Source organism: Sminthopsis crassicaudata, chromosome 1, assembly GCF_048593235.1.
Source record: "Sminthopsis crassicaudata isolate SCR6 chromosome 1, ASM4859323v1, whole genome shotgun sequence".
NCBI lineage: Eukaryota > Metazoa > Chordata > Mammalia > Dasyuromorphia > Dasyuridae > Sminthopsis > Sminthopsis crassicaudata.
The window spans coordinates 382,490,122-382,548,082 of record NC_133617.1 but is presented as its reverse complement, the minus strand read 5'-3'; the positions used below and the strand labels follow the sequence as shown (position 1 = coordinate 382,548,082).

The following is a 57,961-nucleotide window of genomic DNA, read 5'->3' as shown; positions in this document are numbered from 1 at the left end:
AAGAATATTTAGAAGAATAGCACATGTTTATTAGCTTACTTGCTGTTTAGGGGAAAGAGTATGTGGGGAGGGAGGAAGAAAAAACACAAGGTAGGGGTGAATGTTGGAAACTATCTTTGCACCTATTTTGAAAAATAAAAAGGAATTGTCTTGGATCATCTGAAAACATTTTAATTTACAGTGTTAAAATGACAATATTAGTATGATTAGAATGGTAATACTTAAATTGTGCTTAATTGCTTCATTTATGAATTGATTTAGATTTTATTTGTTGGTGTGTTTTAAACACGTTAAATTTTATTCATTTTGTCATTCAAAATAAAATTACTAATAAAATGTTTTATAGTTCAAGAACTCAGATAAAAGTACTTTTAAGTTTATAAACTTGTAATGAGTATTAGACAATTTGTTTAACAATGTTCAGTCTGGAAAAAATAGACTTAAATAGGGTAAGTATATTTTATGAATGTTTTGGGTTCTATGAATCTAGCACAGTATAACTTCATGATTATTCTTAATTGAATTTGTTGAAGGAAACTAAAACAGTACCAGAAGAGCTTAGCTTGGCTAAGCCAAGGTAAGTGCCACCAGGTCAGTGGCAGTGATATCTTAGCATAGTTGTAAAGGGGTTTTGGTTGCTCTTTCAAGAAGTAAAAGCTATGGGACTAGGCAGAGCAAAGAAGAGAACTGTATGTACCTGGCAGTCAACCCAAAGAATTAGCTATAAAGGTCACTGCTCAAGACTTTAATCCTTTTAATAGGGTACTTACTGAGTTATCAAATTGCTCTCTTCCCTTTCTTCATTGTCTTACCTTTTCTTGTTCTCAATTCCCTCCCCACCCCAGTTCATTTTTCCATCCTATTTTCCCTTCTTCTCTGCTTTCTCTTCTTCCCTATCTACTTCAAAGTCCCCTGCATAGTTGCATGGTCAATTCAAATTAGGAGTCTTTTTTTGGTGATGATGACATCATTTCATGGGTCTTTGCAGTGAATGTAGTCCTTGGAACAAAATCAGTGAGGACATTGCTGATTTGATTGTGTGACTCTGGTTTTCTTTTCTAAAATAAAAAAGGAAACTGAATATTTGATGGCAATACTGGGTAATTCTATAATTCCACTTAGTAATTCCACTTTGATGGATATGGGACCAGACATAAATAGTTCAGAGAAATTCTGTTGAACTAGATTTTTTAACCAGCTAGGTGCCAGAGAGGAGGAACATTCATCCTAAAGTCAGGAATACCTGAGTTAAAATCCTGCCTCCTATTTCTTAGCTGGGCAAATCACACAACCTCTTTGCCTCAATTTCCTCATCTATATATGAGATATTAGTACCTTCCTCCCTGTGTTGTGAGGAAAAATGAAATATTTGAAACTTTAACACACTCTGTAAATGCCAGCTATTATTACTAATCCCCCCTGAACATTTCAGGAGAAAAAGGTAGAATGAAATTAAGCAGTGATGAAACAGTGTAGCTGCACAAACATTAAAAATGAGGATGGATGAAATGGTATTGTATTATCCTCATATTGGGCCAAGTTCTCCTTATTTTTGTTGTTCAGTAGTTTCAGTCATGTCCTACTCTCTTCGACCCCATTTGGATTTTCTTGGCAAAAATACTGGAGTGTTTAAAAAATATATATATATAGGCTACTTTGTGTGTCACAACCAAGTATTAAGTAGCTACAATCAAAATTATCTAGTTGTTACTAGACTTAAATGACCAGCTCAGTAATTTTTGGAACTTCAGCCCTATATTAAAAGTTTAAATTTTTATCAAGACATAGAAACATGAGCTACAGTGACTAAGTTTTTTTTTGCTGTTAGCACTATTGAGCTTCTTTGGACCTGTGGTAAAAAGCTTTATTAGTACTCTTCAAGATTTTGTCATAAAATTTTTTCAAGTTTAAAATGCTAGTTTTCTGTTGCCATGACTTGTTATATCTCATCCACACCTCTATTATCATTTTAAAGCATTGGTTAGATGGTCCTTCCTGAAGACTAGATACTGATGGTTTAATGCTGCCTGCTGCTGGGGAGATAGAGGAATAAGGGGTGGACCCCTAGACTTGAGATATGAAGAGTTGTTGAATAGGGTCCACAGAGCTTCAGGAAAGGAGTAAAAGAACAGAAAAAGTGACCCTGATCTTCTGAAGATCTGGTGATTAAAAGGACTAAGTTATTTAATGTGGAGAGGATTTGCATTTGTAAGGGTCACCTGTAATTTGCACACTGCAAAAGAACCTGTACAAAATGATACTATGGCAGTATGGAGTCCTTGAAAAGGATCATTTAATCTTCTATCCCTTACTAGCCATATGATCCAGGCGAAATCACTGAATAGGCTTGACTATTGTTTTTTCATTTGTGGAATGGGGATAATAATACTTTACTGGGCATAGTTAATAAGTAACATTGAATAGCTATCTTCCAAATCTGTGGACAAGTCAAAATGACTGAAGTGCACTGGGAAATACTTCTATTATAATTTACAAACATATGTACACAAGAATGTTGTAGATAATCTTAAAATTGGGTAGGGAAAGGATGGATACCCCAGTGAAATGACTGAATATGAAGTTTAGGCAAATACCTATAGACTGCACCTTTGATTCTGACTAGCTGCCATATAAACTTGGTAATTGGGATAATTCAGTAAGAGGATGGATTTATGCAATCTAAGCTCACTATTGGAAATAAAAGCACATATTCTTTTGATATGGATTGTGTAGATCATCATAGTAAAAAAAAATAGTTAGCATGTTAGGAGCTATGGATTAGATGATATTATGGCATGCAAATTGCTTCTGCTTTACTCAGCTACTGAATTTCTTTTGTACTGAATTTGCTCTCTTTTTCTGATTAAGGAGATACAGCCAAGTAATCTAAATTTAGTTTATGCAGCTCAGAGGTGCCAATCATGACAAATAATGATTTAGGTTCCCCCCCTCTCCCAAAGCACTGAGCTGAAACCAACAGATTCATTTTATTTAAGTCTGCTAGCTAAACTCACACATTGGGTCCTATCTGTGACAGGAGAGTGCTTTATCCACTAATTAAGTCACCCAGCTTCAGATAAATCCTCAGCTCTGCAGGGCTGCTTATCTGGGGCCGCCCAGAGGCTCCTTTCATTCATATACATTTGGTTGTAGAGAATGAATTTTCTGCATAAGTATATAAGTAAATGTGGACAAATAGAAATAAAACAATTATCTTTTCTAAGCAAATAAAATACAATGTTTCCCGAGTCTTAGAAGGCTGGGTCTTATTGAGGGTTTTTTGTTTTGTTTTTTGGTTTGTTTTTTAATACACTCTCTAACTCAATGTGCGTTCCAGTTTATTTCTCCTGGAATTATCTCATTGGGAGATATGCTACAATGTGGTGTCATGGTGTAAGCAGAGGTCCTGGGTTCATATTCTGCCTGCTTATGGACTATTTGATATTGGCCAAATCACTTAAATTCTATGATCTTTGAATTGCTATTATTATTCAGACCTGTCTGCCCCATTTCAGATTTCCTTGGTAGTCTTATCAGAGTGATTTAGCATTTCTTTCTCTAGCTCATTTTACAGATAAGGAAACTGAGGCAAACAGGTTAAATGACACACAGTTATAAAGTATTTGAAGCCAGATTTGAAGTAAAGAAGAGTGTTGCTGACTCCAGACCCCAGATTCTATTCATTGTACCACCCTGCTACCTAAATTTCACTTTACTTATCTGTAAAATGAAAGTGATCACCCTCATCAACAAAGTCCATTCTAGGTCTAAAAAAAAGTTTTTTAGTTTTTCATCATTCTGCCAATCTTAATATCATCATTATCCAATATTTATAGAGTATGAAACTTAGTTTTCTAAAGACACCAATTTTAATCTTAGGGATGGCAAGTTTTATATAACAAAGCTGATCTAACACTTAGAACAGTGTCTGGTACAGTAAGCACTTGATAATTATGTTTATCTTATTAAATAACTAGCTCTTTATGGGGGTATGATCTTTCTGTATTTGTCTATGCCTCTAAGATGAAACATTTGCCAGGAAAAACATGCATGTAGGTATACTTTGAAAAATTACAATGTTAATAGCTTGCATTCAGTTTTTGAACATCAAGTGTAAAGGAGCCCAGAGTTAGAAAGACCTTAGTTCAAAAGTGATCTCAGACACTTTTTAGCTGTGTGACTCTGGACACAGTCACTTAACCCTGTTTGCCTCAGTTTCTCCATCTGTCAAATAAGCTGGAGGAAGAAATGGTAAACCACTGCAGTATCTTTGCCAAGAAAATCCTAAATGAATTTGCAAAGATTTGGATACAATTGAACAACTTAGCCTGATGAGCTAATTAAAACTAGGAGTTGGGAAGCATCCATAAGGTCATGTGACCTTTACACCAATGCTGTGGGGTTAAGTACTGAAGGTATTATTATTACATACCTCTTCCCCTTTTACAGATAGGGAACCAGACTTGCCTTACATAACTTGTTTATGGTTGGAATTGACCTTCAAGGAGGTGTCCAAATCAATGTTCTTTCCATTGCACTATTTACTCCCTTCTAGTAACATCAAACAAGTTTCTTTTTTCTTTTCTTTCTTTCTTTCTTTTTTTTTTTGCTGAGGCAATTGGGGTTAAGTGACTTGCCCAGGGTCATACAACAAGCTTCTATTTTAATAGATTAGAATGCAGAGTAATAAATTCATTTTCACATGTTACATATCACAACTAGTATATCATTTTCTGCATTTTGATTACTGGAAACATTGAGTCATCTTCTGCAAAGCTGTCAAGTTGATATTCCTAGGGCCCAGATCAAACAATGTCACTCCCCTACCTGTAAAAAGCTACAGTGTCCATGCCTCCTGCTATAAAAACAAGATCCTCTGGAATCATAATCTGGTTCTAACACATCTGTTCTGACATTCCAGCCGGACCAGGCTATTTGCTGTCCCACTTTATCTCCAGATGCCTGGGGGACATGGAGATAGGGAGGCATAGAATATTCTAACTCTTTCCCTCCATCATTTAGAGGAGCTTTTCTGAGCTACTTGTTTGTAGTTTCCCTTCCCACTGCATTTTCCTTGTATAAAATTTGTATTTGTTTATTTCTGTATCTCTTATCCTCCAGTAGAATGACTTCAAGGCCAGGAAGTGTGTGTGTGTGTGTGTGTGTGTGTGTGTGTGTGTGTGTGTGTGCCCTTCCGTGCTTGTATCTCCAGTACTTAGTAGGCACTAAATACTTATGTATAATATTCTTTTCTATAATATGTTGTTCACTGGGAGCAGGTTTCTTGGGGGGCTTCCGGAGGCAGCCTTAGTTTCAGTTCAGAGTCATCACCCTGAATGCAGCCAGGAGTTAAAGTTCAGATCCTTTACCGTCTCCTTCAAAGTCTTGTCTCCTTCACTCGAGGCTCAGCTAGTTTTCTGGAGGCCTTCCAGAGCTTGGTTTCAGTGTTCTCCACAGGACAGCCTGTCACCACTTCTCTGTCTTCCTTAGTTCTGCCCAACTGCCTTCTCTGGCTTCTGAATCTCCTCAACTTCCAAAGGTGTGTGCTTGAGCCTCCAGCCACAACAAAGGTGGACGATGGAATGAATCCTTCGTATATGCTCCACGCTGAGTATATACCAATCATTATATCACAAGGAAACCATTATTTGTTGTAGGATTAAATCAATGCTAAACTCGATTTAACCATTGTCTCCTCAGTTCCACTTAGCTCCTTGTTTCAAGTTCTGGCCCATAACACTTATGGAATAAATGCTATATAACTGGATTTTAACTGAATAAAAATAAGCATATCAACAAAAATCTACAAAAAGAGTAGTATAATTTATAAATATAGGTGCTAAATTAATATGGTTAACAATGAAATATTTTTTATATTTAATGAAATAATTTGAAAGTAATTTATTTTAAAAGAAAATCAATGCAAGTAATTTTTGTTTCCTCTAAGAAAAGTTTACTGGATTTCTTTTCCCCAAAAATATATAATATTTACAACCTTTGTCCCATCATGAGCCTGATTAAAAAAAGAGCCATCCCTAAAATGCAAGTAAACCATGGGTTACTCATTGAGTTCCTATGAATTTTTACTCAGTTTTTGCCTACTCACCAATCATTAGGGGGTCCCTATGGTAGATAAAGAATAGATAAACATTATCTTTACTTGGCAGAAAGTGGAATGTGGCTAGAGATAGAATACTTGACTTATCCAGGGTCTTCCAGATATGGCTAAGTAAAGGGAGAATTCAAACTCCTAATATCCTTTGCTTTCTAATTCTCCGACCTTAGACATACTGCTTCTTCTAGTGCTGAATTTAAAAACAGGTAAAATATTCAGAATTTTTGTGGCAGGAAAGCATGTCCCTCACATGAGAAAAACTCTTTGAAAAGACAATAAAAAATGAATAAAATCTTAACAAATGTATACTTGGAAATGAAGAGAAGAAAAATTGTGTGGTTTTTTTTTTTTTGAAAAATAATTATCATTGTCCAATTCTCAGAGCAATAATTCTACAGATTCCCATTTGATTTTACACTTAGATAATAATGAAGACTAGCCCTTTAATTGCAACAGAAATAATTATTTTTTTGGGAAACTGAATAATTTGATCCACACCTCAATTATCCAGGTATAGAACCAAATTTTTTTTTTTTTTTTTTTACTTCATGGGATGTTGTGGCCATTTGATGATAAGCCCTTGTCCTCTGAACTCGATAATTCAATTTGCCAAGCATTCATTAAGTAATTACTATACACAAGGCACTATTGCTTAGTATTTACTGGGTATACAAAGACAGTGATAAAAACTGTTCCTGTCCTCAAGAAGTTTACATATAACCTGAAAGGAAAAAATATAACATACAGTGGTATAACATGTAATAATATACATATAATATTATAGAATATAAAATATATATTTATAAAATACTATAAAAACACACCAGGCAACCAACAAGCTTTTACTAAGAACCTACAACATGCCAGGAACTAAGGATACAAAGTCCCTTGTCCTTAAGGAGCTTACATTCTAAGTAGCCTGTTTCTGAGACTCTACCATTCAAATAAGTCATTGCCTAGGCATTACTTGAGATCATGTCCATGTACTCTCCTCTTCTCTGTACACTTTCTGCTCTGAGATCTGTGATCAAAGCCATAATTATTGCCTCTGGAAAGAATATGTCAATTGGCTGCCCCAAAGTTCCTCTCACCATCTTTGTTACTTTCTCCAGAGGAAAAAGTGAGGTTGGTGCTTACAGAGCACCTTCACTCAAATCCAGTTCACTAGCATTCCATGGCATCATTTCCTTGATGTTGTGGTTATCTTTGATAATAAAGGACTAGCAACTTCTATGAGTAGAAGCTGCTTCACTGAGACTGAGGCAACATGGCTAACTTTTTATTTCCTTCCTTTCTCCTTCCCTCCATCCCTCCCTTTTTTTCCTCCCTCCTTCCTTCCTTTTTTCTCCTTCCTTCATGTCTTGGGGTTCACAAGCTAGATTTTTTTTTTTAAAGCACCAGTGCTTAAACCCAAATCATTCTGGCTCTTATTGACTGGTGAACAAAAGGTTGGCCCAGGTCAAATCCCACTTGTTTTAGCTGATTACTTTAGAATAAAGAATAATTATTTCTGTTTTGGTCAGAAATGTTGAAAGTTTTCCCTTCCGGATATTATTATTATATATTATATATAATATACATTATATATTAATACTATTATTATTTGACTAGTTAAAAAAGGTAAATTTAATTTACCTTAAATTCTTACCTAGCCTTAATCACTGAGATCTGTTAAAGACCTTAGCTTAAAAGGGTCAATTACTTCCACTGCATCCAGGCCCATCTCCAGTCACCCTGACCTATATTTGGCCATTGGACTCAGAAGATTCTGGAGGAGAAAGTGAGGCTGGTGACTTTGCACAGCCCTTCCTGACTTAAATCCAATTCATTTGCATGTCGTGGGATCATCTCCTGAATGTCATGGTCTTCTTGAGAACAAAGAACAACCTACAATTACAACTTTCCAGACCAAAATCCCTTCCCTAGCCACTGCTCCCCTAAAGACATTGTTTCCTCCATTAAATGGAATTATCTGAGAGTAGGGATTAACTTTTTTTTTTTTTAATCTTGAGTTTTTAGCACAATTTTTTTGGATACATCTTAAACTTTTGATAATGTTTTAAATAATTAAATAATTCAAAACATACATTTATAAGTATGTTCAAAATTTGCGCAAAATGGATACAAGGTAATTTTGGAGAAAAGGACTGTTACATCAAAGTCTTTACAAGTAGTGATCATAAGAGGTGGTGGTAAAGAGAGAATACCTTTCTGGTTTGGGAAAGGAAAAGCCTTGAGCAGGGAAATGGAATGCCATGCTTTGAATGAGTATAACAACCATAATCGTTTATTAAGTACTGTGCCAGCTACTAAAGATAAAAAGAAAAGCAAAACAGTCTCTGCTCTCTAGGATTTTACATTCTAAGGAGGGGAGACAATCAAACAACCATATAAGTTACATCCACAACACACGTGTGCATACATACACATACATGCATGTGGACGCACATATCTGGAGCAGGTAGATGACAAGAGTGGTCAGGCTGACATTCTGGAGAGCAATTTGGAGCTATGCCCCAAAAGTTATCAAACTGTGCATACCCTTTGATCCAGCAGCGCTACTACTGGGCTTATATCCCAAAGAAATACTAAAGAGGGAAAGGGTCCTGTATGTTCCAAAATGTTTGTGGCAGCCCTTTTCATAGTGGCTAGAAGCTGGAAGTTGAATGGATGTCCATCAGTTGGAGAATGGTTGGGTAAACTATGGTATATGAATGTTATGGAATATTATTGCTCTGTAAGAAATGAGCAGCAGGAGGAATACAGAGAGGCTCGGAGAGACTTACATCAACTGATGCTGAGTGAAATGAATAGAACTAGAAGATCACTGCACACTTCAATGTTGTATGAAGATGTATTCTGTTGGAAGTGGATATCTTCAACATAAAGAAGATCCAGCTCACTTCCAGTGATCAATGATGGACAGAAATAACTACACCCAGAGAAGGAACACTGGGAAGTGAATGTAAATTGTTAGCACTACTGTCTATCTACCCAGGTTGCTTACACCTTCGGAAGCTAATAATTAATGTGCAACAAGAAAATGGTATTTACACACATATATTGTATCTGGGTTATACTGTAACACATGTAAAATGTATGGGATTACCTGTCATCTAGGGGAGGGAGTAGAGGGAGGGGGGGATAATTTGGAAAAATGAATACAAGGGATAATGTTATTAAAAAATTACTCATGCATATATACTGTGGAAAAAAATTCTAAATTAAAAAAAAAAAAAAAGAGTGGTCAGACTGAGTCAGGAGTACCTGAGTTCTAAGGATGGACTTAGTCACTTATTATCTGGGGAAGTCACTTAATCGCTATTTGCCTCAATTTCCTCATCTGTAAAACGGAAATAATGGCATCCACCTCCTAGGGTGAGACTTACTGTTTGTTTTAATTTTTCATTGTAAAATGGTGATAATGACACCTGCCTTCCAGGGATGTAGGGAGGATCAGATAAGATAATGATGGTTAAAGCGGCACGAAGTAAGAGGTATGTAAACATTATCATTATTATAGCCTCGGAGATGCTTCCCAGCTCACCCTATAACTGAAGATTTTATGGAATAGTTAAATATCTTTATGGGAGTCAAACACTTGACATATTCGAAATAAAACTAACGAACAGACTGTTTTTGGAATCGGAAGGCCTAGGTTCAAGTCACACATCCTCCAGGGGTTCCCAAACTATGCGCCCCTCTGGGTTATGGCAAGTGGGCTGAGGGGCGAGACAGAGTGGAGGTTTTGTTTTTACTGCAGTCCGGCCTTCCCACAGTCTGAGGGACATTGGCCCCTATTCTAAAAGTTGGAGGACCACAATCGCTTAGCCTCAGTTTCTTTATCTGCGAAATGAGGGGGCTGCACGGGATACCCCTTCGGGTCCTTCCCAACTGCTAGAAGCATGACTCCCTGGCGGACGAATAAGGGATGGGCGGGATCACCCAGTTCCTCCAACTAGACTTAGGCCTGCGAGATACCAGTGCTCAGGGCTGGGGAGGGAGGGGGTGGATCTTGCGGCCAGCTGCCCGCAGCTCCTCGGAGGACTTCCCCGCCTCCGCATTATGAGCAGATTAGGCGCTTATCGAGCGCCAGTGTAGTAGCAGAGCTGAGCGCTAGGCGTTGTCTCAGCGGGGGAGTCGAGCGAGGGGCCCAGCGCGCCGCCTAACCAAGAGAGCCTGAGCTGGGGCTGGGACGGCTTTGCGTGGTTCGAAGGACCGAGCGCGCGTGCGCAAGAGCCGCCGGGGGAACGCGGAGCCGCAGTCTCTGCGGAGCGTCGGAAAGCTTTTACTTAACGCCAACATGGCCGCTGCCGCCCGCTTTCTCAGTCCCTGTAAGTGAGCCTCCGGTCTCATCTCCTTAGGAGTGGCTATCGTTGCGGGCTTCGAGGACCGCGATAACGGGAAGGGGGCCGCAGGCCGCTCTTGGAGCTTTCGGGTCCTGCCTGTGGGCGGAGAGTTCCGGGACTGGGGGGGTGGTTCAGACTCAGGGGCTCCGGGCCCTAATGCAGACCCCTGGCAATGGGCGCAGTCCGTAGAACCCCGGGTCCTGGTTCGAATTCTGCCCCATCACTTAACCCCTGGGAGATCCCGGCCAAGGCAGCCCCTTTCAGGTCTTGGTGTCCTTCCCTGTAAAATGAAGGGAGCCCTGCAGTCCTGCCAGACAGGGGCTGTCATCGTGTGGCAAACTTGGAGGTCTCCAGAGTGTTTAGTCAGTTCTTCCCCCGACCGATAGCCATTGATAAGCGTCACTGCTGGGTTAGCGCTGCGGAGACAAAGAAGGGCACTAGCTGGGCACCTGCCCCCTGGAGATGATAGCTTAAGGAGGAAGTGACTCGTATGGAAGGAGACAGGCGAAACCCGCAGAGTGGGGGAAGAGTAACAGAGGGAGGAGGGGGCGGAAGATGCGAGGGGGGTGATGGAGATTCCAGACCGGACCGAGCTTGTGCGAACTGCTCGCTTTACTTTCCCGGATATTTTCCTCATCTGTACAACGAGGTAGTTAGACTAGAGTTAGACCAGAGGTGTTTTGATCCTACTAATGGAGGACTTGTCACTTTAGGCTGCCGTTGGAGGTTGAGCAGGAAGACAGAGGTCCTCGTCTGGGTGCATGGAAGCACATACTCACAGTGCTTGGGAGCCCTGGTTGGGAGTAAGGTTTTTTGGTAGCGAGCCAGCCTCAGTGAGTGCAAAATAGTGGCAGACGTTTCTCCTGGCAGCTTTGTGCGCCGGACGTGGAGGCTTCCACATTGTATGTGTGGTGGGGTTACTGTTGGTTACAGGAGTTAGGAAGATTCCTGCGGGCACCTGTGTGAAATACACTAATCCTCTTTGTGGTTTTCCCAGCCTTCACACATTGTGCCTCAACTAAGAGGCGGCTTGGTGCGATCGGTAACGATTTTGTTTGGGGGATGTCAAGAAGTGAGCTTGAACTCTGTGAACCTTAACTTCCTCATCTGTATTCCGAAATTAATCATAGCGCCTGTCTTACATGCTTGTTACGGGGATCAAATGAAATAATGTGTGAAGAAGTGCTTTGCAAAGTACAGTATAAATGTGAGTTATTGTTATTAGCTTGGGCCCATTACTAAGATTATAAATGACAAATTTCATATTTGGATTTTCAAAAATGGAAGAATCATGATGCATCTTCCCCTTCCACTCCTCACTTCTCTTCACTGTGAAAGGCACTAGTCCACTCCAGGAGCTGGATATTCAGAGGGAGACAGGTTCTTGCCTTTGTGCTTTTTATCCTGATCATGTAGCATAAGAAGTGATTAGTGTGTGTTGTATCTAATTGAATTACCAGTAATCCCTAAATTGCTAAATTGAATGGATGGTCTTTTCTCAGTTCTCTGCAGTTTCACGTGCTGTTGACTGTGTTCTCCCCCTGGAAACTACTTTCCTGGTTTTGGTGACACTAACCTCTAACCTCTCTGATTGCCCCTTGTTGATATTCTCAGTGTTGTCCCCCAGCTGCCCCTTTAGTGTGGGTGACCTCCCACTGTTCTGTCCTGAGCCCTTTTCTCTTCCTTACTATCGTTTTCCCCTTGGAGATCACTGGTCTCATCTGTTCCCATAGATTAAAGTATCTTTTCCATGTAGATAACTCCCAGATCAATATGTCCAACCCTTGAAAATAATCAAATTTCTTCTAGACTTCTTCCCCTGAATTTTCCATTGAGATCTCAAATATAATATATCCCGAAACAGTTCATTCCCTACCTAAACCTGGTCTTCCCATTTTAAAAATTTCTTTTGAGAACACTATTGCCTTCTACATAGGAAAGACCAAAGATACAGAAAATGTCTGTTGCTCAGGTTTCCAAGTACATTTGTTGGACATCTTAGAGATCTTGGCCATGAGCATGTTTATCACAGACAGACTGGACAGATGTGTTCTTGGTTGGATCTGGAGTAGAACAGAAGGGGGAAAACCCCTTGGATTGCATTTAAGAAATTGCAAAAGTTTTTTCCTGCTTCCCTTACAGGGAAAGGCCCATCTTTTTAATATAGTCTTTTTCCTGGTGTTGCAATATGGTGATGAGACTGGAATGCATCTGACTTGGAAGAATAAAAAAATATAATCTAGAATGAGACTTCTTAAGTGTTTTCCACTTCCGACCCCCTTTCACCCAAGAAATTTGGATCCTGGATATATAAGTATACAAAATAGGTATTCAACTCAAACATTTTTCTTATAACCATAAGTTCATAACCCCCATATTCAGTTATGAGACCCTATATGGGATCATGACTCAGTTTAAGAAGCTGAGATCTAGAAAATAGTAGGCACATAGAGAAATATTTGTGCAGACTGAATATATAATCAAGAAGTAGAGCAGGAGTAAAGATGTTAGTAAGCACTTGTCTGATTGGAGTAGAATATGAACTGGTCACATACCTAGTGATACATGAAGAGGGTGAACTCTGATAGGAGGACAGTAGAAGGCCCCATGGGTGTCCCCATATTTGAAGAAAGTGAGGAACATCTTCAACAAGTTGGATGGACCAGTTAATGCAGAATGAAAGGGAGCACATGGATTAGAGTTACAGAGAATGGACAGGTATGGATGCCATGGAAGCTATGTCATTGGACACAGCATTGGGAAGGCGCTTCCAAATAGATAACATTATAGATTGAATATTTTATACTTATTTGTGTGCCTGTTTTGTCCCCAGCAATGACATACTTTTTTAGATCATGAATTCCTTTTTTTTTTTTTTTTTTTTTTTTTTTTTTCATCCCCAAGACCAATCACAGTGCCTAGCCCCAGTAGGTACTTGTTGCTTGGCCTTTCTTGAAGATGATTATGACTTCAGAGATGATGCCTTGACATGTAATTCAGAGATGAAGGCTCTGCAAGGTGACCTGTCTCACTTTCCCCTCCAGAGCCATCTAGATCCAGTGGCAAAATATAAATCAAAACTACTGGAGATGGCCCTGGATGCAATGGGAGACCTTGGCCTTTTTAAGCTAAGGTTTTTAGCAGGTCTCAGTTTGACTGAGACAATCTCCTAGTCAGTGATTAAGGCTAGGTAAGCATTGAAGTAAAGAATGGTCTCTCTTACCTAGGCAAAAGGAAAATAATCTGGAAGGGGAAGTCAGAGTTTTTGGTCAAAACAGAAACATTTGTATTTAGATTCACTCTGTGACGTCTTGGCCCCAACAGCCCAAGTGGGGATCTATCTGGAACCTTTTGTTGGCCAGTTAATGAAAGCTAGAGTGATTTGGGTTTAAGGCCTGGTCTTTAAGAAAGAAATCTAGCCTATGAACTCCTTGATATGGAGGAAAGAAGGGAGGGAAGGAGGAAGGGAGAAGAAAGGAAGTTAGCCTTTTGCCAGCGCTTCATTGGGGTATTTCCTACACACAGAGGTTGGTCTTGTCAAGTGAGGAAGGACTGTGCAAAGTCACCAGCTTCACTTTTCCATCCAGGGAAAGTAGCAAAGATGGTGAAGTGAGTATTGGGGCAGCTGACATATCCTTTCCAGAGTGATTTTGATTACAGATCTCAACAGATGGTAGAGAGTGAGGAGGAAAGTACATGGGCATGGTCTCAAGTAATGCCTAGGCAAGTGGTTTCTGAAGGACTTGTTTGGAGGGTGGAGTCTCAGAAATAGGCATTAAAGCAGAAAAGGTCCTTTAAAAATAGAGGAAGGGATTTCTGTCTGTTCTCTCTCTCTCTCTCTCTCTCTCTCTCTCTCTCTCTCTCTCTCTCTCTCTCTCTCTCTCTATTTCTCTCTCTCTCTCTCTATTTCTCTCTCTCTCTCTCTCTCTCTCTCTCTCTCTCTCTCTCTCTCTCTCTCTCTCTCTCTTCCTCTCTCCCTCTTTCCCTCTCCCCCCTTTCCCTTTTTTCTGTCTCTTTCACAAACATACACAAATATACACATACAGAGATACACACACACACACACACACACACACACACAAATAGGAGATTATTTGACTTTTCTGAAAAGTTAACCAGTGTGCCAAAATTCTATTCATAGGTATTCCTGTAGGTAGATAATAGAAATACAAAACCTGTATGTCAAGTCTCTGTTATAAATATGGATTATCTTGGGAATAAAGGGATGCTCTTTTAAGGATAGACAGTTATCAAGATATAAAACTAAAAAAAAAAAAACCCACATTCAAAAACTTCTAATATAGTCAAAATAGTGATGGATTTACAATCTGGTGGTCTAGATAGTGACATTTTTCAGGTACATGATAGTTTATGTGATTGTGCTCAAATCGTTTAAGTATTAAGTTATTTTTCTTCTTCCCTAAAAAGGGAATGATAATGTTTGTGATACCTGAGAGTTGTGAGGAAACTTTGAGGAAGGTACTGCTTAGTTGTTATTAATTAAATTCCTGGGATATTGATTCCCTTGGTTTTCCCACTGGAACTCTTTGGCAAACCAAGGAGATGGGATATAGTAGAAAGAAGAGCATGGGTGGCAGCAACCAATTTGGAGCTATTTTGGAGGATCCCTGCCTTAGGGAAAGAGAATATTCTTTTTGAATCAAATTAGATTATCCATTACCAAAATAATTTATCTCAATCCAACTCAGCTATGCCTCTAAGTATAATCTGATTTCACTCATTTATACAAAAGGCCTTATGGCTGTTCTGTCATTACTGAGAATTTGGTTAAACCACCTTGCACATTTTAAAAGGTACTTGTCTAAAATAAGCTGTTAATTTTATGTGCTGAGTTGAAAACTGGGATAGTCAGTAGGATTTGAATTGAAATTTTTTGTGTCAGTTTATATTCTCCTATTCTCATTTAAGAAGGGTTATATATTATATTTAAGAAGGGTTATATATATAACCTCATATATTGGGATCTTTTGGGATTGAGCAGAGTTTGTTCCAAATAGTTCACATATGTCTTTTCTCTCATAGTTTACATATATTAGTCACAAACAAGCAGGTGTGATTCCCACCTTTCAAAAGCTCACAACTGAATTGAGGAAGCCAGTTTATTTTAGTGTGAATGGTTATTTCCTTGCTTTTATATTTAAGAATAAAGGTGAATCATATTTTAAAATGTGTCCTTACTCCCTTTTCTTTTACTGCTCTCAGAGTGTGGGGAGAATTCTCAAGGAAAGTTAGAGGAAAGGTTCTGAGCTACCTTTCATTTCACTCCATCAACTTGAAGGCAGATAGAGATGGCCTTGGGAACAAGCAAGCCTCTTGGCTTATCACACAAACCATGACCTGCTATAGGACTTAATGTCTGAGTTCATTATAAACCCCAAGGAGGTGACACTATTTTGAGATTTAGTAATAGAAAAATATATTGAAGACTCTTCAGCAATAGTTCAATCTGGTTGAGCAGATCCATTATTTTATTTTCATAGGCTGACAAATAAGCAGAAATGGGACAACTAACTGAAGCAAATGATATTGTAGTCCTGAATGCCTTTTTAAATTCTTATGTTTCCTGCAAAGAGACAAATTTCCACATTTATATAAATCCAGGAACTTAGTATGCCTTTTCAAAGTAGTTACTTTCCAACCAGATATCACACTAAATTTATTTTAATTTCTTTGCAGTGGTGAAAATCAGCAGGGACGGTCAAGGGAGAATCCATGGACTATGGAAGTGTCATTCTGGTACAGCAGTGACAGTAGCAACTGCAACACAGTCACAAAGAACCAAAGCTCATGTCCAACCAGAGAAGAGGTATGAATTTAAGTTTTAGAAATAAAGAAAGCTTTTAGTGATTGATGTAAAAGAATATCAGTGAGTATAACCCACCCAATAAAGCTGGTGCTATGGAGATTCAGTTAATTAGGAAAATTTTTTCCTCTTGGATTTGTGGTCACCCAATGTGAGAATTCATGGAATAGATTATGTGAGATATACATAAGCATAGCACTTTTATTAGGGAGAAAAAAGTTCAACCTTGAGCTTTCTTCATTGCCCTTCTGCTCTCAAGATACCTTCCTCTCATTGGAAAGAAAAAGGATACAGAAAGCCTTTTCATCTTGGCTGGTTGGAAAAGGGAATGGCATTCTTGTTTGCCCTCCATTGACCCATTTCTAGCCATCACAGCCTCTGGAGGATGACCTCAAGTGAATGCCATACAGAAATGGAAATGTTATCAGTAATTTGGAGTTGAAATTGGTTCTAGAAAATTATATTGTCACATTTGACATAAGCTATAAAGACCTCATTCTGTGTATAAATGTGGAGTTGGAGAAGCTGTAGGATTTTAACATCTTACATTTTACAATGTTATTTCTCATTTGTGTGTCTATGTGTGTGAAGAAGAAAGGTTATAAATTAGTCTCTTATTTTGCTGACATTAATTGCAAACTACCTTGTACCATACCAAATTATTAACTCTTATAGAACTAAACATATAACATTTCCTAATCTTTATTAATTTATGAGAGTAAATGTGCAAGATATCAAAAATGTTAAGACATACATAGATTGCTCAGGTAGGTCATGAATATACAGAATTTTTCTGTTGTTTTTTCTCAGTATAAATAATTTACAGTAAAACAGAATTTTATTTTCTTTTTCCTTTTTGACCTCAGGCTAGCTTACATAAGTTCCATATGTTTCAGGTAGGTAAGTCAAAGGAAAACTTTAAATTTGAGAAAAATGACACAAGGGTGAACATTTGAGTAATATGTTTTCAGTGATTTTTTTTTTTTTTAATGTGCATGAGTGTTTAAAGAAAGGGAATCTAACCATTTAGGCTCTGATTACAGACAACATGTCTTTTTCTCTTGGGGAAAAGACTGTGATTCTTGATGGAAGCTTTACTCTTCATAAAGATAGGAAAGTGGTGTGAGAAGTTACTAATGCACCATTCATCATTCACAACATCATTTGGAATTAAGTGCAGTGGTGTTTAAACATTTTCAAATCCTTACTTCTCTTTTATGTACAAGATTGAATGTGGGTTTTCAAAAATGCTAGCAAAGCAGAGTAATGTCTCATTCAAACCTTAATGGTCAGTATCCTGCCTTGAGCTCAGGTGGTGTAGATGAAAAGTAGACTCCCTAAATCCAGATTGAATGCTGATACCCTCTGTGGCTTTCTTTAAGTCCTTTGGTCTAGTATTTCCTACCTCCTAATTTATGAACTGGCACCCATCCCTGGGAAAGTGTATTATAATTTATTATTAGTCACAGTCTTTTGAGTGTGAAACCAGGGAGACCCTGGGACTAGCAGAGAAAAAAGAGAGAGATTAAAGGCACATGGGGATTTCACATGAGAGCCTCCTGAATTTTTGTTAACAGAAAACTACTGGTTACTTGGGCTTTGGGACGACTTTTTCTGGCTTTGGTGTTTAGAAAGCCTATGGAACATTGCCTTTAGCTCTAAATTTTAATTTCTTAGTTCAGCAAGTGAAAGTAAGAACATCTTCCTTTAAAAGAGGATATGAAAATTTCTTTAGTTAACTCTTAATATAGACTACAAAATGGACATATCCCTAATAGTAGGGGAAAAAAAGAAGTCAGAAGACCTGGGTTCTAATCTCACTTATATTTGCTTCTGTGACTTTGGGGTCATGGGGAAATGGACTAGATGGTCTTTGAGGTTCCTCCCAGCTCTGGGATTTTCCTATTTGCTGGGAATTGGTTCTTGTTTTTAAAATTAAGGCTGAGAATTCAGACTCTTGCTTGGTCATTTATCTATTGTGATATGCTCAAGAGAAAGACTTTCTCTGTAAATTTGACATTATTATCTACTTTTTAAAAAGAATTGGCAGGAGCTTTCTTTTAAAATGATGATCTAAATGGCTTTTTAAAAAAAAGTATTTTGCTATGGCACCATTATCTGGATAGCAAAAAAAGAAAAACTCAGTAAAAGATCTATCTTGTTGAATAAGTGAATTTAGTTCTTGAATTGTCAAAAGAAACTTATTGAAATTTGGAGATGTATCTCCAATTAGCCCTTGAATAGTGAGGATAAATCAACATTTTGGCAATTTTAAAGTGAAATACCCCTTGCCCAGCAAATTTTCCTCTTTTTAAGTGATATTCTGATGCAGTTTATATTCTTCTGAGTGAATTTAGGAATCATCAGATTGTTAATTGGGGAGCAGGGGGTGGAGATAGAAGAAAGGCATTCATTTTCCTAGCTAGACCTTTTAATTCATCAGACATTTCAGACAGTAAACATTATTATTAAACACATATCATATATGCATATATGTATATGTATATTTATATATATAGTCAGGCACTATACTGAGTTCTGGAGATACAGAGTTCCTGTCCTCAAGAAGTTCATAGTCAGATGGTAGAAATCATAAGCAAACAAATAAGAACAAACAAGCTATACACCAGATAACAGGAAATAATTAAAAAGAGATACTAGAATTAAGGGCTTAAAGAAAGCTCCCCATAACAAGATGTTTTTAAAATCAAAGCTGATGCACAACATGACAAATATGGAAATATGTTGCACATATTTAACTTATATGCTTGGGGAGGAGGGAGGTAAGAGTAAGGAAGAAAATTGGAACTCAAAATCTTATAAAAATGAATGTTAAGTTATATTTACATGTATTTGGAAGAATAAAGTACTATTGAATAAAAAAAGGAAAATCAAAGCTTAGAATTTATTAAGGGCAGGGAATTATGCTAGATTTGCTTTCAAAAACTTGCATTCATCTACGAAGAGTATATACATAGATGGTAAACAGAAAGTAATTTTGAGAGTTTGACAGCAATAATATCTGTGTGATCAGGAAGGGTCTTAGGGGGAAGCTGTGTTTTAAAGGATATAAGAAAGAAAATGAATTATTGAACTTGCCATACCTGTTGGAAATTTCATATTGCAAACTCAATGTTTGTCTCAAACTCATCATGTCTCAATCAGGACTTATCTTCCCCCATCCAAACACACATCTTTTCCAGACTCCTGGATACTATTAATCTTCTATTTACCCACGTTCTTAACCCTCTCTTGTCTTCTACATCCAGCTACTTGTTAAATCTTTTCGATTCTTTTCCCCCCTGAGGCAATTGGGGTTAAGTGACTTGCCCAGAGTAACACAGCTAGGAAGTTAAGTTTCTGACGTCACATTTGAACTCAGGTCCTCCTAATTTCAGATCACTGTATCCACTGCACTACCTAGCTGATCCAATTCTTTTTTTTTTTTTTTTTTTTTAATTTAATAGTTTTTATTTACCAGATATATGCATGGGTAATTTTACAACATTGACAATTGCCAAACCTTTTGTTCTAATTTTCCCCTCCCCACCAGATGGCAGGTTGACCAATACATGTTAAATATGTTAAAGTATAAATTAAACACAATATATGTATACATGTCCAAACGGTTGTTTTGCTGTACAAAAAGAATCGAACTTTGAAATAGTGTACAATTAGCCTGTGAAGGAAATCAGAAATGCAGCTGGACAAAAAATAGAGGGACTTAGAATTCTATGTAGTGGTTCATAGTCATCTCCCAGAGTTCTTTCGCTGGGTGTGGCTGGTTCAGTTCATTACTGCTCTGATTTGGTTCATCTTATTGTTGAAGATGGCCATGTCCATCAGAATTGATCATCATATAGTATTGTTGTTGAAGTATATAATGATCTCCTGGTCCTGCTCATTTCACTCAGCATCAGTTCATGTAAGTCTCTCCAGGCCTTTCTGAAATCATCCTGTTGGTCATTTCTTACAGAACAATAATATTCCATAATTATATACCACAATTTACCCACCCATTCTCCCATTGATGGGCATCTACTCAGTTTCCAGTTTTTGTCACTACAAAAAGGGCTGCCACAAACATTTTGGCACATACAGGTTCCTTTCCCTTCTTTAGTATTTCTTTGGGGTATAAGCCCAGTAGTAGCACTGCTGGGTCAAAGGGTATGCACAGTTTGATAACTTTTTGAGCATAGTTCCAAATTGCTCTCCAGAATGGCTGGATGTATTCACAATTCCACCAACAATGCATCAGTGTCCCAGTTTTCCCACAGCCCCTCCAATATTCATCATTATTTTTTCCTGTCATCTTAGCCAATCTGACAGGTGTGTAGTAGTATCTCAGAGTTGTCTTAATTTGCATTTCTCTGATTAATAATGACTTGGAGCATCTTTTCATATGGTTAGAAATAGTTTCAATTTCTTCATCTGAGAATTGGCTGACCCAATTCTTTAGCGATTCTTTTCCCTCACACTACCTTGTGTATCCATCTTTTACTCTCATCATAATCTGCTTTCACAGCCATTACCATAGTTTAGTCCCTCATCACCTCTTGCATGGACTTGCATAGTAATCTTCTTATTGGTCTCCTTGCCTCAATATTCTGACCTGTCCAATCAATCTTTCACAGAGTGACCAGAGTGATATTCCTAAAACACAGTCTATGTCACTTTTCTCCTCAATAATCTTCCAGGACTTCCTTTTAACTATAGGATCAAATACAGCATCGTCTGACATTTAAAGCTATTTACATATCAGCTTCAATCTACCTTTTCAGGGTTACTATGCATTGTTATCCTTCACAAAGTGTCTGCTCCAGCCAAATTGGCCTTCTTGCTTTCTCTCATAAATGACTGTCTTCTGTCTCTGTGCTTTGCATTGCCTGTCCCTCATGCCAGAATTCACTCCTTCCACCTCCGATGTTTTAGAATTTATAGTTTATGTCAAAGTTTATGGTAGGTGACATAATTCTGGATCTGGAATCAGGAAGACCTGAAATGAAATTCAGCCTCAGATACTAATTGTGTGATCCTGGGCAAATCACTTAATCCTGTTTGCTTCAATTTCCTTTTCAGTAAAATGAACTAGAGAAGGAAATGGCAATACTCTCTAGTATCTTTGCCAAGAAAACCCCCCAGTGGAGTTAGACATGACTGAAATGACTAAGCAACAATTTTATGTCAGAACTCAGCTTAAATATGAGTTCCAGCAAGAGGTCTTTACTAAACCCTGTAGCAATGAGCATTTTTGACATGCAAAATTACTTTGTGTTATTTCAATTTATTTTCTGTGTATGTACCCATTTCTGTTGTTAGAAGATAAGTTTTTTGAAGGCAGGAACTAGCCTTTTACTCTAAAGAGATCAGTGAAAGCAGAAAAGAACTCATATAAAAACAGTAGTTCTTTTTGTTATAGCAAAGAATTGGAAATGAAAGAGGTGCTTCTGTGATTGAACAAATTATGGAATTATCAATATAGTAGAATTCCATGGTGCAATAAGAAATAATGAAAGGGCTAGTTTTAGTGAAACTTGGGTTCCTATTTAAGAAATTATGCAAAATAGAGCCAGAAGAACAATTTAGAACAATATTATGAAAACAAACAACATTAGAAGAATTTTGATCAAAGCAGTGACCAACCATGATACCAGAGGACCAGTGATAAAGCTTTGCTGCTTATCTTCCGACAGAAGTGAGAGAATCAGAATGCTGAATGGGATAGATTTTTTTTTTTTTAACATGACTAATATAGGACTTTGTTCTGCTTAACTATGAATATTTGTTACATAGATTTTGTTTTTCTCTTTTTTTTTTCCAATAGAAGAAGATGAGGCAGATAATTGATTGTTGTTAATTGAAAACAAAATTAAATTAAAAAATAAAAGTAAAGTCATGGATGGTAAAAAATGAAATACTGCTTTTGGAAAACGATAAGTCAATTTGACTAATGTAAAGTAATATGACTAGAAAGATAAGTGAAAGTAGGATCATTAATGTGGTAGACTTAAATAATAGGAAGAAATTCATATTAATAAATATAATATGAATAGTTGTGGTAAATGAATCATTATATTTAAATTCATATTTTATTTTATTATTTTTATTTTATTAAAGTTTGGTGAGAGAGTGATAGCTTAAATATTTTTAAGCTGTAAAGGAAATACCAACTTTTATATTATTTTATATAGGAAGCCTAAAACCGGAATATTGATGCTAAACATGGGAGGCCCAGAGACATTGGGAGATGTTCATGACTTCCTACTGAGGCTTTTCCTGGACAGAGACCTAATGTCACTTCCCATACAAGAGTAAGATATCCATCACTCTATAGCCTTTTATTTCTAAGTTTCTGGAACTTTTAATAAATCCTTTAAAAAAAACTTTAAGCATACCAATTTGCTAGTGAAAATATTTTTTATTATGATTATTTCAATGCAATCTTTTTGGTAATGATTTTATGATGATTATTTTAATATTTTTTTTTCCTTCTGGGAGGGAATGGATATATTGGTAGAACTGTTTTATTATATAAGTTGGTAAAAATAAATAGTCGATGAAATCCAAGTCTAAATTACCTTATAAATATCTCTTATTCACTTTATATCAGTTTAAGAAACATTTATTAAATGCCAACTCTGTGCAAGGCACTGTGCTTACACAGACATATCCTCTTTAATTGGTTCTGTGAAAGCACATTAGACAAAACATCATTGTGGAGAGCAACTGTTTAATAGGAACAATGTTATATAAATGCTACAAATGGATACTTTTTTAAGGGGTTTTGTTAGAATTTATTAAAAAGTTTATGAAATAATGTTGGTTGGATCATTGTTAAGTGGAGCATACCTTTGTAACTAAATTATTTCCTAGCTAAATATTTAATAAAACAGTGGTAGCTATTTATATTGTATTATGAATTTGTAGGTTTTTAAGTTTGCACAGAGGGCTTGTGCCTAGCCTGATTTTCTACATTATAGCTTTTGGCATATTCAGGAACCAAAAGATTTTTTGTAAAACAGCAACTAATCCCCAAACTGATCAGTTGTCTGGAACAACAGTCAGGTGTGATTTCAGGGTTTGTTGCCAGAGTAGGCTGTATAGTGGGTGGAGCAGATAATTGTCAAAAATGCCTGCCTCTGCCCTGCTTCTCTGAGCAAAAAAGAACCAGGTTTTGGTTTTTTTTGTTTGTTTGTTTTGTTTTTAGTGGTGTGTAAAGGGCTGAAACGCCGAGTTGATGCACTGGAATCAGACAACCTAGCACTTAAGGCTAATTAGCTATTGGACAATACTCTATTAGCTTATGCTTGGAAAATGGCCCTTCCCACTATTCTGTGCTGGCTGGATTTTTTAGTGTACACAGATAATTGTAGGAGGAATTAGGGGGTAGAGTAAGACAAGCCAGGGTCACTTTGGCAATAGAGAAGGAAGGTCATGGACATCCTGTGTCCATTCCCTTCACTTCTACCCCTAAAGACCAACCCTGACTCTGGCTGATTCTAAGGTATCCAGGGTACTAACTCGGTCTTCACAATGGTGATTTGGCTATTGAATTTTCCAACTTTATCTGGTTAGTCTCTTTGTATATTTTCTTTTGTGGGTGAAAAACATTGTTTAACCTGTTAAGTTAAGTAAAGCTAACTTACTTGAATATTGAATGATTTAGCAAACTGGCTCCATTCATCGCCAAGCGTCGCACACCCAAAATTCAGGAGCAGTACCGTAAGATTGGAGGTGGTTCACCAATCAAAAAGTGGACTACCAAGCAAGGAGAAGGCATGATAAAGCTTCTGGATGAGCTTTCTCCACATACAGGTACCTTGTTAATGAAATATATTTTAACATTTATTTCAGAAAGGTTAAAATATTGAATAACAAATGTAATGAATGTATACTTTGTGTGTGTATGTATGTGTGTGTGTGTGTGTGTATGTATGTATGTGTGTGTATGTGCCTGTTTATCACCATACATATAAACACAGATTTTATACTGTGTCATTGTGGTGAAGGAGGATAGAAACCCTGAATATTTTTTTTTTATGGAGTTAATGCAGGTGTTTTATTTTTATTTATTTATTTATTTACTTACTTACCTTTTTTATTTATTCATTCATCATTTATTTATTTATTTATTTGCCTATTTATTTATTTATTTATCTATCTATCTATCTATCTATCTATCTATCTATCTATCTATTTATTTATTTATTTATTTATGCATGGATGCATGCTGAGGCAATAGATGTTAAGTGACTTGCCCAGGGTCACACAGCTAAGAAGTGTTAAGTGTCCGAGAGCAGATTTGAACTCAGATCCTTCTGACTTCAGGGCTGGTGCTCTAACCACTGTGCCACCTACCTGCCCCTAATGCATGTCTTTTAGGGTATCTTCTCTTTAAGCTCCTACAGTATAGATTTTTTAAAAAAAACCTGGATTCTTGGCTTTAGAAAAAACATAGAGGTTAAAGATAAATAGCGTCATAGAGAAAAATTAGGGGCAGCTGGATGGTACAGTGGGTAGAGTGCTTGGCCTAGAGTCAGGAAGACACATCTGGGTAAGTCATTTAATTCTGTTTGCCTTAGTTTCCTCATCTGTAAAATGAGTTGGAGAAAGTTTGTCATTTCATTATCTTTGCCAAGAAAACCTCAAGTTGGCCCTGGAGATTTGGATAGTATTGAAAAATGACTTAACAACAACAAAAAGAGAGAGAAATCCCAGTTCTGTAAATAGAAGATTTTTTTGTAAGGAGAAATAAATTGAATAGATTGCCTGTGTAAGAAATATATGGGATGTGTGTTACAATTGTTTTCCTACTTGGCCCATAGGATTTTCCTTCTGAGGAAGCTACTAACAAAATTAATTTTTAGAGCCAAGTTACTTTAGCATCATTACTACTACTTCTAGGATTATATGACACAATTATTAAAAAACATTTATTAATTTATAGTTGTACATACCATTGTAGTAGATACTGTATGGAGAATATAGATCTGATTTCTACCAATCTGATCGATTGCTTATCTAGGATCTTTAACACTGGTACCAGTGTATATATACCAAGACAAATCAGCTACATAAACATTTCATAAGTCATGTATAGGAAATAAAAAACATCAGATGCAGGATAAGGAAAAGTGCATTCAGGAATCAAGGGCAAAAATTCCATAGTGAGAGATTCTGGTCATGCAAGATTGCTTGAGGAAAAAAGGTCACCTCTTCTTGGATCCACTTGAGATCCACCTTATCAGCCATGGCACTATTTGAAGCTGTTTTTTCCGCCTTGCATCCAGTTTAGTAGCTCCCTGGCATATCAGTTAACTTGGAAAATTGTTTCATTGTATTCCTAGATGTTAGGTGTGTTTTTTGGCTTTAGCTTTAGCTCAAGGGCATTTCTTATACAGTTCTGTTTCAAATGCCACAATGCATCTTCTTAAATGTTAGGTGAAGGAGGTTTGTCTGACCTCCACTCACACCTACTCGATTGGGAACAAACTCTGCAGTCATTAACAGTTTATCACAGATAAAAGGTTTAACACAAATTAGATCTGCAATTACTATGCTGTCTTTAAAGGAAAGTGGAAGCATAAAGTGCCATTTTTATCTGTTTATGTGTTACTCTAGCACCCATCACCATAATAGGCTCAAACAAAATTGTCAGGTACAAGCAAAGAGGTTAGGCTAGAATATAGATGAGGGAGAGAAGGCCCCTCTTCTTTACTATGAGGGTAAAATGATTAGACATCCGGGATTAGACAGGACAATCTTAGATTTCGATTTTCTGAGCTTTATTACAGTGTCTCAAAAAATGTCCTGCATTATATTCACCTAATCTGGGTTGTCTAATCATTTTAACTCATGTGTGTTAATGTAAGAAAAAAATTAGTCTAGTCGATTGGAACATTAACTCAGCATTATTGGTTCTTTTTGGTGAAATTCTACCTTGGTTGGAGGTATTCATACTGTCATCACAGTAATTACTATAAAGATGTTTGAGAAATACTATAATATATCATTTATCTCTAAGTAGCAAAGGTATTCTATCCTTATTTTTTATTTGATTTAGCCCTTTTGAGGTAAGGGGGGGTAAAATTATTTTTGTACTGATAAATCACAAAGCTGTTAAATAAATTGTTAGTCATACAACAAGTTCTTGGTAGAACTAGAAAAATTTAGTTCTGTATAATTTCATGTAGACCAGAAGTGAAGCTCTGGGCCTCTATAGTGGGAAAACATTGAATTCAGAAATCAGATCATCTGGGTTCAAGGCCAAATTTTATTTTATTTTTGTCATTTTACTAGCTGTTTGATTTTGATCAATTCATTTAACGTCTCTCTAAGCTAGAGTTTTGTTTTCTCATCTATAAAAGGAAGGTAATGAAATTTATACCACTTACCTCCCACGGTTGTTTTGAGGAACAAAATAAGACTATAAATAGGAATTTATAATAATAAAAATCTATTAGTAGCAAGTATTGATAATGATGATGTTTTTTTTTTGGGGGGGGGTTACTCTACCTTGGAACTTTGTCCATAGTCTAAACTCAGTAAGAGAGCTGGCACTGAACTTCTTTCCGAATTTCTTTACTTCATTTTATTTATTTATTTATTTATTATTTTGGGGGTGAGGCAACTGGATTCAGTAACTTATCTAGGGTCTAGTAAGTGCTAAGTGGCTGAAGCCTAATTTGAATTCAGATTTTTTGATTTCAATGCTGGTGCTGACTTTTGCCGTTTCCTACATAGCAGGGAAAATTGGAAGAGGAGATGAGCTTTTCTGCTTTGGGGGGAAGTTACCAATAATATCTTACAATTCTCAAAAGCAATAATTGACTTTAAGGCTATCATCCCATAATGTTTAATGCATCTTAGGAGAAGGCAGTAAATTCTTTGTACATTTTGGGAGTGGAGGTTGAAAAATTTCATTAGTGTAGAAAAAATCTGGTATATAACCACCATGATGACTTATTACTTATAATCTTAGAGATTTTCCTAGTGCACTGAACATTTCACTGTGAACAAGGGTCTCCTTGGCTGGCCTATCTGTATTCACTGCTGTGCTTATTCTTGTGCCTGGTACATAGTTGTTGCTTAATAAGTATTTGTTGTATTGAAGTATACAATGGATATGCTAGCCTGATAAATATTACAGTGATAGGATCATCTTAGCATTGTTTCAGATGAATAAAACAGTCTCTAAGTTGTATCCCTTAATTCTGAGCAGAAATTTTAGAGGGTACTTAAAAACTATTGTCAATGATTATGAGGTTTTTATGATAAGTTGAAGACTATAGGGGCACAAGTTGTATTTTCTTCTGTTGCCCATTGAAGGGAAGAGATATGAAAAAGGAAATTAATTTGATTAGTATAGAGCTCTTACAAAGGTTTGCTGAGGATTTTCTTTAGATAGTGACTTACAATATAAGGTTGACAGACTTCTGATCAGAATTGGAACATCCCTAATAAAATTTGATTCAAATGTTTTTTCTAGATATCTTGGAAATCTAATCAAAAGGGCTTTAAAGTAAAAAGATGGAGGAGACCGCCAGTGAATATTCCTCAAGTTAGATGCTATAGAAAGTAGCCGGCAAGAATTAAGAAGAGGAGTAGCAACTGAGACACTTCAAAATTAATAGGAAATAAAATTCTAGAAAGGGGACTGTAGTAAGAATTCTTGGCTTCAAATGCCTCTATATAAATGCATTGCATAAAGTTTAGGTAATAATCAATAGAAACTGTATGTGCTCACTTAATGAGGCAAATTGACCCCTTAGTATTGCTTAGACTTGATAAGTTGAATAGTTCATGATTGGACTATTGGTCTGGATAGGAGTGCTCTTTTCTTTTTTTTCTCTTTTTTTATTTTTATTTTTTTAATTTTATAATTCTAAAAATTTTTTTTGACAGCATAAATGTATGAGTAATTTCTTTTATAACATTATCCCTTGTATTCGTTTTTCCAGATTTTCCCCTCCCTCCCTCTACTCCCTCCCGTAGATGATAGGCAATCCCATACATTTTACATGTGTTACAATATAACCTAGATACAATATATGTGTGTAAATCCAATTTTCTTGTTGCACGTTAAATATTGGATTCCGAAGGTATAAGTAATCTGGGTAGATAGACAGTAGTGCTAACACTTTACATTCACTTCCCAGTGTTCCTTCTTTGGGTGTAGTTGTTTCTGTCCATCATTGATCAACTGGAAGTGAGTTGGATCTTCTTTATGTTGAAGATATCCACTTCCATCGTAATATATCTTCATGCAGTGTTGTTGTTGAAGTGTATAGTGATCTTCTGGTTCTGCTTATTTCACTCAGCATGCAAGTCTCTCCAAGCCTCTCTGAATTCATCCTGCTGGTCATTTCTTACAGAGCAATAATATTCCATAGCCTTCATATACCATAATTTACCCAACCATTCTCCAATTGATGGACATCCATTTATCTTCCAGTTTCTAGCCACTACGAAAAGAGCTGCCACAAACATTATGGCACATACTGGTCCCTTTCCGCTCTTTAGTATTTCTTTGGGATATAAGCCCAATAGCAGCAATGCTGGATCAAAGGGTATGCACAGTTTGATAACTTTTTGGGCATAGTTCCAAATTGCTCTCCAGAATGGTTGGATTATTTCACAACTCCACCAACAATGCATCAGTGTCCCAGTTTTCCCACATCCCCTCCAACATTCATCATTATTTGTTCCTGTCATCTTAGACAGGTGTGTAGTGGTATCTCAGAGTTGTCTTAATTTGCATTTCTCTGATCAGTAGTGATTTGGAACATTCTTTCATATGAGTGGATATAGTTTCAATTTCATCATCTGAGAATTCTGTTCATATCCTTTGACCATTTATCAATTGGAGAATGGTTTGATTTCTTATAAATTAGGGTCAGTTCTCTATATATTTTGGAAATGAGGCCTTTATCAGAACCTTTAACTGTAAAAATATTTTCCCAATTTGTTACTTCCCTTCTAATCTTGTTTGCATTAGTATTGTTTGTACAGAAACTTTTTAATTTGATGTAATCAAAATCTTCTATTTTGTGATCAATAATGGTCTCTAGTTCTCCTCTGGTCATAAATTCCTTCCTCCTCCACAAGTCTGAGAGGTAGACTATCCCTTTGTTCCTCTAATCTATTTATGATCTCATTCTTTATGCCTAAATCATGGACCCATTTTGATCTTATCTTGGTATATGGTGTTAAGTGTGGGTCCGTATCTAATTTCTGCCATACTAATTTCCAGTTTTCCCAACAGTTTTTTTCAAATAATGAATTTTAATCCCAAATATTGGTATTTTTGGGTTTGTCAAACACTAGGTTGCTATAGATCTACCCTTTTTTGTCCTTTGTATCTAATCTGTTCCACGGATCTACCGGTCTATTTCTTAGCCAATACCAAATGGTTTTGGTGACTGCTGCTATATAATATAGCTTTAGATCAGGTACACCTAGACCACCTTCATCTGACTATTTTTTTCATTAATTCCCTTGAAACTCTCGACCTTTTATTCTTCCATATGAATTTTGTTGTTATTTTTTCTAGGTCATTAAAATAGTTTCTTGGGACTCTGATTGGTATAGCACTAAATAAATAGATTAGTTTGGGGAGTATTGTCATCTTTATTATATTCGCTTGGCCTATCCAAGAGCACTGAATGTCTTTCCAATTATTTAAATCTGACTTTATTTTTGTGGCAAGTGTTTTGTAATTTTGCTCATATAATTCATGACTTTTCTTTGGTAGATGGATTCCCAAATATTTTATACTCTCAACATTTGTTTAGAATGGAATTTCTCTTTGTATCTCTTGCTGTTGCATTTTGTTGGTGATATATAAAAATGCTGAGGATTTATGTGGATTTATTTTGTATCCAGAAACTTTGCTAAAGTTGTGAATTATTTCTAATAACTTTTTATTAGAATATCTGTGGTTTTCTAAGTATACCATCATATCATCTGCAAAGAGTGACAGTTTGATTTCCTCATTACCTACTCTTATTCCTTTAATCTCTTTCTCTGCTCTTAGTGCCGAGGCAAGCGTTTCTAGTACTATATTGAATAGTAATGGTGATAGTGGGCAACCTTGTTTCACTCCTGATCTTACTGGGAAAGGTTCTAATTTATCTCCATTACATATTATGCTTACTGATGGTCGTAAATATATGTTCCTGATTATTCTAAGGAATAGTCCATTTATTCCTATACTAGGAGTGCTCTTTTCAAAAGAAACAGTATAGGAAAAAAGGCAGGTGAGTTGGCATTCTAAAATTCATATGTGAAGAACCAGAATGGAGAAGTGTATTGGAGAAAAAAGAAACAGAAGCAGTTTTCTCATTGGAGTAGTAACTAAATGATACTTGAACAGAAATGTAATTTATGAGTTTGAGAAGCAGATTAGAAGGGTGGTGCAGAGACTTGATGTAGTAGTGTCAGGATTTCAGCCATCCATACAGCTGCTGGAACTGTCTCTTTCTCTACCAAAATAGGACATTTAGTAATTAGGCCTCAATTTATTTAGTGGTAATATCATTCTATCATACATTAAAAGGTAGAGGAATCAACATGGAAAATTCTGTTGTGTATTTGATTCTCACCAATAAACTAGCATTGGTTATTAGAATGGAAATGATAGGAGCTTTGGGGGGAGTGACTGTTCTTTTTTAGAATTTGTGATAGAGAAAGGAAATCTGGGCATAATCTGCCACTGTAAATTTTGGCAAAGAGGATTTCACAGACTTCAGATAAAAGAAGTTAAGATCACATGGAGTACGTGCTTCAGGAGAGTCATGAAATCAGCCCAGGAAAGATGGGAGATACACAAGAATGAGATTTTAAGATTACATGAAGAGAAATAATTCCAATGAATAAGATGGAATTAATCTGAGGAAACTGGTATGCACTCACAGGGAATTCACTCACTATTTTAGATTAAGAAAAGGAAATGTGCAGAAGCAAGATCAAGTAAAGGAAAGATGAATATAAAAGCATGGCATAGTCTATGGAAATCATTTTTTGAGAAACACTAAGTGACAGGCACTATCCTAAACACTAGACAAAAATAGTCCCTACCTTTGAATGATTCAGATTTGAAGAGGAGAGACCACATGCAAACAATTATATACATGTAAGATATATATAGAGAGAAACATAATTTCAAAAGGAATGTGTTAGTATTAAGAGAGTCTTGCAAAGATAGAATTTAAGTTGAAGCTTAAGAAGCCAGACATGGACATGAGTAAAGAGAAGTATCCCAAGCACAGGGGAAAATCAGGAAAAAGACACCGAGTAGGACAGTTGAGTGTCCAGGAACAGTCAAGATGCCATTGTTACTAGATCATGTGGAAAGGGATAACGTGTTAGAATACTGGAATCATACTAAGGATTTTACCTGTGATCTTGGAGGTAATAAGGGGCTACTGTAGTTTATGGAGTAGAGAAATGACATGGTGAGACTTGCTTTTTTTTTTTTTTTTTTTTGACTGAGGCATTTGGGGTTAAGAGACTTTCGGAGGTCACACAGCCAGGAAATGTTAAGTGTCTGAGGTTAAATTTGAACTCAGGTCCTCCTGACTTCAGGACTGGTGCTGGATCTACTGCACCGCCTAGCTGCCCCCCAGACTTGCATTTTAAAAGAAGTCTGAGTGTAAGATGGATTAGAGAAGGGAAAAAATTGAGATGGGGTTTCCCATCTCAGGAGTAGGGGGCCATTGCAGGATCCAGGCATGGGGAGAAGAGGCCCCATACCAGGGCTGGTAGCTGTGTCGGAGGAGAGAAGAAGAGGTAGATGAGAGACACAGCAAAGGGATAAATGATTGGACTTGGTGACAGATTAGCTATGTGAAGTCCCTGAAAGTGAAGAGTCAAAGATGACACCTGAGTTGTGAGTGTGGATGATTGGGAGGACAGTGGGGTACCTTCTACATTCATCCCCTCATATGAGGGGAGCATTTGAAGAGAAAGGTAATGAATTTAGGAATGAATTGTTAATGTGGTGAGAGAAATTAAGAACAACAAAAAGTATTGGTTTGTTTTTTTTGTGTGTGTGTTTGGTTTTTTTTTTTGTTTGTTTGTTTGTTTGTTTGTTTTTTAATTTTGTCTTTCAAATGAAAGCTAGGTGGGTTGGTTGGGATGATGATAACTGTTGACTGGGAAAAGAGCTTCTCAGTTCTTACTTTATTTTTTTTCTCTGCAAAGAATACACTGGAAATGATAGAATAAGAATAATAAAAAGAGAGTTGATACTTAAGATAAGTGACAAGACATAGTAAAAGGGCAAGTTAATACCCTTGTTTGAAGAGTGCGGGTTACCTGGTCCAGATAAATGACATCCTTGATTCCAAATGTGATAAACAGAGATCATGGAAAGCAAGAGAATTATTACAAGATTGGAGATGGGTAGATTTTATTTTACTTTTCCACAAAGGAAAGAAAACATTCTGCAAACTATAGATCAATAGCTTGACTTTATTTCCTGGAAAAATTTTACAGCAGATCATTAAAGAGATGGTTGGCACCAGAAAAGGAAGCCATGATCACAAATAGCCAGCATAGTTTCATTAACAGGTTTTGCCTTACTACCCTCATTTTCTTTTTTGACAGGACTATAAAACTAGTAAGTAAGATTAATGTTATAGATATAATGTACTTAATTTTTAGCAAACCTTATTTATTTATTATTTTTTAAAATAATAATAGCATTTTATTTTTCAAAATACCTGCAAATATAGTTTTCAACATTCACCCTTGCAAAATATTGTGTTCCAAGTTTTTTCCCTTCTTCTCTCTCCTCCCTGCCTCAGATAGCAAGTAAGCCAATGTAGGTTAAACATGTGCAATTCTTTTAAACATATATCCACATTTATCATGCTGCACAAGACAAATCAGATCAAAAAGGGGAAAAAAATGAGAAATAAAAACACCAGCAAGCAAACAACAACAATAATAGCAATAACAAAAGATGAAAATACTATGTTGTGATCCACTTTCAGTCCCCATATTCCTCTCTCTGGATGCAGATGACTCTCTTCATCATAAATCTATTGGCACTGGCCTCAATCACCTTATTATTCAAAAGAGCCATGTCCATCAGAATTGATCTTCACATAACCTTGTTGCTCTGTACAATATTCTCTTGGTTCTACTCACTTCAGTTCTAGTAAGTCTTTTCAGGCTTTTCTGACATCTTCTTGCTCATCATTTCCTATAGAAGAATAATATTCCATAACATTCATATACCACAATTTATTCACCCATTCCTCAACTGATGAGCATCCATTCAGTTTCCAGTTTCTTGCCACTACAAAAAAACCCACTACAAACACTTTTGCATATGTGGTTCCCTTTCCCTCCTTTAACATCTCTTTGAGATACAGGTCCAGTAGAGACACTGCTGGATCAAACTTTGGGCATAGTTTCAAATAGCAAAACTTGTGATAAAGCATATGATAGTGAAGAAGCAGAAGAAAGAAGAAGAGGAGGATAAAGCAAAGAATATAGCTGACAATTATATGGTGCTTACTATGTATTTCTGATTTGGCATTGGGCTGTTATGTCATTTATTATGTCATTGCCCTAGAAAGTGGATGCTCTTATTTCCCCCATTTTACAGACGAGGGAACTGTAAGCTAACAGTGGCTAAGAGAAGATGGAGAGATATAGATTAGACTAAGCAGAAGAATGACATTTGATGATTGGTTGAAGGAAGTAGGAATGTTTTACCTGGGACAGAGAAGACTCAGGGGAGACATGATAGTTGTCCTAAAGGGCTGCCTGGGGCCCTTCTTTGAAGGACTGTCATGAGGAAGGGTGATTAGACTTTACTGTTTGATCCTGGAGGGCAAGAACAGTGAGTGGTGCATAGACAGTATGAGCTGCATGTTTAGTTAAGCTAAATGTTAGGAAAACTCCCCAGTAAATAGAGCTGTTAAAAATTGGAATGGCTTTCTGCAGGAGGGGCCATTCTTCTTCTTCTTAGAAGCTTTCAAGCCAAATTGGATGACATCTTATTGGTTGTATGATCATAAGATGATCAACATACATCATCTGTGTGTTGGATTCAATGGCCACTGAGTATTTTTCCAGCTCTCAGATTCTGTTCTTTTAAAAGATGGAAAGATGGTATTCTCTTTCTACTTACATATGACTACAAGTCCTTTACAGCAAGATTACAAGGTAAGTTAATTAGTGCTTTGTGGAAAATATTGCCAAAGCTAATTTCTTTTTTCTTTTTGTCATTTATATTAAATTGTGAAGAAGGTATTTTAAAAAGTGATGTTTTACAAGTTCCCAGGAAATTTTGAAGTCTCATGTTTTTAATTTAATTTGGGGTAAGTTTTATTGGTTTTTATGAAGTTTTATCAATTGATGTATATAGAACACACTGTTAGCCAGAGTTTTGAATGTCAGCATTTTATGGTAAGAGATGTATACAATAGAAAGAATACTAAAGGTATTAATGTTTAAAAATATAAATATTCCTATTATTGGGGAAAACAATTATAACTGATAGTTTCTATGGGAATTTTTAGAATTTTCCTATATCTTTGGAATAAAATATGTGTATGTATCATTAGTGGGTCAATAAATGAATGAATGAAAAAAGGTTTAAGTGCTTACTATGGGCAAAGCACTGCTAAGTACAGAGTACCAATAAAAAAAAACCAGACAATTTCTGCTCTTAAGGAGGTTATATTCTTATAAGTGAGACATTTTATATTTATATATACATGTGCACATATGTGCATACATACATACACAGCAAATATATTTGTGTCTTGTGTAATATACATATTTATGCATACTCACACACGTATGTGTATGTAGTTTCAGCTGCAAGTCAAATAGAAATGATCAGTAGTTCTTAAGTTGCACTGTCAATAAGGCAGATGACAGTGTACTTTCTTTAAAGTCATTTCCACTCATAAAAAACATCTGTTCCTGATTTTGACCCATTTGTCCAATGCCAAGGACTTAATTTTCTGTGTCTTCAGTATCTGTAGTAGTTAGGAATGGAATGGGCTTGGGAAAGGGAGATTAGCTCTTGCTGAAGGAGTTTCTAAGTCTCATCCCCATAGGGATTGCTTAATAAGATGATGATTTCAGAGATTGGACGTGAAGCAGAGATAGTGATATGGCAGGCATTCCTTTTCCAAGACTCTTGGGTTCAGGATCCTAGGTAGTCTCTGTCACTTTGAGGGGGGATGATAGTAAAATGAGTTTTATTTTCCTGACACATGCCACCTTTTGGCTTTCCCTCAGGGTGTCCTCCTGGTTCAAGTATGGGAGAAAAGTAAGAAGTCCAAATAATAAATACTAATAAGCAAAATAAGAAAATTCAGTGAAAAAGATTGGTTTATTTTGCATTCTATATATGTTAAATATAAAAATAGCAAATTATATTAGTTTTTTACTCAAAGAATTGTATACTGTTTAAATGATTGTAAATTACTATCTAAATTAATAGTTTTATTGTATTAAAAATCCAGTTTCTTTATTTGCTTTTCATTTTCTATTCATAGTTATGATCAAATAGTTTAAAAGTTGGATTTTTACTTGGCTCTTAAGTTATATTAATTAATTAATGTTATATTTTGTAGTAATAGTCATTAACATTTGTGAATTTTCTAACATTTTCTTCCTATTTTCCTTAGTGACAGCCACAAAATTAAACCAGTCTGTATTGTTCAAGATCCACAATTCTATTTGGCTAACACTTGCTGTAGTTTCTTAGACTAACCCAATCAAGGACATCTTGTAGTCACTTTTTCTAAAATAGGTTTTCTTGAACTCTCTTTAAATTGACGACTCAGGAAGCATTATCTATTTTTTTCCAAAGCATTTGGCTCTCTCTAACTTCAGTATGTGGTTACTCTCTTGCCTTTATCTATCAGTGCAGCTTCCACACCTCACTTAGCCTGCATCATTTGGGGAACTCCCTGACCTCAAATATTTGGCTTACTATTTTCAGATGCCATGCAGGTGGAAAGAAAATGTTAGCAAAAGGGTAATGACCTGCAACATTAAGTGACTTTACAATGTCAAACTGATCATTGTATTGTCACAAACAGATTAAAAAGCAAATCCCACATAACTCTAGGCTGTAACATTTCAAATCATTTGGAACAACTGAAAAATAGGGACTTAATATTATTTTTAAAGGACAGTTAACTTTTTCCTCATTAACTGCATGGTATTAGAGCAGTCATTCATTTGTGTTTCATCTTATGGTACAGTTTTTCCAGGTATGGCTGAATAGTAGCTCACTATATAGCTTCTGACTAAAAAAAATTATTGTAGCTTATATTAACTCATTTGTTGGTGATAATGCATGCTACATTTCCTCATTTCATCTTTACAATTATCTTGTGAAATAAGCTGTGCAAATGTAATTAGTCATTTTATATTTAAGAAAGCTTGGGTTCATAGACAGTAAGTGACTTAGGTCTGATCTTGTTGTTAGTCACTAACTAGGAATTTAGACTTAAACTCAGACTCTCTCTGCTATACTAAGTTCAGACACATCCCACTTGTCAGGTCTTGTGGAAGTGATTTATTCCATTTGTCCTTCCATCCCAGAATTACCAGAATGGTTTTGGGTATGATCTTGTCCTTCAATGGATTCCTCTTAGCAGCCTATAAAGAATGATATTCTGCACACTCCATTGATGATTAATTCAATTTCCTAGCAATTCTTATGCCTAGAAGAGGTTTTTAGTAGATTTTTGTATAAGCAGGACAAGATTATTCCCTAAGGTCTAATTACTAACTACTGCAATCTAATTACTTGATATGTTTTGTTTTTTAAATACTTTTCCTCCTATCCACTTGAGAAATAGTCTTCTTTTTAACTTGAAAATTTTGTACATATAACTTGAAATTTTGTACATATAAGCTTAAAATGAGTACTAAGAAAGCTTTATTTGTATTTCATTAGAAATGATAAAGAAGAACGGGACAGAAAGGGATAGTAAGAAAGAGATGATGGAGAGAGAATAAAAGGCTACCAACAGAATACCAGGAACATTCCCTTCAGATGTCGCAATTATTGATACCAGTGCCAATGGCACTCTGATGTGTGTGGCATGCTACTGATCACTCTGTGTATACATTTCTTTGCTTGAGTCTAGTCATTCATTAGCAGTAGACATTGACCAAAGACCCCTCAGAATTTGATATCTTATTTTTGTGTTTGTTATATTGTGTTATATAAATTGATCTGTGTTTATAAGAAGAGAGAATGTTTGAATGTTCTACCTAATACTTGGCAAGCAAATGAAAAATTGAATTTAAAGAACTATTATTACAATTGTACTTTAATCCCAGAAAGTATAAGCAACTAGATAAGCATCAGAGAAAATTATAATACCTTAGACCAGTGGTCCTCAAACTTTTTAACTAGGGGGCCAGTTCACTGTCCCTCACATTGTGGGAGGGCTGAACTATAGTAAAAACAAAACCTCACACTCTGTCTCCGCCCCTCAGCCCATTTACCATAACCCAGCTGGCCGCATAAACGTCCTCAGTGGGCTGCATGTAGCCTGCAAGCCATAGTTTGAGAACCCCTGCCTTAGAAAGTTCAGCATCTTAGAAATTACATTAATCTTTCTTTTTAATTATGAGAATGCATACTGGACAGAGAAATATGAAAAAAATCTTACCAAAATGAATTTTTTCTCTTTTCTTTTCCTTTGTACTTGTTAATAGCTCCTCACAAATATTACATTGGATTTCGATATGTCCATCCTTTAACAGAAGAAGCAATTGAAGAGATGGAGGAAGATGGACTTGAAAGGGCTATTGCTTTTACACAGTATCCACAGTATAGCTGCTCTACAACAGGTGAGGGCATCTCTTTTAAAATGAGAAACTAAATATTTCCCAGTCAACATAATATGATGTACCTGTGAGCCAGAGTACTAATAGGCAAGGATAAATCATTTAAGATTGAATGGAAAATCCCGCCTGTCTCCTTTAAATGCAAGTGTTCAGATCAGTTCATTTGAAACCTCTTGTTCATCTCTTGCTTGAGTTATTGCTTGGATTGCTGAGAATTATAAATGATGAATAGAAAATAGTAATTGAGTATTCCAGGACAGTTTTATAATAAAGTAGTAAGTAATGAACCTTAAGCCACTTCTTTAGTTGCATATTAAACCCCACTTTTATTGTTTCCTTAACATTTTCAACCTAGCAGAATAGCCAGAAGATATGGTTATTTCTATTTTCAAGGAAAAGATGCACATGCTTGTTATTGTTTCCAAGCTTGTGATCATGGTGACAGAGACTGATTCATATTTGGAAGTCTCTTAATTCATTAATTGTAGGTGAGTTTTGTTTCTTACATAACCATCATCCACATGGACAGTGAAAGCTTTCATCTTGCTTCATTCTTGGGGTCAGCTGGGTAATTTTTTGCCTTAAATTGCTGCTAGACATAAAAACTATAAGTTTACCCTTTGTCATATCATAAATCGAGTCTAGCTGCTGCTATATTTTGTCTGAAGCACTAGTCATTCTTGTAAAAAATACTTGACTCCTCAGAAATAAATGCTAGATGAACAAATGGGTTCAATTTTTGTTTCTTTGGAAAATTTCTAAATATATTTTCTGAATATCTTATGGAATATCATTGGTGAACAGGTCAAATCTCATAGGGAAGTAATCTAATAAACTAAATATCTCCTCAATAAACTAAAGATAAGTATTTCTTTAAGAAAATTCAGTATGTTAAAAATCCAAAATTATAAAGCAGGTGAATTTAGGTACTGGTTATTTAAATTACAAACGATTTCCTTTTCTAAATTTTCTTTAAATAACTAAGTCTTTTAGTGCTTATGCATAAATTTAATTTATACTCAATTTTTTTACAATATTTATCACAGGAAACATGCTTATGCATCTAAGGTGTGAGATACTCAGAAGGGTGCATTAATTCTCTTAGGCCACTTGGGTGTTGTTCATCCATGGTATCTTTTAAACATTCACTGTTGTGGCAGAGCCATAATGTCTTAATTCCTAATGTATTGATCTCAAGCAGCCCTTTCAGTTACGTCTTCACCTTCTTACATAGTTCATCTAGTCCACTAAATAGTGCTGATTTTAAAAAACTAATGTAGCTATTCCCTTATGCTCAGACTAATACATATCTGTACATTTTATTTGAAGTATATTTGTGTTAATATCTGCTATATAATATTCAGGAGATAGTGCTCCTGACAATGGATCTGTTAATTTAAATTAGATAATTCTATTCAATTGGACCCTGCTTTCCCTGCATTAAGTTCACTGTTTGTAGGTTGCTGTCTAGCCTGAGTAAATTTTAATTAAAATATGACACTGTCATGTCTAGCATTTTAAATTGGATGCCTTTCCGTTTCTTGTAGTTCTTTTATTTAGCATAATCAATAGATTGGTGGTGTGAGACATCTTAAGGTCACAGCACAAGTATCACTCAGGATTTGGGGTGAGATTCCAAAGTCCTTCAGCCTCATGTGTTTAACTCTTGGCCCCATTGCCTGTTCACTTAAGTTAAGGAAGAATAATTTTAAGGCAGAGCCTTATAATTTGAGAATCTGGGGAGGAACTTTATATTTTCCAACACAAACATATGATACCAACATAGAAAATATGTGAACTTCTTGTCAGGATACTTGTGCAAGAGATGACTGTTTTGGTTTATTCCAGGGTTGATATTCCCCCCCTCCCCATGCCCTATCTGTTAGTAAATTGACTATTCACAAATGCCATTTTGCTCTCTCAGAAAATGTTCCCTTTTTTAGAAAATAACTAAGCCTGGACAATGGTATTTTTCACTGGGAGAGACCACAAGTGTGAAAGTATATTGTAAATGATGAAAGCCTATTGTAATTGAGTATTTTTGTTAGTCTTCATTTCCATGAGTTTAATTTACTTGCATTTTAAAGTTTTTAAATGATTATAATTATACTAATTTTGAATAGATGCTATAATTACTGACCCCCACAAACTTGTTATTCTTATTATGAAAAATTTATTAATTTCTTGTCTGTATATTTTAGGCAGTAGCTTAAATGCTATTTACCGATACTATAATAAAGTTGGGAAGAAACCAAAGATGAAGTGGAGTACTATTGACAGATGGCCTACCCATCCTCTTTTCATTCAGGTAAAGTAGAAGATCACTACCATTGTGTGTAGCTTTATTTGTTGGTGTTAAAGTTTTTATCTCTACTTGCTTTGTATAAGCTTCTCTTTGAGTTTTAATTCCACCAGTTATGTTCTGGATTTTTTGCCCATTAGTTTAGTTTTTTGTTTTATTACATAGGATAATATATAGAAATAATGAAATGTTTAGGCTTTTATCTTAACGAAATTAAGTCACAAATAAATTCATTTATGTACTGGATTGTGAGCTTCTCTAGAGTGAATACTCTATTTTGTCTTTGTTGCTTAACAATACTGGGCACCTAGTAGATACTTAAATGTTCATTAACTAATTTGTTCGTGATGTAACTGTATTTTCATTGATCTTCCAACATTTTTGAATACCATGGCCGAAAAAAAAAAGTATATAAGATCATTGGGCCCTTATATAAGACCTTAAGAAAATTATATTATAATGATTTTGCTTCTAAAGGGCATACCATGATAAAGTATATTTGTATTGATGATTCAGTTATAGAGAATTATTTATTAGTTTCCATTGTGTTACAGTTTATACACCTGGCAGTAATGTGATTTATTTAGAATCTCTTGTGTTAGCCTATTTGCTCTACATTATTTGCATGTGATGCTCTCTATAATTATTACCAGACACTACATATGTATTTTACTTTGTTCCATAAATGGAAAGTTGGAGTTGGAAAGTTCACTAGCTTTTGGAAGAATGTCGATTTAGTGTGTGTATGTGTGTGTGTGTGTGTGTGTTTCCCTAAGACCTCTTATTTAAAATCCATAACCACTAGATGGTGCTCGGCATCATTGTGAATTTGGGTTAAGCTCTTTAGAGAAGCTATAATATTCCTTTAGATCATGTTGTAAATAATGTAATAGGTTAATATAACTTTTCATATCTAGAAACTAGGGCTTGATGACTATTTTAAGAAGCAAAGTAAAAAAGGTAAGACTGATTTTTAGTTGCAGAGACTGTTTTGTATATCTGATTTCTTGACTATGTGCAGAGAGTTCTGTGTTTAGTGTGAATGTGAACCCAAACCATACTATGTCTTTTGCCTTTGCTCTGGTTGAGGCTTATGATTTTGCAAGTAGGGGTGTTTCAGGTCAAGAACTGACATGTGGTAGCAAAGCTCAACAGACAGATCTGCACAGCATCTGTCTGCCTGCACTCATCTAGTGAGTAATTAGATTTGCATTAAAATTCAACTCTTTGAAAAGGGGACAAGAAAGATGGAAAGGTCTCTTTACTGAGGAAGTCTCTGTTCATAAAATGAAAGGGAGTTTCAGAGGCATTTTGCTGCCCTACTCCACAATGTGATTGAAGATTCAGGGTAGTGTTTCTCTTTTTTTGTGCAATTGGATTACTTATAGAAAATGCTGCCAGTGGAAATTTTTAGGTGATTATACAAGTGTTCCTCTGATTTTGAGCGTGGCACAGACAATCTTAAATCATGATGAAGTTGTATTTATCACTTGCTATTCATAAATGGTGTAAAAGATGGTTTTGAAATTCCAATTTGTAATAAATTTCATTCTTAGTGTTAAGGATCCTTAAGCAGAAAAGAAAAAACAGAACACAACCCAGTAAGCTTAATGAAACACAAGACTTCATGATAACAAAAGCCAGAAAAAAAAAACAAAACCTGTTTCCTAGTTTTATATGTACCAAATTGGTTTTACCCAGAAATAACAAAATAAAATAATATTTCTACTAATTTCACTAATAATATGGCTTAATCTGTTGGAGCCAATCACATGAAGGTCATTTCTAGGCTCCAAACAGAATTTGCAGAGGTCACTCTCTCCAGCCCTCTGGCTACAAATTTTGGCTTACCTGGTAGCCAGAGCTCTAAACACTAAAGCGTTTGTCCTGCCTTGTGATAAATTTTTTTAAAAGGAGGTAATTAATGAGCACTGAAAAGAGAGAATTAACTCTTCCAGCCTTTTGGGATGCTATTTTCCACCTTGAAGCTATAATTTACCTAATGGTGCTCAGAGATTCTGGAAAGGGGGCTACACATCTCAGTATGTTTTAAGGAGTTTGACTTATGGGACATTGAACCATGAATAGATATGTAGATTACAAAAATATACTCTGTTTTGGTAAATTGGCCTTCCAACTTAAAAGATGGTACAAATAAATGATAAAAATGAATAAGAAAGTTGTACTTATCAAAAATTGGAATTGATGAATATAACTTTGGACTTGAAGTCAGAAGGCTGGTGTTCTGCTCCTAATCCTGTTTTATGACCATGTATAATTTGGCTGATTTCTATGCATTGTTTTCTTCTGATGGTTGTGTTGGGATTGACACCAATTTCTTATTAGGAGACTGACTTTGTTTTGAAAGATGCCATAAAAATAGAACAGCATTTTCTGACTTTTTCCTACTCTTATTTCCATCTAATGTATTTTAGTTTAATGTGATGGGCCTGAAAGCCAAACAAAGGAAGTTTTAGAAAGACCTGGTAAGCTGTTTTCCTGCTAACTGAGCAAATGAGAGATCTTAAAACAACTTCTCTTCCCCATATGTGTTTCCTCTCCATCTGGAAGCGTGCCCTGTGCCTCTCGAGGGGAAGCAGACACAGAACGTACATTTTCAGTGAGCCATTAGCGAGCTTTAGAAGTTTCCCATCAAATTCCCCAGGCCCCTAAAACCCTTGTTATCTGTTTTGATGATGAACTAAAGGAGGAAAGACTTACCTTTTGCTGTCAAAAAATGAAAAAAAAATTTCTTTTTTTGTTTTAATATTGCCCTAAGAACATTTTGGTATAACTTATTTATTTCCAAATTTTGTTTCTTTTGCTTTTGGCTTTTATATGCCTTTCTTTCTTTTTTTTTCTTTATATTTATAGTGTTTTGTGGACCATATACAAAAAGAATTGGACCTGTTTCCACCAGAGAAGAGAGGAGAAGTGGTCATTCTTTTCTCCGCGCACTCACTGCCAATGTCTGTAAGTTATAACAAAATATGTTTTGTAAAATCAAAGAAAAATTTATACATAATATTTTTTTCCTTTTTGTGTTTAGTAATTATTGCTTCCATTTTATAAACTTATAAAATTAATTTATCCTTAATAGCTTCTAAGTTTATGGGCATCCAATACATTCTTATCTGTCACGGCTAAATAATATTTTTTCTCAGTGTCAGTAACCAGATTGGTCAGCGCACATCATCCATGACTAGGTATATGTATTCATATATAATATGAATTCATATATAATAAAAAACACCATGCTTTGAAAGTTAGAAGCATAGCTCAAGGAGCCCAGAAAAAAAGGGACAAATTCCATTGCTTTGACCCTTTGTTGAGAGGCAGTCAAGCATCAGGTTAGAATTCTGAGACCATCAGCAGCTGGATTTTGTCAGAGTTGAATGGCAAGGCCTAAAATTGAGCCTTTGGATTACTCTTGCTTCACTCTTAGAAGATTTATTTAAGAAGGAGTTATTTGTTATTCACAAAATCATTAGCACTCTTTTTCTTTTAAAGTTGCCTCTTTCTTACAATTTTTATCACACATGTTGATTTTTTGCTTATCAAAACATCTTTTCTGCTTAAAAAAAGCAGAAGCTTCTCTTTCAATATTCATGTGTTCTGGGTTGGACTTCGAACTCTTTGTCAAATGGAATAATTAAGGTAGTCAGACACTAAAAATATTTTTGACAAGCATATTTCATGTTGTTACGGCCACATTTTTAAAAATAGCTTTTTATTTTCAAAATAATATGTAGATAGTTTTCAACAGTCACCCTTGCAAAACCTGGTGTTCCAAATTTTTTCTTCCTTCTTTCCCCCACCCCCTCCCCTAGACAGCGAGTAAGCCAGTGTACACATAAAGCCACATTTTTAGAAAGAAGACTTGACACAGAGACTAACCAACACAAATTCCACTATTTCACATATGTGACTGGTGATAAAACATAACCAGTTTTCTTTGTGCTCCACCATGCTCCGCCATGTTTTGCTCCTCTTCATCTTACTTGGGAATGTCATATATCTTCTACCACTTTCTCCTTAAGGGAAGAAAAGAAACAACACCGCAGATCCTTTAAAGCATAATGCACATGCTTTTTGACCTTAATGACGTTAGGTTGAATTTCAAAAAATGATAATGATAAATGGGCAGGAGACTTGGCAAGCAAGAGCTTTGAATAAGAATTGATTCTTAGCAGGTGATTGGTAGGTTTAGAGCTAGAAGGGCTTCAGAGGTCCCCCCACTCAGCCTCCTCCTCTTTTTGCAGATGAGAAAAATGGAGACTTTCCTGAGGTTCCCCAGGCAGTGGAAGGCAGGGTCAGGGCTCTGACTCCTAATCCAGTGCTCCCCCCACTCTACTTTGTTGTCTTAGCTAATTGTAGGTAAAGATAGGGTTCTAAGCCTAGTGCCATTTTTCTTGAAACAGCGATTGACAGAGGCATAGGAGACAAAACATGAAATTGGGAATTAGAAGCCCTCTGTTTTCTGCCATTAACTAAGTGTATGATGTTGGGCAAAAAACTTTATTTTTGTAGAATGAAAGGATTAGATTAGATGCTCGCTAAGGTCACTTCCATATCTGTGCATCTTGAATGCTTCTAGCTTTGGAAAGAATCATTACTGTCACTTTGGTAAGCGGAAATGGCTGGAATGTATTTTTTTGGACTGCCAAGAATTTTGTTGGTATGATGGATTTTTAAGAATCTGTGGGTATGTACTCCATGTCTTTTTTTAGTACCTATTTTACTTCTCAGCAAATTTTTATATTTGATTCTTAAACAAAGGAAAAATTGCCTGTAATTCATCTTGTAAATGATGTTAGGTGAACACCATTTATGTATTAGGTACTAGAAGGAAAAGAGGCATTTTACTTGGCTTCTTGACCTGTTGGTAGCATGGTTCATATGACATTACAGCAACTATGATAAATGGGTTCAAAAAGAAGAAAAATACTTGCAGTAAACAGTGAAAGAGAAGAATCTGTTGCAGTCCATTTCACTTAGAATTGCTCAGAAGCATTCTGTCCTGAAAGTGTGGCGCGTTGAAACCTCTAAGATGGCATACTTTCCCTTTCAAAAGTATAAGCCCCTCTATCTTGTGACTGTATTTCTATTGTTTAAGTTACCAGATTTGAGAAGGGGGCAGAGAAGGGGGCCAGGGCACAGGGAAGTTTGGGGTGACTTTTTGTGGGTTTTTACTGCCACCTGCTGGTCATCAGTGAGGAGCCCTGTGCTGCTTCCTTGCTCTGTTAGGGAAGGCAAGTGGGACCATGGTTTTTTTCTCATATCAAAGTCCATTTACTCAGTAATTAACAACAAGGTTAGCAGCTCATTTTGATTTTTTGGAAGTGGAGAGTGAAGACAGAGAACAAAAGCCATGAACTTAAACTTCTGCCATGGGCCATAGATTCTTAACTCTTTTTTTTTTTTTTTTTTTTTTTTCCTATCCATAATGCTAGATCTTCAATTCAGAGTTTTGATTTTGTTTTTTAAAAAACTGAATAATGTTAGGGCTTCCCTTTTCTTTCCTTCTTGCTTCCTTCTGTTTCTCTAAGGGCTTGAGTTTGTTGGGGACAGGGAAATTTTCTGGCTGGGGAAAGCAAGTTAATGGAAGTAAAACCTGAAAATCTGGTGAAATAGTAGAGAAAAAGCAATGGAATGACTAGACACAACAATTCTAAGGAGGAGAGAATGAAGAAGGAAATTGTCGGCTTAGTGATCTCTTCCTGACCTATTCGTATGCTTCCTGTGGCATTCTGGGTAGATATTTCTGAATTCTATGGTTGGTATGAAACCGTCACTGAAGCAGTTCAAAAGAAACCTGAATTGAACATTTCCAAAGGTATTTAACCATTTTCTTTGTCAGCCAGCCATATTTCTTGAACACCTTGTCTCTAAAGGTTTAAAGTATAATCTTAAGTTTATAATCTAATCCTTTTTGTATTGCATTATCTTTTATTCACCTTCTTCCTACCAGCTCTAAGCTATTTTCTGTACCATGATGAGTAAATTAGCACCTTAATTTTCATTTAATAATATCTCTTTCTCTCCTTTCTAGTCCTTTCTTGTATCACGTGATTCCAGAACACATACTTCTACATCAAATTGATCCTTTTTATCCTTTTTTTATAGCATTTTTTGGCATGTACTACAAATGCATTTGGTAATAATTCTGATAATAGTAAAATCTTGATTATTAGAATATTTATGTAATCTTAGAAGACACCAGATCCAGTCTTTCCTTAATTGTACTTTGGAGATCACTCATGAGCAGATTGCTTGATGTTCTTCATATGATTGGAGCCTAAGAGCATAATCTTTCTTGACCATAGGTAGTCAATCGAGGCGATCCTTATCCTCAAGAGGTAGGAGCTACCGTCCAAAAAGTAATGGAGAAGCTGGGATATTCCAACCCTTATAGACTTGTCTGGCAGTCTAAGGTATGTGTCAGAATCTAATAAATTAGGAGTGTAATCTTCTATAGGTTTTTTCATCTTTTTAGTTCATCAGCCTTTAGAGAAAATCAGTTCTCTAATTAAGTGCTAAAAATATTGACCATGATACATATATCAGCACTTACATTTTGAAATCTGGATACTCACCATGGAAACACAAATAACTGTTGAGCCAAGTAAAAGAGAGGAAAAAAGAAAATTAAAAAATAACATGATCGTTGATTTAAAGATATGTATTCTTGTAAGAAAAATTTGATTCAACAAACTATATACTTATTAGAGGAAAGGTACTGTGCAAGGATTCTTAGAAAAAAATTGTCTCTTCCTTCAGGGAGCTTGTATTTTATTGACAGAATAGGATGTATGAAGGAAGTAAATGTAATTTAAGGGAAAATGAATGAATGAGTAAATGGAAAGGCATAGATTAAGTACTTACTATGGGCCAAACACTAATCCAGGTATTGCAGATACAAATGGAAAGTGAGATAGTGGTTGTTCTCCGAAAACTCAGGTTCTGGTTGGGGGAGCATAGGATCCTAGACTTGGAGTGAAAGAGCCCTCAGAGGCCATCGTTTAATCTGTGGTAGCTTCCCCATGCACAGAACAATGGACCTGGGGTCAATGAGACCAGATGCCAAATATGGCCTCAGATACTTTTGGGCTGTCCAACTTTGGATAAGTACTTTACCTTTCTCTACTTCCCTTTTTACAGAGGTCAACCAAATTTTGGAGGAAGATAAGGTGGAGATGATAAGAGAAAGCATTCAGCAATGATGGGGAATGGAGGGAGAGTCAGGGATAACTCCCATATAACATATTCCTAACATTAATGTTGTGCCTTGAATAGTATGAGGGTTAAATAGGGGCACTTAATAAATGCTTGTTGAATTAAATTTTCATATAACAACAAAACAAAGTCTTCAATTAACTGAATCCTACAATTTTTATTTTATCAATTCCTAATTTTCACTTTCTTCCTCCTTGCCTTCAGTGTCTCTATTTGTGTCTTCATGGTACATATTCAGATTTCAAAATGAACAATTCTTTGTAAGTCATATCAGAGTGCATTTATGTTCTCACTAATATTTTATTTTCATAGGTTGGTCCAATACCGTGGTTGGGTCCACAGACTGATGAAACCATCAAAGGACTTTGTGAGAGGGGCAGAAAGAATATCCTTTTAGTTCCAATAGCATTTACCAGTGATCATATTGAAACCTTATATGAACTAGATATTGAGTACTCTCAAAAATTAGCAAATGAGGTAAGTTTCCTTTTAACTGTCATCACTTAAAAAAATATTGCTGAGTGTATATTTCTGATTTCCTAAGTGGGATTATGCATTCATTCATATAAAAAAAAGATCACTATCCTCAGAGGCTTGAATGATTTTTATGTAGAAGATATAGTGAATTTATTTTTCTTGATTCCTAGAAGGCAGTACTAGAATCTGCTGGGAGTTTTCTTTTCTGGAAGGTATTCAGGCAGACATGCTCTGACCTCTAATTAGTGATATTTTAGAGGGAATTCATGATTTATTTTGTTATTGTTCAGTTGTTTTCAGTCATGTCTATATTTTTGTGGCCCCATTTGGAATTTTCTTGGCAGAGATACTAGAATGGTTTGCTATTTGCTTGCTGAGCTCATTTTACAGATGAGGAAACTGAGGCAAATCACTAGTGTGAGGGTCACACAGCTAGTAAATGTGTGAGTCCAGATTTGAACTCAGGAAGATGAGACAAACCAACTCCAAGTCCTTTACTCTATCCACTGTATTACCTAGTTGCTCTAACATTAGCCCACAAAAAACTATCCATGGTTAAGTTGGAGATTGTCAAACTGGATGAGCTCTAATGACCTGCAAAGACTCCTTCAAAATCTAAGGTCAGTATGATTCTGTGACTCAATTAGAATACCACTAAGTTGGAATTTGTAGTAACTTTGACTGGGATTGAGTTTCTGTCTACCCCCATTCTTTTTTTTGTTTGTTTTTAGTTTGTGTGTGTGTATGTGTGTGCAGCATTTGGGGTTAAGTGAGTTGGTGCCCAGAATCATATAGCTGGTAAGTGTAAAGTATGTAAGATTGAATTTGAACTCAAGGCCTCTGACTCCATGGCTGATGCTCTATCCTCTGCGCCATCTAGCTGCCCCTACCCTCTTTCTTCATGGAGCCCTTCTCATTATAATAATTTCATAGTGTAAAAAATATTGAAAAGGGAAATAACTAATACTTTAAAATATAATTTGGAATCATATTAGCAAGTGAAAAATAATCTTATTCATTAAAACAGGTGGCCTGATGATCACTATTAGACAACACCTTTTATTTCAGTTTGAATAATTATACTTTATGAAAACTGTACTGTTTTTAAAAAGTCAGTTCTTAAGACTTTTCATTAATCCTGTCAGGCATCTTTCCATTCATCTGAATTAGTTGGGTTTTGTTGTGCTATAATTCCTTTTCTTCCTTGAAGCTGTCATTTAATTTGGGACTTTTATAAAAATTTATTTTTCTATCATGTGTTACAAGGCATATGGCTTTTCAAAATCCATATGGCTTATTATAAGGATAAGAATAAACACAGAATCTTGTCCTTAGTAATTTTCATGACCTCTTTTATATACTGACTTAATTAGCTATTTGCCACTATGTTGTGATCAATCTGATTATTGAAATAACAAATACCATCGTTAGCATCTCGTAATGTAAGATGGATGTGAATTGTCATTCATTATGGAGAAAAACTATAGTTCACCTATGTTATGGGTTAAATAAGCTTTTGTGGGCTAGTTGGGGAAACCTAACCACCATTTATAACATTTAGCCTATGAGAAAATGCATTCTGCATTTATGGAGAGAGGAGACTATCCTAATGGGAACACATAGTCCTCCTACCACTGTGGCCACTAGCTATTCATACAGTGAGAGGAAAACACGGTGGTTCAGATAATATTTCTTACTCTCAAAGAATTCCCCATGGGAAGCCAGCTCCTGTTATGTTGTTGTGGGACAGAATATTCTGAAGAGTGCTAGGATGGTTTGGCACTAGCTCAGTTAGAAGGCTCTGTAGGAAGGTTGTAATTAGCAAAAAATGAGATCTTTAGAAGCTTTTTAAAATGTTTTTGCCATATCTTCTTGTCCCACTGCTATTAATTCAGTTTATACCAAGAGTTTGTTAGGGAAATTTTTTTTTTTTCCATACTTGAGTTCACATCCATCTTATGTTGGTATTTATAATTTCAGCAATCAGATTGATCACACATCAGGGACAATTGACTAAGTCAGTACATAAAAGAGAACAAAGAAATTATCTCACCACCATTTATAATATTGTTTATATGGTGATATGTGTTCTCAGTTTCAAGCAACTGAAAAATGAATTTTTAAGAACATAATCTTTCTCTAAATTGAGGACTATCTCATTGACTAATTTGAGTTTTAGCAATTCCCCTTCACCCCACTTTTCAATCTACTTATGGTAGAGCTAATTAATGTGAAGAAGAAGAGGAAGAGATTCAGGTAGCCTAGATCTTTTACTATTTTACAATTTTACTAAATCCTAGATTTGGATATTCAATTTCCAAATAAAACTCATTGTATTGTTGTTTTGAGGCTAGATCAACCAAATTTATCAAATATGATTTAAGTACCTTCATTACATAATATATACATAGAAAACTCACTCAACTTTGAATTATATTATGTATTAGTCTGGAAAAACTATCCAGGGATAGGTAGGTGGCACAGTGGGTAGAGCATCAGCCCTGAAGTCAGGAGAACCTGAGTTCAAATCCAGTCTCATTCACTTACCACTTCTAGCTGTGTGACTCTGGGCAAGTCACTTAACCCTAATTGCCTCAGCCAAAAAAGAAAAAAAATAAATAAATAAGAAAAAACTATCTAATTAGTAAATTTGCTTTTTTATTCTGATACTTTAGAGGGAAAAATACTTCATTCTGTATTGGTGATACTCAGTTGTGTGATAGTTTATCCAAAAGAGCATTGTGGGTTTTTTTTTTTTTTATTGTGATAGAAATGGGCAATCTGAAATTAATATGAAATATTATGAGATACATCCTGGGAACCATAGCCTATCATTACTGAAAATTAGACTCTATATTGGCTATGGGAAGTCACTCTCTAGGATGCTATTGCATATTACAGTATGGTGCACACCTTTTTTTGGGAAAAAGGGAAGCAGGTTAGTTGTCATTTGAAACCAAAATGGAAACTGTAGTAGGTTTGGGGTTTTTTCTGACTTGTGAATATTTCAGAATCCTTTCTGTTCCTTTAATAACATTTCTTTTTTCAATTATACTATATCCTCATATGTGTCTTGGAGAAAAAATGGCTTACAGGCCTGTTACAGGACTGACTAGAGATGGAGAGGTATAATGGCTAGACAATCAACCTCAGAAGCAAGAAGGCCTGGGTTCAGGTCTTTTGTTGACACATATTAACTCTGGGCAAATCACTTTACCTCTCAGAGTACTTTAAGCAGTTCGTTAAGACAGGGTTGGGGAATGTCGAACCCATGGGCCATATGTGTCCTGTGAAAGAATTTTCTAGGGCAACCACAAGTGATGATGAGCTGAAAACTGAGTTCTATAAGTTGATAATTTTGTATGGTTAGTGAATGATGTTATGAATATTCATTCAAATGGTTTTTGGCCGAAAAAAGCTTCCCCACTTCTGCCCTAAGACTTCAAGCTTCAGAGAAGGCATTAAGCTGCATATTCTTCACATAGAATTTCCTGTGCCACTGAAATCTCAAGGGTTTTTTTTCCCCTATTTCTTATTGTTCATGATATAATTTTATGCACTTGATTATTTCATCTCTTGTTAAGAAAAAACAAAAAAACCAAACTCTAAGTACATGTAATTTAAACTCACCTATAAGTTGGAGAAGAGGCTACAGTAGTTATTTCTTTTATTTATTTCTTTTTGCCGTTGCTGTTGAGGCAATTGGGGTTAAGTTATTTGCCCAGTTTCACACAATTAATTAAGTATCAAGTGTCTGAGCCTGAATTTGAACTCAGATTCTCCTAATTTTAGGGCTGTTGCTCGGACCACTTTGTCATTTAGCTGCTCCAGTAGTTATTTCTTATAAAGTTATAAATCAAATGGACTTGAATGAAATGAATATTTTAATGAAAACTGTGATACTACATGTGTATTTCATGTAAGGGATGAAGTTAGACATAGAGGATGACTTGCAACTAGCGAGATGCTAATGGAATTGTGTTAGTCTGCTTTGTTATTTTTTTAGAGGAAAAAGAATGAAGCACAGATTTAAATGAGAGTTACATTCTAAGGATAATTTAAAAATGGATCAGAAACATAATGCTTGGGAGAGATAAGAATAGCATGTAGAAATAAAAGAGGCATTTATAATAACAGCTATAATAACTTATAGCTCAGGTCCAATATTTCAATTAATAGCTGCCTGTAGACACTTTTGAACCAATACTGTGGGTTGTGGTTTTGTTTATTTGCTTGTTTTGGGTTATAGCAGATCTTAAAAAAAAAAAAAAGCTATAAGAAATAAAAATGTGTATGTTTGTTTGTTTGTTTTTTCTTCTCATTTGATTCAGTGTGGAGTTGAAAACATCAGAAGAGCAGAATCTCTTAATGGAAATCCATTGTTCTCTAAGGTATGTGCTGTGTTGCTGCTGTCTTAGTAGAACATATAGGAGAACAGTCCTCTGAGAAACTAGAATAGAATATTGGTTTTCTCACATATTAAAACTTTTTGAGTTCCAATTAATTACAAAAAATAAAAATCAAATTCCCTATACTTTCATGTTTCCCCTTTTATCCCCCAATTTTCCTATTTGTGCCTCTGTGCATATAAGGTTAATTTAAAATCTACTTTCCAAGAAACAATTATTTTGGGGTATTGGTGAGAGTATTTCATTTCCAAAAATCCTTGTCTGCTGAGGTTTCCCAGAAAAAGAAAGCTTTATTGTCTTTAGTTGATAGGATTTATGAATGAACTTTAAAAGAAAATCTCAAACCGAAAATAGTCTGGTGATGATCAGGGTTAATTCAAAAGGAAAAATAAACTGAGTATGAAATATACTTTTTTTAGTTTTAGCTAATCTTTGTTTCTTATCATCTGTTTTTCAGGCACTGGCTGATTTGGTTCATTCACATATCAAATCAAATGAAATGTGCTCCAAGCAGTTAACTCTAAGCTGTCCACTCTGTGTAAATCCTATCTGCAGGGAAACAAAATCCTTCTTCACTAATCAACAGCTGTGACACATGGTCTGTGAAGCCAGTTGGATTAGTTAGGAGAACTTCTTGGAGTGACCTCACAGATACTCCAAAGACATCTAATTTTGGAGAAAAATGTTAGGAGAAGTAAAGGACAAAATTGCATTACAGTGTTGATAACTTCTTTGGTGCACTTTGCTTGATGTTATGTTGGGAAGGACTCTGAGGATCCCTCTAGAGTGAATTCTGTTTTTATGTACTTAATATGCTATTAACATTCATATTTTATTCTTTTAAGCATCTTTTATTCTTTAAGTACTGCTAGTATAATGAACATTTGGTTATTCAATTTAAATAATAACAGATGGATTTTAAACATTAGATTCTAGAGACACATTTTAAATACAGATTTTGGTTTCATCACCAAAAAAATTTTATAGCAGAACAGATGTAGCTATTCCATATGAACTATAAGGGTGTTTGAGATTTGTTTGCATTGAATTCATCAGTTTTTCTCTTTGTTTCAAAAATATGGCTTGCAATGAAAATCTTATCTTGAAAAGAAGCTACTCAGCATTCTTTCTGTAACCTAGCAGTGTGTTATTGGGAGTAAGCTATGATGCCTATGTCCATCAATGATTTGTCAGAAGTTTGCCAGTGAAACTGGTCTTCTTTGTGTATTATTTTTTTCATTAATAATAGTGAGATGTGTTGATTTCAAAATCTGCTGAGATTCTTAAATCCCTGCAGGTAAAGATTCAAGATTGCTAACAACATAAAAAATATATTGTTTATCATGTATAATTTTATGGAAATTTATGATGGCATAAAGAATGTTCATACTTTTTCCTACTGGCCTCTGGAGGTTTATATTCTCAAAGAATGCTGTTACTGAAGAATTTTGGTAACACCTTGATTTTTAATTTTTCTCTCAGAATCCTAGTGAGCATTTCTATGAAAATTCTCTTTTGTCTGAGATGTTTTTCTATTCTGTATAGATATATCTTAAAAATTAATTTTTAAATGGAAAATATGTTTTGTAACCACGAGCTCTTAGGCAAAAAATTGCCCCCAAATCCTGCAGTGATGTCAGATAATCAGATCTCACATGTTCTGATTTAAATGGATTAAAATTCAGTCTGCCACATACATAGTAGAATTTGTAATGATTACTGTTTTCCTTCTTTCTTCCAAAGCCTTACACTTTTGTGTTCTTCAAAAGAGACTTTCTCTGTTAGATTAAAAAAAATGTTTAGAAAAATAGGAGTAATCTTCAGAGGATTATATATCTCCTGTATTCAGAATTTACTCTGTTAATAAGTATCATAACAGTGAGGTTTCTTTGGAACTATGTAGATAATATTGAACCAGTTTAATTCATGTGCAAAATCAAAATTATATAATAGAAGGAAATTATCTTAAGACACCCAAAAAATGCTCCCACTTTTATTATCCTAGTAGTAACCTTCTCCCTATCTTAGAATCCAATCTTACATTGGAAGAAGAAATAAAAAAAAAAAGAATAAAAGGAAGAAAAGAAACAGCTGAATCATTTGTTAAAAAAGAAAAGAAATTGGCTTTTTCTACTAGGGGACTGGATTCATTTGATTTTGAGTAGAAGCACTTGATTAGATTCTAGTTATAGGATGTTATTGCAGAACTGTTTATTGATGGCTTAGAACTTTTTTGAGCTTTGATTTGGAATCCAGTGCTATACTGAGTTTCAAATCACAAAGAATGAGTAGTATTCCACTATTTTATCCCAAGAAACCATAATCCAACTCTTTTTTAGTCTATGAATGTGGCCTAGCTCTTAAGTATTCTTGGTTAGAGAATTTAAAGAAAGATTGAGACAGTCTAAGTTGATAAATTGGACCCTCTGGGTGGAAGCACAGACAGAGCCTTAGAATTGCTGCAGAAAAGACCTGCATATGCTTTCCCACCATCTTTTACCCTGATGCTCGATTTCTTCTTGAAATCTAAGCAGTTGATCACGACACCTTAGATAGTAGTTTGGACCAAGATTCTTGGTGCTGATTTGGGATTAGGCCAGCTTCTTGTACTAAGTCATTGATGTGACATTTATTTGGATCTTTACTGATGGCATTAGGTAATTTTGCATGTTAACCTTGATTACTGTTTAATTATTGCTTAATAAGGCTAGTGTTTGGTAGGACCAAATTATTGATAGATCTTTTTTCAACTATCAGATAGACTTTGAGAAGAGTGTTGTCAACTTTAGGATTACAAATGTCTGCTCCAGGTAATTAGCACTAAAATACTGCAGCTCTCCTCAAACTGAGTTCCTGTGCAGTACTGACTTAAATTGATGAAGCAAATTCTTATAAGGTTTGAAAGAACTGTGATTATTAGGTAATTTGGCTTGCCAAGATTAGTGTTAGGGTTGGGGATGTAACCATTTAAAGATTTTGCAGTTTCACTGCTACCAACCACCCTTTTATTATTCTTGTACTGAAAATAAACTTACTTTATGACCTTTGAGAGAAACTCAGCTTTGGAAACCTTTTATACTTTTCACTTTGCCAAAGTGTTTGCTAAATACAGCTGACTCTAGCACACCTATAATTAAGTAATTAATTAATAACAATAAATTTCTTTGATAATATTCATGTAGTCAGTTTGTTTTTTTTGTGTGTAAAACAAGGTTTTGTCTTTTTTTTTCCCTGAGGCTGGGGTTAAGTGACTTGCCCAGGGTCACACAGCTAGGAAGTGTTAAGTGTCTGAGACCAGATTTGAACTCAGGTCCTCCTGAATTCAGGGCTGGTGCTCCATCCACTGCGCCACCTAACTGCCCCAAGTTAGAAAATTTTCAAGTTTCCAGAATTACATTGTCCTCTGTCCTTTTTCCATATGTTTTCTGTATAGTACTTTGATTTGCTTTGCTTTTTGAGGCAATTGGGGTTAAGTGACTTGCCCAGGGTCACACAGCTAGTAAGTATTAAATGTCTGAGGCCAGATTTGAATTTAGGTCCTCCTGCTCTATCCACTGCATCATATAGCTGCCTCTGTACAGCAGTTCTTAAATGCATGATTGTGATGGTGAAGGTACAAGGGAAGAATAAAATGTTTGGTACCATACTGCCAAAGCTTTGACTCAGAGCTGACACTTTCTGCATATGGCACAACCATAATTATATTCTCTTCTTTATACACAGAAGTCATTGATATGTAATGAAAAGGAAGGGATAGTAGTTCATGAAAGTTTTCAGTTGGTTCCCCAAATACAGATTTTCCTTCTGTTCTTTTTCTGAATAAGTTTGCTGATTTGATATGATAGGCCATATAAAACAATGCTATTATTTTTTTACGGGGGGGGGGGCAGAGCTAGACCATCTGTTTTCAAAATGTGACCCAAGATCAAAATTATTTTCATGATAATACTGAATTTTAATTTCCAGTTTGGTGAATATTGATAGCTATAACCCATCTAAGCAAAAGCTCTTTGGAAGTGAATGTGCTTAATAATTTTTAAGACTATAAAGTGGTCTTGACTAAAAAATTTGAGAAGCACTGGTTTAGACAATATGGAATCACTCAGATATATACACATATATATATAAATAAATCTATATTATACCCACATATGAGTGACTAGTCACTCATATGTTTGTGTGTATATGTAAATATTGCATATATATACATATATATTTAGTTTACATATATATAAATATATATATACACACACATACAAATTTGTGTGCCATACAAGAAGCCATAATTGAAATACATGTTAGATGGTTTGTTCAACTAACTGCAGATTATTTTAGATCAGCTACACTGACACTGACATACTTCAAATGTGTGAAGAATTATTCAACCAAGAGGGTTGTAAGATCAGAATGAATACCGGTGAGTAGGGGCAGGATGAGACTTCCACCCATCCCAGAGTTCAGAATAACCACATGGCCCCTGCAAGGGGAGCTCCTCTCTGTTCTGCTCCTCCCTCTTCCTAGGGATAGTTGCTTTGGCAGAAAGCCAGATTACTAGGAATAAATTGCAGCTGGGGACAGAAATTAGGAGCTGTACCTTAAAATTGAGGACATCTGGTAGCTTTAGCAATCAAAATATCTGTTTGTATGTGCACATGCATGTGCATGCTAAGAGAATCTTCCAGAAGTCTTCATCTTCATCCCTTAGTAGATTGTTAGAGGCATTCAAAGCCAGGATCAGTTTGGTGTCATTATTCCTCTGTTTTTTATATTCAGCTAATTTTCCTTTAAAAGTATTTCCTGGAAAGCTCTGACCTTGAAGATGCATGATGGTGGTTGGGGAAAATAATTCCAATGATTTTAAGAGCTTAAAAACAGAATTTAAATTTAGTGCTATATTCAGAACCCTCAATGGAAATTAATTTCTTGTTTTCATCAGAAATATATGTCTCTTGAGAACTATTAAATCATAATTTATTTTCTGTTGTTTATTCACATGGCATCTGCAAATTTAAGAGTAAATTTTAAATACACTGTGTCCTAGGATTGCTTTGAAAACAACTCTAGAACTTTACTGTAATTACCTCATAGTGAGAAAACTTTAGTTTTCTTAACTTTAAATATTTAAACCAAGCCTCATAGAAATTAAATGACTTGCCCAAGATCATATACATAGTTGGTAGCAGAACCAGAAATAGACTTCCGTTCTTCTTTCATCTACTCTGTCTAGTGTACTTCCTCTTGTTACAAATTCCCACTCTGGAAAATTGTGTTCTAATGAGGTTCTACATGCCTATTTTTATTTTATTTTGTAAAATAAGTTTAAATGGCTAGGTTTTGCTATAAGCCATTAACCTTATTTAATAGTAATATCTAGAGTCTAATTATTATTGTATTGTTAATTTTGAA

At 35.7% G+C, this 57,961-nt stretch overlaps 1 protein-coding gene across 2 annotated transcripts; it reads left to right on the top strand.

The window, feature by feature from the left end:
- The first annotated feature begins 10,115 nt into the window (after positions 1–10,115).
- On the top strand, positions 10,116–55,728 carry FECH (ferrochelatase). Of its 2 annotated transcripts, none has more exons than XM_074279435.1 (11): positions 10,116–10,449; positions 16,162–16,291; positions 22,480–22,599; positions 23,955–24,103; positions 38,000–38,134; positions 40,333–40,439; positions 43,308–43,406; positions 46,760–46,867; positions 47,982–48,146; positions 52,478–52,537; positions 53,013–55,728. In XM_074279435.1, the coding sequence occupies exons 1-11, from the start codon at positions 10,419–10,421 to the stop codon at positions 53,145–53,147; spliced, it is 1,239 nt and encodes a 412-aa protein (XP_074135536.1). In that variant the 5' UTR covers positions 10,116–10,418; the 3' UTR covers positions 53,148–55,728. The 2 variants fall into 2 exon arrangements, with proteins under 2 accessions (XP_074135536.1, XP_074135537.1); XM_074279436.1 differs by lacking the exon at positions 10,116–10,449 and adding an exon at positions 13,164–13,182.
- Positions 55,729–57,961: the final 2,233 nt, after the last annotated feature.

Coding starts and splice junctions, on each gene's coding strand:
- FECH (XM_074279435.1), top strand. CDS start 10,419: ATGGCCGCTGCCGCCCGCTTTCTCAGTCCCT. Junction 16,292..22,479: donor CATGTCCAACCAGAGAAGAG/GTATGAATTTAA, acceptor TATTTTATATAG/GAAGCCTAAAACCGGAATAT. Junction 43,407..46,759: donor CGCACTCACTGCCAATGTCT/GTAAGTTATAAC, acceptor TCTTGACCATAG/GTAGTCAATCGAGGCGATCC.